The 63,634-nt window shown below is 43.7% G+C and overlaps 1 pseudogene; it reads right to left on the bottom strand.

Annotated features, from left to right (window-relative positions):
* Positions 1-12,606: 12,606 nt before the first annotated feature.
* On the bottom strand, positions 12,607-14,728 carry LOC139317394 (crk-like protein; annotated as a pseudogene).
* Positions 14,729-63,634: the final 48,906 nt, after the last annotated feature.

The following is a 63,634-nucleotide window of genomic DNA, read 5'->3' as shown; positions in this document are numbered from 1 at the left end:
CCCTTCCCATTCTATCTTCCATCTCCTGTAATTTTTGTTCATTTTTTAGAATTTGTTGCTGGAAGCATTCAAATTTATCATTTTTATTTATTTATTTATTTATCAAATTTCTATACTGCCCTACTCCCAGGGGACTCAGGGCGGTGAACAGCCAAGATAAAATACAGATAATACAAATGTTAAAAGTCCATTAAAATTATTAAATATTTTGGCCAAAAACAAATTTAAAACACCCAATTTGTAAAACAGATTAAATGATTTAAAAATTTAAAAGGGAGAGTTAGGCCAGGCCAGCCTGCTGAAATAAAAATGTTTTGAGAGCACGACGAAACGTGCGCAGATCCGGGATCCTCCGTATCTCCGGGGGGAGCTCGTTCCAGATGGTAGGTGCCCCCACAGAGAAGGCTCTCCCCCTGGGGGCCGCCAGTCCACACTGTTTGGCTGACGGCACCCTGAGAAGCCCCTCTCTATGGGAGCGTACTCCCATAGAGAGGGAGTACGGGAGAGCTCATCCATCAATCTCATCTTTTCTTTCATTTCTCCCATGTCACTCCTTACCTCTCCTATCTCTTGTTTCAAATCCTCATGGTTCTTTAACATAACCTCCTGCATTGTTTGTAGCATCTGTTGTAGATCCTTAAATGAGTTTGATCTCTCTCTCTGTAGCATTCCTTCAATAGATCTTTGTCCTGCTGGACTTAGTTCCATTGTTGTAGTTTGAGCTCCTTGCCTCCTTCCTGCACCAATTCTTGTCAAATTGGGGATACTTGTCATTTTCAATACCACTTTAAATTGACTTCCCCACTGCCTTATATTTCTCTTAGTTTCCTCCAGCACCCTTCAACTATCACTCTCTCAACTAGTTAATTCTCAATGCTTAACTTTGCAGCTTTCACTCTCTATTTTATATTTTTAAATGTCTCTTATGTATTCTTTAACTTCCTTTCTTGATCTTTTCTACCCCAACTACAGTCTGCAAACCTTCCCCTTAGTCAACAATTAATTAATAACAAAATAATATCAATAATTAATGCAGTAGGTAGTGGAGTTAATAAAATAGTAGTCCAAAGATTGCATAGAAAGAACAATAATAATTAGAGAGATGATTTCCTCTTGAAAATGTTCCACTACGACTATTTCATTAAATTTTTCACATCCAAATTTACTCCTTAAGTTTCCTCGATTTATAAGTCAGTTTATTTTATTTATTTATTTATTTTTAAATTTATATACCGCCCTTCTCCCTGAGGACTCAGGGCGGTGAACAGCCAAGTAAAAACATAAACTACAAACATTAAAATACAATTAAAAAGATATATTTATTTATTTAGTTATTGGCAGGCCATCCAAAATAGGTCTTGTTTCTCTTTAAATTTCCTCTCCTTACTTAAATTGTCTCCAGTTTTTTCCTTGGCCAGTAGGTGTCTCTTGCTCCCTATTTTCCTAGTTAACAGTCAGTCTTACTTCAATATGCCTGCGTTCTCCGGTTAGTCAGCACTTTCGCTCACAAGCTAAATTGTCTACTTAAATCAGCAATAATGGTAAGTTTCCTCTTCCTCTTTCCCCTCACACTGCCAGTGATATCTATCGTGTTGAAATGGTATCTTTTTTTGACCCCCACTTGCTGTTTATTTATTTATTTATTTATTGGTTCGATTTATATGCCGCCCTTCTCCGGAGACTCAGGGCGGCTTACAATGCGTTAAGCAATAGCCTTCATACTTTTGTATATGTTAAGTTGTGGGCGCAAGAAGGACCAGACACGCAGTAGAATCAAACACTTTTATTAGCTCCGTAAATCGCAATGGAGATTGCTGGCCGCGGCAGCTCCTTTTATAGCTAGGAGCTGTCCGCGGCTTCAGCCACTGACGTTACTCTGAATTTCCCACTCCCGTTCCTGATTGGTCCGTTCAAATCTGCCATTCAATACTCAACACCCCTCCCCTCTAGTTAGCATAACCAATCCTGAAGTCTCTAGGATACGTAGTCACGTAAGTAGGCGGGTCGTCTCGATGCGCGACTAGACCTGCGCAGATTAGTCGTCCCAGCGTTCTTGGAGTGAGAGGTCGAGTTCTGTGGCTCTGCTGGCTCTGCCTCCGGAACACTCTTGAACTCGCTCGCTGGTGTGGACTTATTTCCTTGGATGTTACTTCCTTCCTCCCCCGGCCAACATGGTGGACTGTTACTGTTGTTCGGCTCTTCCTCCCGGACTTCAGGTAAATGTCTGCTGTCTCTTCTTGGGTTTGAGTCTTTTCCTGTGCTGTCTTGTATTTGTGCCTGTGGTAGTGATCTGTCCCCGTCCACACACACACACAAACACAGCCAGCCGAGGGTTAAGGAAGCAGTTGGCACACACCCAGGTCTTTATCTCCAACTTGGCAGCGATATACACACCGTCTGCCAAGTGCTTTATTTTCACAGAAACAGAAAGATAATATACTCAGCGTACAAGAGTCCAACAGAAATAAATATTCCTCTCAGCAGTTTCAGACGATGCTTTAGTGACTATCCAAGGTTTATTTTTGTTCGTCACAGGGATCACTGGCCACCACCCTCTATTATATAGTCTCTGGGGTGTGGTCCAGTGACTCAGTTCTAATCCCTAGCACGCCTCCTGAGCTGCTGCAATCGTTTATCATGCCTTCGGAGGCGTGCGTCCAGGAATGATGTCTCTCCTTCACTCTCATCCGAGACACCTGTCTCCCTGCTAATCTCCTCTCCCTCGGCCGGCACCTGAGACAGTGCCAGAGGGGAGGGGCCTGGAGAGGGAGGCCTGGCTGACTCCTCTTCCTCATGCTCGGAGCTTTCTTCCTCCGATGGGATAGGCTCAGAGGGCGGGGCCACAACAGGTAGGGTCTGGTTCCTTTCTGTGCATTTTTCCTTCCTTTGCTCTTGGGCGTTTTCTGGTGGGCCTTGTTCGTTTCTGGTCACTCGGGCTCTGATCTGGTCGACGTGCCGCTTCCACTGTCGGTGGTTCTGTGACTTGGGTTATTTCTCTCGGTATCCATAAGGGGTTACCGCTGAAGTTCATAGTGTAGATTTTGTCCCCCACTTGGAATTGTCGGATCCTGCTCGTGGAGTCGGTTGGTTTTTCCGTGCTGTACTGTGGGTGCAGTCTGTCTAATGGGGATTGTAACTTCCCCCCATTAATAATTCAGCCAGGCTTTGGTGTGTGGATGCGCTCAGTGTAATGTGCTGGATGGTCACCAGCTTGTCTATTTTGGCTTGCATGTCTCCGGGCCCCAGCCTTGCCAAAGTCTCCTTGGTTGTTCTCACCATCCTTTCAGCAAGCCCGTTCGTGGATGGTTTTCCCGGTGCGGATAATGCGTGTCAGATTCCCTGGTTGGCCAGGAACATCTCGAATGCATTAGCCGTGAACCGGGGCCCATTGTCTGATACCAACAAGTCGGGCAGCCCATGTGTTGCAAACAATCTTCTTAAAACTCGGATGACGGCTTCCGTGGTTGTAGATGGCATTAGGTATACTTCCAGCCATTTGGAGAACGCGTCCACTATTATCAGGAACATGTTGCCCTGGCATGGCCCCGCAAAGTCTATATGTATTCTCGACCAGGGTGTTCCTGGGTTCTCCCAATCGTGTGTGGATGCAGTGTGTGGTGCTGGTCGTGATTCTTGGCAGGGTGTGCAGGTTGCCACCCATGCCTCTATCTCTTTTTTTTTTTTTTTTTTTTTATTGAAAAAGTTTTAAAAAACAAACATATTTTCCCCACAACCCCCCATCACCCCCCACAACCCCCCCGCCCCCTCCCCGACTTCCCAGAGCAGAACACAAGGTATTTCTATTGATCTCTAACAATAATCTAAATTGCATAACCAATCATTAAACTAACATCCCTAAAAAAAAAATTCTTAACCCCCCATATATAAAATCCCATTTCTTAAACATAATACTTCTAATGTCACTTATATAACGCTTATACAAATAAAAAAAAATCATTCATAAGCTATTTGATATTTTTTGGTCTGATACTTATTTTGTATATAATCAATCCATCTTCTCCAGTCCTGTATGTACCTTTCTTGTGTGTGATCCTTCAGATATGCTGAAATTTTAGACATTTCAGCTAAATTAGTTACTTTCAGTATCCATTCACCAATAGTAGGCAAAAAGTCCTTCTTCCAGTATTGTGCTACCAACAATCTTGCTGCTGTTATCAAGTTCAAAATCAATTTAGTCTCTGCAACTGTACAGTCCGTAGTTATACCCAATAAGAACAACTGTGGAGTAAATTTCAGTCTCTTTTTAAGAATATTCTGCATCACCCACCAAATCTTTATCCAAAATGCTTTGATTTTTCTACAAGTCCACCATATATGATAATAAGTTGCATCATCACAGTCACATCTCCAACATTTAGCTTGCACATTAGAATACATACATGATAATTTTTTAGGATCTAAATGCCATCTATAAAACATTTTATAAAAGTTTTCTCTTAAATTTTGTGCTTGTGTAAACTTCACATTTCTAATCCAAATCTTTTCCCAAGTTTCCATCATTACTGGCTCTTGAAAATTTTGTGCCCATTTAATCATACAGTCTTTAACCAATTCTGTCTCAGAATCTATTTCCAATAAAGCATTATACAACCTTTTAATATGCATTTGTTTTTGATCTCTAATTTGTTTTACCAAATTCTCCTCATTTTGCACAAAGCCAGTTTTTTGATCTTCCTTCCATCTAGCTTGAAGTTGACCATACTGAAACCATGTATAAATTATACCTTCTTCTCTCAGTGTATCTAAAGATTTCAAATACATTGCCCCCCTTTCCATAATAAGAAGCTCTTTATAAGTAATCACCTCCTGTTTTTGTTCTATACTTATATTTTCTATTGCATGTCTAGGATTTGCCCATAAAGGTATCTTATAATTTAACTTATATTGATATTTTTTCCAAACCCTTAACAAAGCATTTCTTAATATATGAACCTTAAATACTTTATCCACTTTTTTGTCATATAACAAATAAGCATGCCATCCATATAACAAATCATAACCTTCTAAATTCAAAATTCTCCTCTCAGTTAAATTAAACCAATCACTGATTTGTGATAAAACCGCTGCTTCATAATATAATCTTAAATTAGGCATTTTAAGACCCCCTCTTTCACGTGTATCTTGTATAATTTTCATTTTTATTCTGGGTTTTTTCCCTGCCCAAATAAAAGTATTAACACCTTTCTGCCATTCTCTCAGATTTTCATCTTTCTTAAGCACAGGTATCATTTGGAACAGAAATAAAAATCTAGGTAAAACATTCATTTTAATTGCAGCAATTCTTCCCAATAAAGACAACTGTAATTTTTTCCAATTTTCCATATCCTTCTGTACCTTCTGCCAAAGTACCTCATAATTATTTTTGTATAATTTTGTATTTGAAGCTGCTATGTATACCCCTAGATATTTAACCTTTTTAACTATTTCAAAATCTGTTAATCTTGCTAATTTGTCTCTTTCAAGTGTAGTCATATTTTTAACTATCATCTTTGTCTTATGTGAATTAACTTTAAATCCTGATACCTTCCCATATTGATTAATTATATCCAATATGTATGGAGCCGACTCTGTAGGTTGAGATAAGGTAATAACCAAATCATCTGCAAAGGCTCTTAATCTATAATCTTGTTGTCTAATTACAATACCCTTCAGTTTTTGTGAATCACGTATCTTATTCAGTAATACCTCCAAAGTCAGAATAAATAATAATGGGGACAGAGGACACCCCTGTCTTGTTCCTTTCTCAATTTTAAAAGCCTCTGTTAAACCTCCATTAACTATGATTTGTGCTGATTGCTGCTGGTATATCGCTCTAATTGATTGTGTAAAATATTCCCCAAAGCGCATTTTCTCTATTATCTTAAACAAAAATTGCCAGTTCAAACGATCAAATGCCTTCTCTGCATCCAAGAATATAAACGCTGCAGGGACTTGGTTATTTTTTTCCAAATATTCCAATAAGTTTACAATTTGTCTAACATTGTATCTCATTTGTCTACCTTTTATAAACCCTGATTGATCACTGTGAATTATTTGTTGCATAACTGGCATTAGTCTATTGGCTAATATTTTAGCAAAAATCTTATAATCAGTATTCAGAAGTGAAATTGGCCTAAAATTCTCCGGTTTAGTAGAATTTCGATCCTCCTTTGGAATTAATGAAACAAAGGCTGTTTTCCAAGAGGGTGGTACTCCTCCTCCTAATTGTATCTTATTAAATAAGTTTTTTAGTGGTTCTAGCATTTCGGATTGTAAGTGTTTATAGTAAACAGCTGTTAATCCATCTGTTCCCGGAGCCTTACCTATTTTTAATTGTTTAATTGCTCCAACAATTTCCTCAGAAGTTATTGGCTGATTCAATCTATCTCTCTGTTCCAACGTTAATTCAGGAATCTCCATCTTTAGATATCTATCAATATCAACATTTTGAATTGCATCTTTAGCATATAATTTTGTGTAAAACTCCAAAAAAGCCTTTTTTATTAAATTCTGTTGATAAATCTCTTTACCTCTAAATTCTATTTTATCTATAATACGTGATTTCTGTTTTTTCCTCATCGTGTAAGCCAACCATCTCCCAGGTTTATTAGCATTGCAAAATGTGTTATGTCTGGCATATTGTATACTAGTTGCTACTTGCCCCTATCTCCTTATCCATTCCAGGCCACCACACGTAGCTTCTTGCCAATGCTTTCATCTTCACGATTCCCGGGTGCCCCTCGTGTAACATGTTTAAAATGTCCTGCCTTAGCACCCCGGGAATTATGATTCTGTCTCCCCACAATATGCACCCTTTCAATCCCGACAGCTCGGTCTGTCTTGATTTGAATGATTGGAATTCTGTGTCCACGTTCGCTTCCGGCCATCCCTTCCAGATCCAGTACAAAACGCGTGCCAGAGTTTTGTCTTTTGCTGTGGCTCTCGCGATGTCTGCAGCAGAGATCTGTGCACTTTCCATCGTTTCGATCAGTAGTGTGGTTGATGCTGGAGCTGGGTCTTCTGCTGTTTCCGGAAGTGGGCATCTGCTGAGTGCGTCAGCATGGTCGATCGTCTTCCCGGGCTTATAGTTCAGCTGGTAATCATAGGCTGTTAGGAACTCTATCCAACGGAGCATTCTTGGTGATAGTATGGGAGGTGTGGGTTTGTTTCTGGCGATGATGCCAAGTAGAGGTTTATGGTCGGTGATGAGTTCGAATCTCCGGCCATACAAATACTCGTGGAACCTCTTCCGGCTACTGCAGCCAACGCTTCCTTATCTAATTGGCTGTAGTTCCTTTCCGGCTTGGACAATGTTCGGGACTAGAATGCGATGGGGGCTTCTCTTCCATTTGGCATGCAGTGGCTCAGTACAGCTCCAATGCCGAAAGGTGACGCGTCGCAAGTCAGCCTGATTGGCAATGTTCCGCTGTATTGTACCAATACTCTGTCCGATGTTAATAGTTTTTTGATTTCTTCGAATGCCATTCTTTCTTGTTTCCCCCACCTCCATTCCGTTGTTTTGTCCAGTAGCCGGTGGAGAGGTTCAATAGTTGTGGCTTTCTGCAGTAGGAAAATATTATAAAAGTTCAGTAATCCGAGGAAAGCCTGCAGCTCTGTTTTGTTTTTTGGTGTAGGTGCTTCTTTAATGGCCCTCAGTTTCCACGGAGTGGGTCGTATCCCTGATTCATCTATTAAGTAGCCCAGGAATTCTACTTGTTTTTCCACCAAGTTGCATTTGTTCCTTTTTACTTTTAGCCCCACTTCTTGGAATCTAGATAGTACTTCTCTTAAACGCTGCTGTAGCTGGTCTAAATTCCCTGCCAAGATGAGCACATCGTCGAAATATGGGACAACTACTTCAATCCCTTTTAATAGGTGTTCCATCAGGCTTTGGAACAGCCCTGGGGCTACGCTGACTCCAAACTGTAACCGTTTGCACTTAAAGGCACCCGTGTGTGTCACAATTGTTTGGGCCTCGGCTGTGGCATTGTCCACAGGAAGCTGTTGGTACGCTTGTGCCAGGTCAAGCTTTGCAAAAAATTTTCCTCGGCCCAAAGTGTGGAGCAGATGTTGCACCACTGGCACCAGATAAGCACTCTGCTGTAATGCCTTGTTTATTGTGCTTTTATAGTCTCCACAGATGCGTACACCCCCATTAGGGGGTGACGATGGGTGTCTCCCACTTCGCATGGTCTGTAGGCTCTAATAATCCCTGGGCAACTAGCTTATCTAGTTGCTCATCTATCTTGGGCCTTAGAGCAAATGGGACCCTTCGGGGTTTAATCCGGACAGGGGCAACTTGGGGGTCTAAATTAAATAATATTGGGGACCCCGTGTACTTGCCTAATTCGCCGTTGAACACCTCCGCGAATTCTGCCATCAGCTTTTCCTCCCAGCCGCAGTCGTTGATGTGGTCGATGCCCGTTACAGCCAGTCCTAATGGCTCGAACCATTCCAGACCTAATAGGCTAGGTCTATCTCGGTCCACAATGGTGAGGGGCAGCTTTGCTTTGAAGGTCTTGTATGCAACGTTGAAATTTCCTGTGCCAATTACCGGAATCCGATTCCCTTGGTAGTCTATTAGTGTCAGTCTTTGGCGTTTGAGTGCGCTGGTGGTGATGTCAGGAACTAGACGTTTGATTGTTGCCCAGGAAACCATGGATAAGCAGGACCCCGAGTCGACCTCCATTTTGCAGGGCCTCCCCTCGATGAGTACGTTCGCCGCCATCTTGTTCGACTTTCCCGCGCTTGCATGACCCACTATTAAGGTTTGGTGGGTCTCTCCTCTCTCCGATTCGGAATCCTCGCTTCTACGACCTCTTCCAAATGGCTGTCTTTTTCCGCTTGCCTTGAACTGTCGGTTGTTTGACGGTGGGCTTGGCGGACAGTTTGGTCGGTTCCTTCGGAACGCTGGCTGGGATGCCCTGCAGGCTCTTGCTGTATGCCCCTTCCGGTCACATCTCTGGCATATGGCATCACAGAACCTGCATTCTGCCCTTGGGTGGTTTCCCTCGCATCCTGCGCACCAGAATTCTGACTTCCCTTTTCCTCGTGGCTTTCCCCTTTGGTCTGTTTGGAGGTGATGGACTTCATCCTCCTCTTCTTCCTCTGACCCGGTTTCTACGTCCTCGTAATGGATCAAGGATTCTTCTTTTCCTTGCGGCCCTTTGTTCATCTTTTTCATGGCTGCCGCGGATTTCTGGGACGCCTCTGATGCGGTGGCTTCTTCCATCGCTTCTTTGAAAGTTATTTGAGGCTTGGCCAGTAGTCTACTTTGCAATGTGAGGTCTTTTAACCCCAACACCAGCTGATCCCTCATAGCTTCTTCTAAGTTGGAAAAGACACAGGCTGCAGCTATCTCCCTCAGGGTCGCAATGAATTCACTTATTGATTCGCCTTCCCTCTGGTCCCTCCGGTAGAATTCATGTCTCCTTACTAGGGATGAAGCTTGGGGAGCGTAGTGTGCCTTCAGGATGTTTTGTAGGGCCGGCCAGGACATTGTTCTTAGCTCGGTCGGGGCTGCGGGCGCTTTTGCCATCTTGAATACAGCAGCTCCGCAATGTGTGAGGAATATAGCTCTCTTTCTTTGTTCCGACAGGCTCAATAGGTCATTTCCCTCCAGGAACATGTGGAATCTTTCCATGTAAGATTCCCAGTCTTCTCCAGCTTGGTTGAAAGGTGCGGGTGGGCTGATTGAAGACATTGTGGTAGTTGATGATCTGACCAGTGTTAGTAGTCGTTGATCTGGATGGCTGATGATTGCTTTTTGGAGGTTCAGTGCTTTGTTCTTTGTCCTTCAGTATCCCACCTTCGTCGCCAGTGTTAAGTCGTGGGCGCAAGGAGGACCGGACACTCAGTAGAGCCACAGCAGCTCCTTTTATAGCTAGGAGCTGTCCGCGGCCTCAGCCACTGATGTTACTCTGAATTTCCTGCTCCCGTTCCTGATTGGTCCGTTCAAATCTGCCATTCAATACTCAACAGTATATACAGTACCTGCTTAGTAGGGCTTTCGCCCCCCCCCCCAGCGGTGTTCTTTTTTATACAAAGTCAGCTTATTGCCCCCACAATCCGGGTCCTCATTTTACCTACCTCGGAAGGATGGAAGGCTGAGTCAACCTTGAGCCTGGTGAGATTTGAACTCGCAGTAATTGCAGGCAGCTGGCAGCTAAGTGCTACTTAACAGCACTTTAGTCCGCTGCTCCACCAAGGCTCCTAGTTTGCCACTTTAAGCTATTGATAAAGCTATCTGATAAAGCTATTGTGCATGTAGTATAAATCATACATTAATTTTGTCAGTTTGCTCCTTGCACTAAGTGAACAAGTCATTGCAATTGGTAAATCATTGTGCATGGTTTAGTACTTTATATTAACCCAAATGGCTTGTTTAAGAAATCATAGTTGAACAATTGAATAATGAGTGAACCCAACCTTTGATAACACTAAGCCTGCACTGATTTGTCTTAAGGATACTGTACTTATAGTAACAGGCCAAAATGTCCTTGGCAAGTTTGTGCTTCCAACACATAAAGCTAGCCTTTATTTGCTGCAAAATTTAACATAGCCACATGTCTGGATAGCTTTACAAAATCCTGGGATCTACAGTCAAAATCTTAAGTAGAAAGACCTCAGATATGCATATTAAGGACAGAGCCAAGAGTGGTCATCAAATGTCTAAAGAGTTATCCTGAAGGTGATTAGGATCAGATTCACTCCCACTTGTTCCAGAAAATTAGATTGTGGGCCAAGAATATAAATTAAAATGTTAGCTTAACATAGGAGTAATAGCAACATAAGAATGAGTGTTTTAAAAACTGGAGAGCTTGAGGCTTTTGCCCAGAATGCTATGCTTCAGTGAATCTAATATATAGTATATATATTAGAATCAGAATTACACACATCCTAGGAACTTTTTTATGACTCTTAGAATGAGGTTTTCTATCATTGTGAGCCAGAAAATACAGGTGTATTAAGTGTACATCTGCAATGAATCCTTGGGCCTCTTTTAAGTGTTATCTTAAGGCTATCTCAGCCACAGAAAATGCCTGCCACCAGCTTACATGTTTAGATACCTAGAGGAATTCAGATAAAAATCCAGCCTATCACATTAAATTGCTCCCATTCTCGAACACATGTATATATGTGTTATTTGTCTCTGGTTTGTGTCAAAGTAATCATCAATCTATTACAATGTACCAGATCAATCTACTGGTAGTTTCTAATTATTAATTCCACATGACACAGCCATCTCCAGCCATGTACACTGGAGGGATCACTGCAGTCATTTTGAGAATTGTGATCCAGATTGGGAAGGTTTCTTCTAGGAACAGGGCTGTCAACCTCACGGCCCGTGGGCCGGATTCGTCACACGCTGGCCATGTCCACGGCCAATTTAGCGAAGGGGAAAAAAGTCCCGATACGTTACGTGACACCCGTTCTAGGACATTGGATTTTGAATCTACTACACCATGTATATTGTCAGAAAATGAATCAATATAGGGAAGCTGAGATTATATGGGGGGGAAAAGCTAAACAGAGGTCACGAGCACCGGTAGATTTATTTATAATTTAGTAAGGAAAAATACTGCACCAATGAGCCAGAGGAGCTGTTCCTACACATGGAAAGGGAAACTTGATGAAACAACAGGTAGAGAGCAAGAGGTCCCAAACCACACCTGTGGTGCATACTGCTGCAATCTTCAGCCTATCTGCAGCAATAGGCTGTGATCCAGTTCCTCATGGCAACCTGCAAGGCCTGGGTTGTGATGCTAGTTACCATAGCAGCACTGTTACTTTTTCCCCAGATCCATCCTCTAGTCTAGCCCCTCCCCAGAAATCCATAGCAGCTGAGAAATAATCAGCAGGAAACTTTAATTAACAAGACGGTTTTGGAACAGACAACAAGTTGAGCAGGGTTCTTATAAGAAGTATCACAGTTCTGTTAATCTAACCCTGAAGGAAAGGGGTTCCTCATGAAAGCTCAGAGCTTCTTGTTTCATAGGTCATAGGATGCAAATGAAGCAACTTCAAGGGCATATACTGTACTTTTCGGAGTATAAGATGCACTTTTTCCCCCCTGAAAGAGGGGGGAAATGTTGGTGCATCTTATACACCGAATACAGCCATTTTTGGCCTCCCGAAGCCGGGGCGCGCAGAGGCTTTGGGAGGCCTGCAGAGTGCTTGCTCCTGGGGGCTGGGGAGGGCAAAAACATTTTTTTTCTTGCTTACCTCTTCGAAATCTTGGTGCATCTTATACACCAGTGCATCTTATAGTCTGAAAAATACGGTAATTGAAAAATCACAAGGCCAAAGCAGTAAAGTTCTTAGGAAGCAAAAAGAAACAAGCCCAGAAAAATCAAAGTATATCAAATCAACTACAATAGCATTTAAGAATAATGTTATCAAGGAGCAGCTTTCCTAAGTTGAGGAGGTGACGATGGTCACAGCGCCCATATCCAAGGAACTGAGCTGGATCATCACAAGAGCCTACTGAGGAGGTCATAATTTAATGTTCACATCAAAAAGTTCAAGAAGTTCAAAGGGAATTCAGAATTCAGAGCATTGTGATCCTGTGAGGGTCAGCAGCAGTTCAGGTGTTTCATTGGGCATTCAACTGGTTTCCTCAGAGTCTAGGACTTTGACGTGGGTGAAAGGGAAGTGTCCACAGTGCCCGTTCAGCTCTCCCTCACATTGCCCGTTGACATTCATCTTGGTGACTGCAATGAGATCACCCACCTGTGGAATATCACAAGACACAAAGCCAAGATCAGAAGACTGCCCACCTTTCTGCAGTTTCCCATTATCTCAACCTTTCCTAACTTCTGTGCTAGAATTATAACTCCTGTAATACATGGCCAAACAACTTCCACAACTGTTGGGTATCAAGCAGGTGAAAAATGACCTCTTTCCCCCAACACGTGACAGATGAGGCTTTTTATGTTCCTTTAGTGGTCATCTCAAATGAGGAACAGGTTCCAGGCCAGCACATTTCCAATATGCAAAAATACTGGCATGAAGGAACTGGATTGCTAGGAATGCCAGAATCCAAGCATATTCAGTTTATTATGATTTTTAAGCTCCCTCCCCTGCACATCCCTCAGTCCTAGGAAATAGTTTGATAATTGCAATGGGCTTCTTAACAGCACGGACAGAAGTCTGCAGCCTCGATTCTTTCACCAGCAAAGCTGTTCTACTTAACATTTTGCCGAATAATCCTATCAGCATAATTTGCATTCTTCCCCGACATAGTTTTTAAAGGTAAAGGGGAGGTAGGCCATAATTCCATGCCTCCTGGCAACAAAAGAAGCATTGCTCAAGATTCATCATTAATCTATATCAGGGGTGTCAAACTCACATTGTCACATCGTCACATGACATATCGCAACTTCCCCCCCCTCGCTAAAACGGGTGGCCGTGGCCAGTGCGTGATGCATCCGGACCGTGGGCCGCGAGTTTGACACCCCTGATCTATATCACCACCACTACGGTCATAAATCCCCATTCACATATATAATAACCAGATATTTATTCACCCCACCACCCTCCAAGATCAAGATTGAGCCACCCTGAGTCTCCGGAGAGGGGCGGCATATAAATTTAATAAATAAATAAGATCATCCTGACCCTTTTTTAAGACATTTATTTTTACTGCTTTGGTGACTTGCCTCAAAAGCCAATGCTGTCTTGTCACTGGCACCAGGCACCCTTCGTTGCACTGCTCTGGCTATTATGGGAGCGTGTCGGGGGGCACCATGGCTGCTGGGATGAGCATATGGACAAGGCTGGACATATGGCACAGGTATCATACCCACACACCCATCGGCACGTTGAGCTGTCCACCACTGCTCTTCTGGCTTGGCCAAAACTCGCAAAGGCTCCCCTTTGGTGAAGGGAAGGTCTTCCTGGTCACGGCCAACAAAGTCATAGAGGGCACGGGCCCACTCGCCAGCAGGAGACGGCTGGGCAGAGGAAGGGGCTACAACGCGTCCCAAGGGGGCTACCAGGGTGGTAGTGTCCAGGTAATGCAGGCGGTAGAAGTCTAAAAGAGCTGGAAAACCATTCATGCTCCCCAATCCGTAGACGCCCAGGGAGGCTGTTTATGATGTAGTGTGAAACCTGAAAGAGACAGAATGGCAAAGAGACATAAGCCTGCTATCCCAAACCTTCATCAAATTCATATGACAGAACAATCAATCTTGACCAACTAGGATGCATCCCTCTAGGTATGCGAACTTCAAATTCCACAATGCCCCAGTGCCAAGTATTCTGGACACTAAAGTTCAAACGTCTAAAAGTCACTCTTCTAAATATATCAGGAACTCCCTGCTAACTCTCCAGAAGAGTCTCTCTGTTTCTTTTTCCCCACCAGATATTAGGATTATACAAAAAAAAATCACCTTAGAGTTTTCACTGACGGAGAGGACATAGTCACCAGGGCACGTAGTACTGTCCCGTACCAGAAAGGTCCCATGGCGGTGTCCCTGGAGACATGCAGCTGCTTCCTGACGACTCAGAGCTCCCATATACCATTCATGAGCATCCCCAAAAGCAGCCATGGCTTGGGGGAACATTGAAGATTGAAAAACCCACCACTCTCTTTGTTGAATGTTATTCCTAAAAAAAACTGGTAAGTTTTGCTCCAGTATTTAACAACACTTTACGAAATAAAGTTACCCTGTTGAATGTTTGCACTGGAGTATTGCTTCTTTCAGTAGTTTAGTAGGACCTTTAAATAATCTGTTACAATTGAAAATACCTAACCTGCTCTCTGTAAATATGTGTGCTTGTATATATGTCATTGTGTGATGTCATTATGTCCCTTGCCATTGGTTACTACTTACCATTCACCCCGCCTCCTCTGTATATAAGACTTTACTCCTCTCAGACTGCTAGCTGTCTAAAAGTGTTCCTGAGGAAGATGAGAAATAAACATTATTGATACAAGAAAGTCTACAGTCTCTTATATTGGGCCTAACCAGAATAATCAAACTAGTAACAAATTGGTAGCAAGAGGATGGTTTGGTAGGCCCAACCAAACATAAAGATGCAAGACTCACAAAAAGAAAAAAGAAGACCTGCCACCAGATACATAACAAAAAGAATGGCAGCTCAGCTGACTCCTGACAAATATACACCACTTGAAAACATGAAGAAACAAACGCAATTACAAGAAAATGAACTGCTAACACAAAACAAACAACCACTAGCTGGAGCAGAAGAACCTTTCTCAACACCAAACAAAGAAGATGAAGTAAAAAGAAAAATACTACAATTAATAGAAACAACTACAGTTGAATCAAATCTGCTTGTGAAAATCCGCAGCATGATAAATGACCATGGAACAGCAGCAGATAACGAAAATAACAAACAAGAAAAATACAAGGTAAGAAGCTCAACCCCTGACTTCAAAAACGACACCGAAGATGGCGACAGCTTCCCGCCTTTTTCATGGCAGCCATCTTACCCACCTAATACTCCCAAAATGGCCGACCAATTACTAAAAGAATTCCAAACCTCAAACTATAAAGTAGAAAACAAAACCTACCAAGAAGATGACTACCCGAGTTCAGAAACAAATAAAAAACAACTATTTAAACAAAACAAAACTCAACCTACTGAACTAGAAATAGATAACGCTATACAGGTGCTGACTGCAGCACTCGGGACTAACCTAAAAATACCAAACGAACAACCAGAAAATTCTAAACTATCACCTACCAAAAGCCAAAAAGAAATAAACTGTCTAAAGAAAGACCTAGCCACCCGAAAAAAGACATGCTGGCAATCATACTTACCTACCGAAGAACGACTTGCTGAGCAACCTGGCTTCATCAAAGATGGCGGCCCGCCTCGAACTCCACTTCCTGACTGCTTCGAAGAACAGAAGGCCAACTGGGACTTCACCCCGGGAGCTGCAAACACAGGATCCTCCCTCGTCGACTGCTGGAGAAGAATGAGGACTGAGCATGCCCAGAACGAACCTGCAAAGAGAAAAGAAGAAGACATAGATACAAGTCAGCGCAGATCCAGCCAGAACATAGAGATAAGTAAATACAGACATGCATCTACCATACCCAGGCCTTATTGCGAGTATGCTAAGGTCTTAAACCATGGACAACTCCTAAACATAAATAACACTTCACAGCACTCAGGGACACTATCTTCAGACTTTATAAAATTAAAATTAGATGGGAGCAACTTAATGGAATGGAACCAATGTTTACAAATTACATATTTGAAAGAGAATGTTTTATTTTTTATTGATAATCCACCAGACAAACCTTGGACTTATGAAATAGACTGCCTCCATCACAAAGCATATTATATATTAATTGCCTCTATTTCCCCAAGTATACTTCCCAGTATTGAACATAATCTGACTGTATCTGAAACATACCAAAAATTATTCAATTTGTTCTATAGCAAAAGTGTAGCCACCACCACAAAAATTTCTAGGGAATTCTATTCTGCCAAACTAAAACATGATACCTCCATGAGTGAACGTATCTTGAATCTAAACGCAGTCAGAGCAGATCTTATCCAAAGGGGGGAAAAACTGGATGACATTGTAGGAGAAATAGTTGCAGAAACTTTGGAGGCAGATAGACTCATGATCCAACGGGATATTGATGAGGCCTTTAGAGTATTCACTAGCTACGCAAAAAGGAACAATCTTCCTCGGGAAATTCATGTTCGTTTTAACAAGAAAGCTTTGTGTGAAGAATTTTATAAACGAACAAGGGATCAAACTATTACATATAAAGGCCAACCGATAATAGTTTTGAAACAAATCCCACGTCGGGTAAGGGAACAGAGACGCAGATATCAATTTTTGACGACTTTCCTGAGGAAAAATGCAATTTCGTATCGTTGGTTATTGCCTGAAGGTTTATTGATGACGTGGAGGGATAAGAAGGTGAGGATTCGGAGTCTTCAAGAAGCAAGAGAATTCATGGAACAACAATTTAATTTGTCAGAATTAGATGTTGAAGGAGAAGGGGAAAGTAGAAGTTTGGAGGAATCGCAAGAGGAAGAAGAGGTAGAGGAGAGGAGAGAAGAAAAGGCGGGAAAGAAGGGTGGGGGAATACGAAAAGCCGAGGAATTAACAGCACCTCAGAGGGAGACAAGACAAACAGTTAAGAAGGCTATAACAGCGGGAAAGTAAAAACTTAGGTGAGAAAAGAAAATGGGGGAATTAGTGCGTTTGATATCTGTAAATATTAACGGTTTAAATGCTCCTAATAAACGTAGTAGGATTTTGAATAAATTAAGAAAGGCTAAGTATGATATTGTCTGCATGCAGGAGACTCATATAAAAAAAGATCAAAACCATTTGTTAGAATGCCGGGCATTGGGTAAAACTTATACGTCATTAGCAGGTCAAAACAAAAGAGGGATAGTGGTATATGTACGACATCATTTGAAATCCCAACAGGTTTTTGCTGACCAGGAAGGCCGGGTTCTCATGCTCGAAATAGAAATTGCCCAGTGGAAGTCTTTATTGGTTTGTATTTATGCCCCTAATGATAATCAGAGGACTTTTTATCAAAACTTATATGTTAAATTGGGGGAACTGGAATATGAACATGTCTGTCTAGTGGAGGATTTCAATGCTGTAATGGATAGAATGCAGGATTATGTCCCGGGAAACATACAAGGAAGGTTAAAGGATATTAAGAGAACATTACCAAAAATATGTAATGATTTAAGGGAGGAAGTTGGATTACAGGATATATGGAGGTTGAGAAATCCCAATAAAAATCAATATACTTATTTCTCTCCCAGACACCACTCGTGGACCCGAATAGATATGATATGGATGTCTCTTGAGTTGAGGGGGCTGGTCTCGGAAGTGGAAATAGGGCCCAATCAGTGGGCGGATCATAACCCGCTAATGGTAACTTGGAAGATCCCACATTGTAGGAAGAGTAGATGGAGAATGAATATAGGTATCCTGAAAGATGAAGAATTCATGAGTAAATTTAAGAAGGAGTTATATCTTTTTTTCCAGGAAAATAAGAAAGAGGATACTTCAATATACAATACATGGGATACGGTTAAGGCAGTGATGAGGGGATGGTTAATCAAATATATGATTGACAAACGTAGGGCGGGTAAGAAACACCGAGACAACCTCTTGAATAAATTACAACGGGTGGAAGAAAGGATGCAAAATGGATTAACCCCGACAACATTGATAGAGGAAAGGGAGTACTGGCAACACCAGATTAAATTATTAGATCAAGAGGAATTAGCAAATAAACTAAAGTGGACTAAACAAAATTTTTTTGAAAGGGCGAATAAAACAGGAAAATGGTTGGCTTACCGGCTTAGAAAGGAGCAGGAACAACGGAGAATAGAAGGGCTGAAAGATGTAATTGGGAATTTCCATTGTACTAAGGAAGGCAAGAGAATGGTAGCTCAGGATTTTTTCACACAGCTTTATCAGAAAGGAGAGGAAAATATCTGTGAAATTCGGAAATATTTGGAAAAGACAGACTTGCCTAAAGTCTCGGAAACAATGAAGGAAATTCTTAATGCGGAATTTACGATGGAGGAAGTAGAAACAGTTATGAAAGCACAGGCGAATGGCAAAACCCCGGGTAGAGATGGCCTTCCAGTTGAATTATACAAAATAGTGTTTGACGTGATAGGAAGACACATGACGGATTTATTCAATGCGGTTATGAAAGAGGCTCAGGTTCCAGTATCTTGGACTGAGGCTTATATTTCTATTATCCCAAAAGAAGGAACTGATCTATCTCTTATTAAGAACTATAGGCCAATATCATTACTAAACTCCGATTATAAGATATTTGCGGGGGTTCTTGCAGCTAGGCTTAGCTGCTTCCTTAACCAATTCATTCACTCAGACCAAAACGGCTTCCTTCCTAATAGATATCTACGAGATAATCTTAGAATTATCATGAATACATTAGAATTTTTTGAAAATCGCCCGGATAAACAATTAGCCCTAATTTTTGTTGACGCCCAAAAGGCGTTTGACAGAATCAGTTGGAAATTTATGATTTCTCAATTGGAATATATGGAGTTTGGTGGGAATTTTATTCGGGCAATTCGAGCTATCTACCGGGAGCAGACTGCAAGAGTTCTCATAGATGGAGAGGAGACGGAGAGAATTCAAATTCGTAGAGGTACAAGACAGGGATGTCCCCTTTCCCCATTGCTATTTGTATTAACTTTAGAGCCCCTGCTTAGAGAAGTGAGAGGAAACACGGAAGTAAGAGGAATGAAGATTAGGCAGGAGGAAGTTAAAGTTCAGGCTTATGCAGACGATCTTGTATTTATCTTGGATCAACCACTGGACTCGGGCCTGAAATTATTATGCTTGATTAGAGAGTATGGGAAGGTAGCGGGGTTAAAGATGAATGAAGAAAAAACTAAAATCCTAGTGAAAAATATGACTCAGATGCAAAGGCAACAGCTGGAGCAGTTAATGGGCTTAAGAATAACAAATAAAATTAAGTATCTGGGTATATGGTTGACCGCCAGATGTTCCTCCATAAAGGAGGATAACTATCTTCCTCTTTACAGCCAGATGCTCAGAGACTTAGAAAGATGGAAAAATCTCCAGCTATCAATTTTGGGAAGGGTGGCAACCATTAAGATGTGCGTGTTACCCAAATGGTTATTTCTATTCCAAACAGCCCCGGTAAGGTTGAATAAAGAGTTTTTTACAAATTTGGATAGGAGTATATCTAAATTTATCTGGCAGGGAAAGAGGCCACGGATTAGACTTAAAATGTTACAAGAACCCAAAAATAGAGGAGGATTTGGACTCCCAAATTGGGAGCTCTATCACCAAGCAGCGAACTTGATTTGGGTGAAAGAATGGATGGTCCTACAAAAGAGACGACTTTTGACATTTGAGGGAGCCGGTCTTCAACATGGCTGGCACTATTTTCTATGGCCGGGAGCATCCGGCCGTCCTAGACACTTTGATGATCACTATTTACGTAGGACGCTTGGGTACACTTGGGAAAAGGTTAGAAGAAGAGTATATACAAAAGTCCCATGTTGGATTTCGGCGCAGGAAGCTCAGGTTTACCCGACATTGTATAAAGGGGAGAAAACCTTGACGTATGAAGGTTTCTTGGATGTTCAGGGTAATCCAAAGTCACGAGAATTATTAACTCTTCAAGGATATAAGATAGACTGGTGGTCTTATTCGCAAGTGTACTCCAGGTATAAAAAAGATTTACATAGTGAAGGAATCTACCGTAAAAGACAAGAATTGGATAAGATCTTATTAGAAGGAGGGAAAGGGATATTATCTAAATGTTATGCATATTTATTGTCTCTGCAGATAGGACAGGATGTAGTGAAGGATTGTATGATAGCATGGGGGCGAAATTTTGGATATCCCCTTGACTTCCAGCAATGGGAACAGATTTGGTTGAAAAATATGAAATTAACCATGGCCTCCTCATATAAAGAAAACATATATAAAATGATCTACCGGTGGCATCTACCCCCGGCAAGATTAGCTAAAATGTTTCCCGGGACATCTGCCTGCTGTTGGAAGTGTGGTTACAGCAATGGAACCTATTTTCACCAATGGTGGACCTGCCCGCAGGCGGTTAAATATTGGAAAAAAATACGGCAATGGATTTTGGAAATTACACATATTAATTTGGAATTAAGACCTGAGATTTTCCTATTGGGGGCAAAACCTTTGAATGTTAAGTCAGATATATGGTTCTTGTTGATTCACATTATCACTGCAGCAAGATTAGCGTATGCGCAGGAGTGGAAAAATCAATGCTTACCGATAGATTTGAAAATAATATATAAAATTAATGAGTGTGCGGAATCAGATAGACTAACTAGATTGATCAATGGTAAAAAAGATTCAGAATTTTATAACAGTTGGAAAGTATGGTACGATTGGGTCCAGAAAAGGTGGGATAGAATAGACATATGATGATGTATATATATGATGGCAAATATGTATGTATAAAGGAATGATTTTATACTTATGGACAATGTAATCATATTATACCATGGTGGCAGGATTGTATATTTTATTTGTGTATTAGTGTATAGAATATATTAATAAAAATTATATATATATATAAGAAAAGCATTATAATCAATTCATTAGACCACAGCTGGGATAACTATATTACCTTAATCGATAACTTAAGTATAGAACAAATTACCTTAGAAAACCTTACCAATAAGCTTATTACTGAAGATAGACTTAGAAAGGAGCGATATACACAACAAAGGGAAGGTAGAAATCAAAGAAGAACTGATTTTAGGGTCAGAGATAGATACCCACATGAATGTTCAATATGTGGATCTGAAAGACATCAAAAAAGAGACTGCCCCAAGAACACAGGATACAGTGACACATATCAACACAAAGATAGGAGAATACATTTCTTAGACAGAACTTCCCCTGACTACAGATATAAACGCAGGGAATCACCACATTCTAGAGAAAGACAAATGTGTGTTAGACGATGCTGGTTTGAGCCAATCATTCTGGGCTGAGGCCCTTACTTATTCCAATTACACTATAAACCGCTTATGGTCAAGTACAATCAACAAAACTCCATACGAACTCATGTATGGAAGAAAACCAAAAATTGGACATTTACACGTATTTGGTGTAACTGCTGATGTATATGTCCCCACACAATTAAGGCGCAAAGGAGAGAAAGTATCCAAAAGACTAATATTTATGGGGTACGAATCAGGAACCAAGGGATATCGCTTCATTGATAAAAATAACCATTTCATTGTATCCAGATCTGCTGTGTTTCATGAACACATGATCTGGTCAAAAATACATCTCAACGAAATATATCCAGAATCAAAAAACATTACACATACACACACAGAACATCATACATCAGATACCAACCCCAAAAGTACAACCACGAACAAAATCAAATGCCCAAAAATAATTAATGATGAATGGAAGAAAGGACATCCCACTTTGAAGGTAGACCAATTAACTGAAAAAGAAACTAAATATATGCATAGCGATGAACATCCCCAGAGTAGACCCATTAGATCCAATAGAGGCACAATCCCTAAAAGATTAGATGATTATGTACTATCTATCCAAGCTAAACACCTGACTCCCAACACATATGATGACGTACTCAAGTTACCTCTAGAAGAAAAAAGTAAGTGGGAGGAAGCGATGAAAAAGGAGATGGACAGTTTGAAACAACTAAATGTATATTCACCAACAGATCTACCCACAGAGAAATCCCCCATAGGCACTAAATGGATCTATAAAATCAAAGAGCTAGAGGATGGTAAATTCCTATATAAAGCCAGATTAGTGGCCCAAGGCTTTGCCCAAAGATTTCCAGATGACTATGAGGACACATACTCTCCAACCGTTAGATCAGAAAGTGTGAAAACAGCATTGGTATTAGCTTCCATCTTAAACCTAGAAGTATATCAATTTGATGTGCAGACAGCTTATCTACATGCTGATCTTGATAAAGAAATCTATGTAAAAGCGCCCCCAGGAAAGGCTACAAAAAAGGGAGAAATTTGGCTATTGAATAAGAGTCTTTATGGACTAAAACAGTCTGGCAAATGGTGGTATGAATGTTTATCAAAGATACTTAATGATATGGGTTTTATAGCTACTTCATCTGATTTCTGTTTTTTCACAAAAAGAAATAATGATTCTATTGAATATGTTTTGATTTATGTTGATGACATATTATATTTTGGACGTGATAAGATTAAATGTGATGATTTTGTTAAACAATTGGGCAAACACTTCAATTTAAAAGTATTAGGAAAGGTAAACAAGTATTTAGGAGTCCAAATTGATAAAACGGATAAGGGTTTCAAATTGTCTCAGAAAGATAAAATCATAGAACTCATACAAAAGTGTAATATGGTTAACTCAAAAATTTGTGAAACTCCCATGTCAACTGATTTTTATAGAAATGTGCACAATGAATACGAGCCATTCAAAGATAACACTTTATATCGATCAATTATTGGGTCCTTATTATACATATCTAATTGGACTAGGCCTGATATCACCCTTGCCGTAAATTTGTTGTCAAAACATGTAAGCAATCCTAACTTATACCATTGGGAAGGAATCAAGAGAATTTTGAGATACTTGAAATCTAGCATTAATGTATGTCTATACTTAGAACCATTCATTTCTGAAAAACCAACGTTGACCTGCTACGCCGATGCAGACTGGGCTGCTGATTCAAAAAGCAGAAAAAGCACCTCTGGATATGTTTTTCTTATAAATGGTTGTACGGTGCACTGGTACACTGGCAAACAGAACTTAATTGCCACCTCTACAGCAGAAGCCGAGTACGTTTGTTTATCCAAAGCGGTCAATAATCTAACCTGGTTCGATGATTTGTTATCTAATGTATGGGATGAACCTATTTATCCAATTATCATTAATGAAGATAATAAAGCAGCAATAGACATATCAGCTTCCGAAGCAATAGGCCAACGATCTCGACATATCGATATCAAATATAAACATGTAAGGCAACTGTCAAGTATAGGATTCATTAAAGCTGTTCATTGCGATACTAATGAACAAATTGCTGACATCCTCACTAAGCCATTAGCAACCAAACAACATATATATTTGACTTCTAAACTTAATGTACATATATAATCTTAATAACTCACCATTGGTTAGGTATTTTAGAGGGGGATTTGTTACAATTGAAAATACCTAACCTGCTCTCTGTAAATATGTGTGCTTGTATATATGTCATTGTGTGATGTCATTATGTCCCTTGCCATTGGTTACTACTTACCATTCGCCCCGCCTCCTCTGTATATAAGACTTTACTCCTCTCAGACTGCTAGCTGTCTAAAAGTGTTCCTGAGGAAGATGAGAAATAAACATTATTGATACAAGAAAGTCTACAGTCTCTTATATTGGGCCTAACCAGAATAATCAAACTAGCAACATAATCAGACGTGTAAATCTGCAATGGACCAGGATTTCTTATATAGTTCCACCCCAAAATCTTTCAGCCTAAGGTCTACTATTCAAACTTGGTATCTCCTGAGAGTATTAAAGCTCTCTCTGCTCAATCTACAAAATAGCTACAGGAAAAGGACATGCTGCAGACACCGGAGAACTTTTTAGTAGCGGCTTTTGCTTGTTTAAATGCTAATTCTGTAACCATTATAATGTGTATTATTTTTATGTGTATTTTCCCTCCTTGCATGGCTACAATGACTTTGCAACATGGAATTCCAGAACAAGGACTTTGGGATCAAAATTCCTATATATGGGATATGCAAAATGTCTCTTGATTAGTAAACAAGACTGACTGTTGGATCTGTACACACATGCCAGAGGAGGACTTTTAATACATGCTATTCATTTTGATGAAACTGGATGGAATCAACATCTTTGGATCCCTGGAACGCTACGAAATGAAAATGTTAATTATCCTTATAGTTATGCTTTAGATATTATTTTGGCAGCCAAGGGTGGTGTATGTGCTTTGATTCATTCACATTGTTGTATGTATATTACTGATCATAAAGCAAATATTTCAGCTACAATTGAGCACATGGAAAACATGATTGCAGATAATCCAATTGGCTCCACTATTCCACAATCTCCATGGGAATGGTTATGGTCTTGGCTCCCAGATTTTGGATGGGTACAACAAATAGTATCCATCGTTATAATAGTCATCATTGCTTTAATTTGTTGTTGCTGTTGCATACAATGCTTACCTGGGTTATTAGCGATATTTTGCCCAAGAATTCGGTCTTCCAAATCTGAAATTATGTATGCTTGCAAAATATTAAACAATAAAAAAAAAAAAAAGGATATGTGGAGATGGTGTGACCTCAGTTGTCGGCAAACCGCACTGAGTAAACAAACGTCAGCACATAGTCCTAATCCTATCAGAGATGTAAAGACAGAAATGTAAAGACAGAATGTCTGGCAAAAGGACCCTTTATCAAGATATGCAACTCAGCACGTAGCATTGTTTGTCACAGGAAATAACATGAGGGTAACACGAGGGATCCATGTGGACTTCACGAGCTTTCTTTAGCCAATTAGCATCTGTAAACATTGATTAATGTTTTGCCATGATAGTTGTAAAATGACAATAAAAGGAAGCCTTCTGGATGGAGTCAGGGTGCCTTCCCCAAGGTACTTTCACACTGAGGTACCTTGATCAAGGTGCCCTCCCACCGAGGGGCCTTCCCGTGAATCATCATCCTGCCTACGCGTCTTTCTTCATCAAAACAACAAAAGAGGAGGTTCAAGATTTTAAAACACAAAAGAAAAAAAGCTCTATTTAACTAGAGAATTGTAATGTAGATAAAAGAAATAATGTGAATAAAAGAAAGGAATCATACAGAGTCAGATATATGGGCTCTGGAGGACCCTCTCTATTCACATTATTATAAGGGGAAGACGTGCTTAGATACATGAACTCTGAGAGAACCTCTCTATTCACATTATTATAAGAGAGGAAAGTGCTTGTTGGAAATTACATTAACAAACAGTTAAACCCCATTAAGTGGTAATATATCTTCTGAGACCTAGATGTCACGAAAGGACCGCCATATGGAAAACATCTGAGTGACCTCACTGTGACTGACACAAAGACCTATATGTTACAAAGAGTTACTTAATCCAATAAATTTACCCAAGGACAGTAGTAACTCTCCCATTAGCAACTCCGAGCACTTAGGAAAAGTTGTGTGGCTAAGATAATTTTATAAACTAAGATTAATGGTTTAAGTAATTAGATGAACACATTATCCAATGTATGTAACCATATAGGGAAAATCGGATGTATGATCTCATGTTAACCATATATGGAAAATGTATGATCTCACTGAATCCTTTGTCTTAGAAATGTATAAAACCGTTGTATCAGAGTTCTCTCCTTGTTCAAAGCTTCAAGTACAAAACTGGCTCTGAACCTTGCGCAATAAAACTGTCTCTGGCTAACCCAGGAATGTTGCTTGGTCCTTTCCTTCCACAACAATTGAAATACTATTAATTGTATATTGTGTTGAAAGCAGAAATGGTTAAGTTGTGGTTTGGAGGAATATATGGGGGAAATTATTTGGTTCATTATTATTGGTAAATATAATTAATTGATTTGTAAGAAATTGGATTGCATGGAAATAATTGGAATATTCATGTTCATATTGATTAATATACAAAAAAGATAGTTATATAACTAATTGATTTATATTAAGATAAATCGTCCATCGGTGAAGCATCTGAGGTGGCTCGGGAGTTCATGGCTTCCATGACGGCCATGGACCTGACCCAGTTAATTCAGGGCCCCACTCACATAGGAGGAAACACGCTGGACTTGGTTTTCGTCTCTGGTCAGTGGTTGAATGGCTTAGATACAGGGGATATAGTTATTGAACCCTTGTCATGGTCAGACCATTCTCTCCTTAGACTTGACTTCCTGACCGCTATGCCCCACCGCAGGAAGGCGGAACCGATCAGGTGGTTCCGCCCCAGGCGCCTGATGGATCCTGATAGGTTCCGAATGGAGCTTGGGCCATTTCCTGAGACTCTGGCACGCAACTCGACGGAAGACCTGGTGGCCGCCTGGGATAGGGCGGCCGCTGGTGCTTTAGATCGGGTCGTGCCTTTGCGGCCTCTGACCCAGTGTTGTGGCCCCGCCCTCTGAGCCTGTCCCATCGGAGGAAGAAAGCTCCGAGCATGAGGAAGAGGAGTCAGCCAGGCCTCCCTCTCCAGGCCCCTCCCCTCTGGCATTGTCTCAAGTGCCGGCCGAGGGAGAGGAGACAGCTGATTCGAGTCAAAGTGATAATGACACATCATTCCTGGACGCACGCCTCCGAAGGCGTGATAAACGTTTGCAGCAGCTTGGGAGGCGTGCTAGGGATTAGAACTGAGTCACTGGACCACACCCCAGAGACCACACCCCAGAGACTATATAATAGAGAGTGGTGGTCAAGGATCTTTTGTGACGAACAAAGCAAAACCTTGGAGTCACTAAAGCCTCGTCCGGAACTGCTGGGAGGAATATTATTTCTGTTTGGACTTTCTTGAACGTTCGTATCTTATCTGTCTATTTGTGAAAATAAAGTAACTTGGCAGACGGTGTGTCTATCGCTGCCAAGTTGGAGATAAGAACTGGGTGCATTCCAAAGTGTTTCCTTAACCCTCGACTGGCTGTGTGTGTGTGTGTGTGGGGACGGGGACAGATCATCTTGTTCGTCACCCCATACTCCATCGTTAACCCACGATGGACCAACAGCTGCAGCAGCAGTTACAGCAGATACTGCAGGCCAATCAGCTTCTGCAACAGCAAGTAGCACAGCTAACTGCCCAACTTGCTTTGGGAAATGCTCCTGCAGCTCCACCTCCTCCCCCTCCCCGCCTGAGATGCCCAGTGAACGTGCCAGATAGGTTTTCTGGGCAGCAGGAGATGTTTCCGGCCTTCTTGGGACAATGCCAACTGTTTATGGCAATGAGGCCGGAGGATTTTTCCGGATGACCGGGCTCGGGTGGCATTTGTTATCAGCTCCCTCTCGGGCACTGCCGCCCGATGGGCCACACCCCTGTTGTTGCAAGATAGCCCCTTGCTCCTGGACTTTCAGGGCTTTTTACAACACCTGCGCACCATGTTTGAGGACCCCCTCCGGGTGCAGACGGCAGCGAGGCGCATCAAGGACCTCCGCCAAGGCAAGCGCCCCCTGCAGGACTATATTGCAGAGTTCCAACTGCTAGGCCAGGATTCGGCTTGGAATGAGGTGGCGCTGATGGACGCCTTCCAGGACGGCCTTTCCGACGAGATGCAGGACGAGCTGGTTCGTGTGGAGGCGCCACCGACCCTCGACGCGCTGGTGACCCAATGCCTGCGTATCGACGCCCGCTTGCAACGGCGACGGCCCCGTCGGGCTCTTCCGGAACCATTGACAGCGTCGGCACCCCCGCGTTTCGCACCGACAGCGCTCCGAACCACACAGCGTTTTGTGGCGACGGCTGAGGAGCCTATGGAGCTCGGAGCAGCCAGACCTCAACTGACGGCCCAGGAGCGGATGCGGAGACGTCAAGGGGGGTTGTGCCTCTATTGCGGCGAGGCGGGACATTTTGCCGCCTCGTGTCCCCGGAAGCAGAGTGGACCGCTCAGGCCTGTTCCGGAGTCTCGGCGTGACCTGCCGGGAAACGGGCCAGGCCTGGCCTAGGGGAAACTCTGGGTCAGGCACGTGACCATGCCCCGCCGGAGTCGGCGGCTGTGGACTGTAAGCCCCCTCGGCACCTGATTTTGAACACCCGGGTGTTGTTGGCTAACCGGTCGGAGGGGCTCCAAGCGCACGCGCTGGTGGACTCGGGGGCCACCACGAACTTTATGGACCAGGCCTTTGTGGCCCATTACAAAGTCCCCTTGGTTCCAGTGGACCCTCCGTTGAGGGTTGAAACTATAGATGGGCGGGAACTCGTGGCGGGGCCCATCAAAACCGCTACCCAGCCCTTGCGCCTCGCCATTGGAAACCATGAGGAGGCGATCCAGTTTTACGTAACGGCGGATCTGCACTTTCCCTTGGTCCTGGGGATGGCCTGGCTTCGGGCGCACGACCCTCAGGTGGCGTGGTCGAGAAACGCCATCTCGTTCCCGAGCCTGCAGTGTGTCGACCACCTTCGCCACACCTGCGCCGGCCAGGACGTCTCTGCCCCAAATGTCTCCTTGCCTCCGGAGCTGACGCCCTTCGCCGACGTGTTCAGCGAGAAGGAGGCGGACCGCTTGCCCCCGCACCGACCCTACGACTGTGCGGTGGACCTAATGCCCAACGCGCCCCTGCCTTCGGGACGCCTGTACTCCATGTCGGAGCCCGAGCTGGCCGCCTTGCGGGACTTCCTGGAAAAGAACCTGGCCCGTGGGTTCATCCGGCCTTCGACCTCCCCGCTCTCGGCCCCGGTCCTCTTTGTTAAAAAGAAGACGGGGGACTTGCGCCTGTGTTGCGACTACCGGCGCTTGAATGCCATCACAGTGCGAAATCGCTACCCCCTGCCGCTGATCCCGGAGCTGATGGAGAGGTTGCGGGAGGCCTCGATCTTCACTAAGCTCGATCTCCGAGGGGCTTACAACCTGGTGCGCGTGAGAGAGGGGGACGAGTGGAAGACGGCGTTCGGCATGCGGTACGGACACTTCGAGTATACCGTCATGCCGTTCGGGTTGACCAACGCCCCCGCGGTCTTCCAGCACTTGATGAACGATGTGTTCCGGGACATGCTGGATCGGTTCGTGGTGATCTACTTGGATGACATTTTGATCTATTCCCGGACCCCGGAAAGTCACCTCCAGCATGTCCGCCAGGTCCTGCAGCGCCTGCGGGAGCACCAGCTCTATGCGAAGTTGGAGAAATGCTACTTCTTCCAGACTTCCATAGAGTTCCTTGGGCACATCATCACCCCCGAGGGCATCGCGATGGACCCGCACAAGGTGGAGGCCTTGCGCAGTTGGGAACCCCCGCGTCGGGTGAAGGATGTCCAGCGTCTGTTGGGATTCGCCAACTACTATCGGACCTTCATCCCGGGCTTCGCCACCCTGACCTTGCCGTTGACCCAGCTCCTTCGGAAGAAGGTCCCGTTCCAGTGGGGGCCCCCGCAGCAGCAGGCCTTCGAGGTCCTCAAGCAGGCCTTCCTCACGGAGCCAGTCCTGAGGCACCCCAATCCACACCGTCCGTTCGTGGTGGAGACAGACGCGTCCAACGTGGCGATTGGGGCGGTGCTGCTACAGGCTCCGGTGGATGGCGGCACTCTTTTTCCCTGCGCATACTACTCCCGGAAACTCAACCCTTCCGAGCGCAACTACACCATCTGGGAAAAGGAGTTGCTGGCCATCAAGGCTGCGTTCGAGGCTTGGCGACATCACCTCGAGGGGGCCCGACACCAGGTGGAGGTGCGGACGGACCATCGGAACCTGGAGCACCTCACCACGGCACGGAAGTTGAACCAGCGGCAGATCCGGTGGTCGTTGTTTTTCGCCCGGTTCAACTTCCACGTCACCTACATTCCGAGCAACCTCAACCAGAGGGCGGACGCACTATCCCGTAAGCCGGAATACTTTTGCCCCAAGGATTCCCTTCCCCCCCGGACGGTGCTGCCAGCGGACTCCTTGGCCGCGGTCCAGGAACCGGTGGACCTGCGGGCTCAGGTGCTGGAAGCGCAGCGACGGGACGACTGGTCGCAGCAGCGGAGAGCGGACGTCGGCCCCGCGTCCCCATGGACTGTGGAGGAGGGCTTGCTCAGACATCGGGGTCGGCTGTACGTGCCCACGAGTCCGCTCCGAGCCCTCGTCATGAACCAGTGTCATGACAACCCCGCGGCGGGGCACTTCGGCTTCTTTAAGACTTTGAACCTGGTGACACGGACTTTTTGGTGGCCTCGGGTACGGCACGACGTGCACGCCTACGTGACGTCCTGTGTGACGTGCCGACAGGCCAAAGCCGCGTCCGGCCCCCCTCCTGGACTCCTCCAGCCACTGCCGACACCGGAGAGACCGTGGGGAGCCATCTCCATGGACTTCCTGACAGACCTGCCCCTGTCCGCTACGTACACGACCGTCCTCGTGGTGGTGGATACGCTCACGAAGATGGCACATTTCATCCCGTGCCGCGGCCTGCCCTCGGCCCGCACCACGGCTCGCCTGTTCCTGCAACATATCTTCCGCCTCCACGGCCTGCCGGACCGGGTGGTTTCGGACCGCGGGGCCCAGTTCACGGCCCGCTTCTGGAAAAGCCTGATGGCCGCGCTGGAGGTGCAGGTGTGCCTGTCGTCGTCGCACCATCCGGAGACTGACGGGGGCACGGAGAAGGTCATCGGCATACTGGAGCAGTACCTCCGCTGTTTTGTCAACCAGCAGCAGGACAACTGGGCCGAGTACCTTCCCCTGGCAGAGTTCGCCTTTAATAACTCCCAACACACCTCCACCCAGATGACCCCGTTCCATGCCAACGTCGGATACCATCCACGGCTTTTCCCGTTGACCATCATGGACTCCCCTGTTCCCGAGACCCGGGACTTCCTCTCAGAGCTGCAGGCGGTGCAGCAACTGGTGCGGCGGCAGCTGATCCGGGCGAAAGAGGATTATAAACGGTTCGCCGATCGCGCCCGCCGGGCGACGCCACCGCTGGAAGTAGGAGATCGGGTGTGGTTGTCCACGAAACACCTCCCCACGGACCGGCCGGTACGGAAACTGGCCCAACGCTTTATCGGTCCCTTCCCTATCGAGGCGGTCATCAATCCGGTGGCCTACCGGTTGACTCTACCCCGCTCCATGCGGCTCCACCCTGTTTTTCATCGGTCCCTCCTGGTCCCTGAGGCCCCCGCGAGCCATCTCCGCCGCCCGCCAACGCCTGCCCCCCCAGCCGCAGCCGACGAGGACGACGCCTCGACGTACGAGGTGGACAGTATCCGGGACTCCCGTTGGCTGAAGGGGCGCTTCCAATACCTCATCGCCTGGAAGGGGTACGGGCCCGAGGATTTCACCTGGGTGGACGCGTCTGCCGTTCAGGCCCCTGACCTGGTGCGGGCTTTCCACGAACAGTTCCCGTCCCGACCCCATCCCGACCGTCAGACCCGGGGGAAGGGCCCTGCGGTGGGGGATAGTGTTGTGGCCCCGCCCTCTGAGCCTGTCCCATCGGAGGAAGAAAGCTCTGAGCATGAGGAAGAGGAGTCAGCCAGGCCTCCCTCTCCAGGCCCCTCCCCTCTGGCATTGTCTCAAGTGCCGGCCGAGGGAGAGGAGACAGCTGATTCGAGTCAAAGTGATAATGACACATCATTCCTGGACGCACGCCTCCGAAGGCGTGATAAACGTTTGCAGCAGCTTGGGAGGCGTGCTAGGGATTAGAACTGAGTCACTGGACCACACCCCAGAGACCACACCCCAGAGACTATATAATAGAGAGTGGTGGTCAAGGATCTTTTGTGACGAACAAAGCAAAACCTTGGAGTCACTAAAGCCTCGTCCGGAACTGCTGGGAGGAATATTATTTCTGTTTGGACTTTCTTGAACGTTCGTATCTTATCTGTCTATTTGTGAAAATAAAGTAACTTGGCAGACGGTGTGTCTATCGCTGCCAAGTTGGAGATAAGAACTGGGTGCATTCCAAAGTGTTTCCTTAACCCTCGACTGGCTGTGTGTGTGTGTGTGTGGGGACGGGGACAGATCACCCGGCGCCGAATCTGCCCAGCTCCTTGGTTCTCCGAGGAGCTGAGGGGGATGAAACGCCGGAAAAGACGCCTAGAGAGTAGTTGGAGGGCCAGTCACTCCGAATCTGACCGTACACTAGTGAGGTCTTATATCAAGACCTACTTAGTGGCGACACTGTTGGCTGAAGGGATTAACTTAACTTGGCTACAATACAATCAACTTCAACTGAGATGGAAAGAGGACCAAAAAACTGGTATTATGTTGCATGAGGAAGAGTTGGTTAGACATATAAAAGAGAAAGGTCCAATGCATATCAAAAGGCTATATAATGTTTTGTTAGAAAAGGACTCAGAAACTGAATTGGTTAAAGATTGCATGATTAAATGGGCACAGAATTTTGCAGAACCAGTAATATTGGAAACATGGGAGAAAATATGGGTTCAGAATGTTAAATTTACGCAATCGCAGAATTTGAGGGAAAATTTTTATAAGATGTTTTACAGATGGCATTTAGATCCCAAGAAATTATCCTGTATGTATCCTAATGTTCAGCCAAAATGTTGGAGATGTGATTGTTTAGATGCTACATATTATCATGTTTGGTGGAATTGTAAGAAAGTTAAGGCTTTTTGGATAAAAATATGGTGGGTTATGCAGAATGTTTTGAGGAAAAAAATTCCATTTTCTCCACAATTGTTTTTATTGGGTATAGTAAAGGGTTTTACACTGGATGAAATCAAGTTGATATTGTATATGATAACTGCAGCGAGATTATTGATAGGTAAATATTGGAAAAATGAAGTTTTACCCACTATTGAAGAATGGACTTTGAAGATGGCCAGTTTTGCGGAGATGGCGAAGATCTCAGCATATTTAAAAGATCGCTCACAAGAGACTTATGAATGGGAATGGAAAAAATGGATAGATTATGTGCAGAACAAATATCAAGTTAGAAAGTACCAAGTAGTTTTTCATTGAAAGTATTATATAAAAATAGAAATGTATGAAAACTGTGAAGATAAAAAAATTCTTAAGGGGGTCTGAGGGGTTCAAGTTTTATAAAAAGGGGATTTTGATGGGATTATATTTTGTGGAAGTCAGGGGGGGAGGGTTAGGGTGGGGGGTGGGGGGTGGGGGGTGGGATGGGGGGGAAAAATGGGGTGAAAATGTAATTGTAAAACTTTTGCAATAAAAAAAAAAAGACCTACTTAGTGGCGATAAAGGCGGCGAAGTGTAATTACTTTTCCGCTCTTATCGCGTCAGCAGAAAATCGCCCAGCTGCCTTGTTTAGGGTGACTCGCTCCCTTCTCCATCTGGGAGCGCGGGAAGACCCCTTGCAAGGTCGTGCTGAGGATTTTGCGCATTATCTGCACGATAAAGTCGCTCAAATTCAGGAAGGCTTGGACTCCGACTGGGTAGGTACAGGCGGGTTGTCCGAGGTCTGTCTTGAGACGGTTATCTGGGATGAGTTTGACCCTGTGACTCCCGAGGACGTGGAGAGGATGCTGGGGAGGTTGAACGCAACCACATGTTTATTGGACCCGTGTCCCTCCTGGTTGGTGCTGGCTACCCGGGAGGTTACACGAGGCTGGCTCCAGAGGATTATAAATGCTTTCTTGAGTGAGGGGTTCTTGCCTCCCGCCTTGAAAGGAAGGTTGAGAACCACTGTTCTACAGTTAAACATCAGATCTCCAACCCTTACATAGATTAATACTTTAACAAAATATTTTAACCAATCTCAAATAAAATATATTGTAAAAACCTTATTTTTATTTATTTATTATTATTTACTTATTAATCAAATTTCTATACCGCCCTACTCCCGAAGGACTCAGGGCGGTGAACAGCCAAGATAAAATACAGATAATACAAATATTAAAAAAATCCCTTAAAATTATTAAATATTTCGGCCGAAACACAGATTAAAACACCCAATTTATAAAATCACAAATTTAAAAATTTAAAAAATTTAAAAGATGGGAGTTAGGCCAGGCCAGCTTGCTGAAATAGAAAAGTTTTGAGAGCACGGCGAAACGTGCGCAGGTCCGGGTTTACTTTTTTCAGTTACAGTTAAACATCAGATCTCCAACCCTTACATATATTAACACCTTAACAAAATATTTTAACCAATCTCAAATAAAATATATTGTGGAAACCTTACTTTTACTTTTTACCCCATAAACTTATATTAATTCTTCTTGAAAACATTCCTTGCTTAGTAGCTTTACATAAACTTATTCATCTTATTCTCTACAAATCCTCTACGTATAATCAAATAACATCTTCACTGTTTAATATCCATATAAAATATTGTCAAAAACCTTCCCTCAACCCTTGCACCATTTATATTTTCCTTATACCCCACAAGTTCATATTTATTCTTCAACAAAGCATTCTTTAATATGGTATTAATGTAATTTAAAACAACATATAAAAGTTTAAGTAATATCCTTCTTCTAACCCATAAACTTATATTGAATGATCTACACTGTCCATAATTTTTACATCCACAATATTTTTCTTTTAACCCATAAACTTATATAAATTCTTCACCAATTCATAACAATTCAACCATAACATTATTTAATGTAACTTTTCAAAACAAATCATGTCCCTAAATATAGGTAAATCATTCATTTTCCCTATAATATAACTTATACAGGTATAATCATTCTTTTTCACTATTACTATCCTCCCCAAAAAAGAGGATTGTAATTTTTCCTTCTCCATTTTTTCCTGACTTTTTTGCGAACCTTTTGCTTCAGTCTTTTTCCTCCGCCTTCTTTTATTTTTATAAATTCTTGGATTTTTAACTGAAGTTGCTGAACCTTACAATCCTGTTCTCTTCGCAAAGTAATTCCTTTCAGTAAAAACACCTCTTTAACTGCGATTGGGAATCCATTTTTGTAAAAAAGTTGTAAAGTTCCCCTTCGAATCTTCCTTCTTATATAAGAAATCCCAATGCCTCCTGACAATTTTCCAGTTGTCTGTGTCACAGCCTCTGAAGAAATGTCTCTCATTGTTTCCTGGTTGCGCTCCTTCAAGCCTCTCTGCCTTTCCTTCTTAATTTGAAAAACCTCCATTTCATTTTCCAAAGGCACATTAAACTGGGTTATTTTGTCCGCCTCCTCCTTCAGCAACTCCTTGTTGTTTGGCAACTGGAACAATACAGTATCTTCACTTGTATCTTTGTTTTGAATTTGTGTAAAGTCCTTCTTGAAAAACCCTTCCATTCTTTCCACAAACGCGGAGGTAAATGATTCTAAAATTTCTTCAAAGAGATCCACAGTCAGTATTTGTGTATTTACTGATGTATGTAATGGTGAGCCTTCATCACTTTTAAAAAAGCCAGCCATTTTTTTCCCCTAATAAGACTTTCACTTTATACTTTTCCAACAACTAAATCAATTATTCCAGTCCTTAAATGGTACCAGTCTTTTTAAATAAAAGTCCTTTTAAAATAAAATCCTCTTCTTTTAAACAGGGGCTTTCAGCACCACATGATACTTTGTAACTAACTTTCACTTCTCCACGCCCTCGTTAGAATCAAACGCCATCTTACTTTCCCTTTCTCCCATAGAAAATCAGAGGGAAGTGATAGACTCTTCGGAGTTAAAGTTCAGTACTTGCCATTTTAGTTTCTCCTGTATTTGCTCTGCCAGCTTTCAAGTCCAAATTTTTTTTCTTTAAAGTTGAGTTGCTGGGGTGGTCGCGACGCCTAGTTCTTTTTTTTTTTTTTTTTTATTGAAAAAGTTTTCAAATACAAATTTTTCCCCTTTTTTCCTTCCCCCCCTCCTCCCTAACCCCCCCTCGCCACCCATCCCCCCGTGACTTCTTCACACCAAAAACCTAATTCATAACAGATTACATAATATTTTACCATCGCCTTACTCTCTCCTCTATATACTGACCCTTACTTACTAAAAATATTATTAATATTGTTACTTTCCCCTTTTACCATACATTTCAAAAAAAAAAAAAAAGCAGTCTGCTATAACATTGTATGATAACTTCTAGTTTAGCATAATATTATTATAACTCCCAATTTAGCAATAATCTACCCTTTTTGTCCTCCCCAAAACTTATATCTATGTATTGTTACAACATTTCAAAGCAACCTTCCACTTTAAGACTGTATAATAAATCCTACTTTAACATTTATTCTTTGTGTATATTAATATAACATTTCAAAGCAGCCTTCCACATAAGTCCTAATTTAACATTTATTCAACTCTGTCCATTTCCTCCACTACCCTAAATATATCACTTAAACATCCCTTTTCTTAAGCTAATCCATCAGTAGACTAACATATTTCCACCCACTTTCCTACAAAATTACCATACACAACAATTCTTAATATCTTCAATCCACTGCCCACTCTGCTAATATATATATATATATACATATATTCCGTTATTTAAAAAAAAAAGACAATAACTTTAAATTTATAATCCATATAATCTTCTTTGATGTCTTTCCACTAGATTGTTGAGTCCCCCATCCATAATTGGGTAACGTAGCATCCTGGTGCAACAGTTTGTTCAAAGTCTTCAGTCTTCATCTGCCCCCATCAGTAATGAGTATCCTCATATATATATAAAAATAAAAACAACCACCCGAGTGACATTATAATTGTATTCCATATAGTTGTAATTGTGGCTTTCATCAGGATTATTAATTCCCATCATCGTAATGGGTAACAACCAGATCTTCTGCATGCCCCAACGTAACTCTCTTGCCTTGTAGCTCAGAATAATTATAATATATTTATCAGTACAAGAAAAGAAATCCAAAATAGATAATTCAAATCCAACAGATTAAGGCTCTTTTCACATCCCAAAATTACGGCATTGCAGAGGTCTGTCACTGTCCTCAGGATGATATTAACCAATACTTCGCCTCCACTATCTTTTCACATATTCATTCATTTTTTTAAAATCACTGGCTTCACCGTTGCTTAGTTTAGAAATTTCTGTTTTTATGAGACCTATTTCTTTTTTTCTTTTCTTTTTGTGGGTTTAATTTCCATCCTGTTTTCCTTTCTACAAGTTGTATATCAACTGATCGGTTTTCATTCTGCTTTATAAACTGATCTTGTTGGATCATCACGTTGAAATCAGATGCCGCTTCTCTCATATTTGTAGATAATCCAGCTGGAGTATCAAGAGAATCCAAAGACAGTTTGTCTACCGCAACCTCTGTAATTCGATGTTTTCCCTTTATTTCCAACTCCTTCTGCTTATCCTGTATTGTGCCTATAGATGTTAAGTTCATTTTCAAAATTTTTTGATAAAATTCTTCCGCTTTTTCAACAGTATCTAATTGGTATCTTTCTCCTTGATATCTCAATATTATGCCAACTGGGGCATTCCACCTAAATGGAATATTTCTGTATTTTAACTCAGTCACCAGAAAACCAAATTTCTTCCTTTCCATTAACATCTTGGGGGGAAGCTCTTTGTAGATCCATATCTTTCTTCCATACAATTGCAAAGTAGAATTGAAGGAATTTTGCACAATTTTATTCCTAATTTCCTTATCTGTAAAATAAATCACCACATCTCTAGGCAATTGCCTTTGCTTTGCAATCCAGGAGTTTATTCTGTACACTCTATCAATCCTACAAAACACTTCCTCAGGTTGAACCTTTAAAATCCCAGCCAGAATTTCAGAAGATATTTTCCTTAAATCATCTCTGTTATTTTCCTGTAAACCTCTGAGTCTGATCGCATATTCTGTAAAATTATAATGCATCATTAAGACCTCTCTTTCAATCCGTTGTTGTAAATTTTCTGCATTACAAGACTTTTGTTCAACCTCCATTTTAGATTTTTCTTCTGAGCTATTGTCTTGAGTGTTTGTCAAATCATTTTCAATTTTTTGTATTTTATTATCCAAATTGTCCTCAATTTCTTCCACTTTAGACTCTAATAAGTTAGTATTTTCATCCAACTTAGTCATAAATCCTACAAGATCATTAGCCATTTTTATAATCTTTCGATTCAAAATATCAAACTTTAATTGCACTAATTCTTTAATTTCCTGCTTAAATTTTTCAAAGTTCTGATTCACAATCTCATCCCTTCTTACAATCTCCTCCAAAAGAAATTCAATTATATTAAAATCGGTTTTCTGAGACTGGAGCTTTAAAACTTGGTCACGTAATTTGTTAATGGGGGAATCCCCCCCCATTACTTGTTTGTCCGACTTTAATGCCATGTTTCAACACAGACAAACTATTTTTTTTTTAAAAAAAAAAAAGAAAAGAAAAGAGAGGCAGCAGAGAAAAAAAAAAAAAACCTCTTTCCAACCAAGATCAATATCAAATCTCCAGGAAGAGAAAAAACACAAAAGTAGAGCTTTATTTTAAAGTGTAGCCAAAAATATTTATTCAGCTACTTTGTATCTCAATAAGAAACGGAAGGACTCTCCCTTTCAGCCCCTTCTCAAGCCTCGGCAGTCGCCCTTTTTAAAAATTCTTTTTTCCTTTTCCTTTTCCTTCTTCAATAATTGTTATAAAATAAGTGAGATACTTGCAATTCGAGGTCACAGGTCCAGCTCAAATCCCTTCAAATGTAACCAGGAGCATTTATTCTGCTATTTTGTAACTTAATAAGAAACGGAAGGACTTTCTCTTTTCAGCTTCCCTGCTCCAGTTTCGGCAATCGCCATTTTAAAAGGTCTTTTTTACTTTGTTGAATATCCTTTGTAAAATAAGTATTAATACTTGCAATTTAGGGTCACAGGTCCAGATCCAGATCTCATCATCTTTAGTTAATCTGTTAAATATCTTAAGAAGCTTGTCTTCGTAGCCTTGTTCTGCAAAAAGGCAGAAGTCTCCCAACGCCCGGAGCGGGCGGCGAGTGCTATAGGGAGCTTCCTCCGCCCGCCCCCAAGAGTAAAAAAAAAAAAACCCCTGGGGGCTACGGAGAGCTCTACCTACACTCACCTGCTCTATCCCACATTTCCTCCTGGAAATGGGGTTTTTCGAGCCGCCTTTGCGCTGTACAGGCGGCTCTTTACAGGCGAAGGGGCTGGCGGTCCCAAGAGACCGTCTGGTGGCTACGAAGAGCAAACCGGAAGCCGCGACGCCTAGTTCTGCTTGAACTAGTTCTGCTAACTTCCCTCTGCGCATGTCCAAGATGGCCGCTCCCAGCTGAGCGGCGGCGATACTCGGGGGATATTCCCCGGGTTTTGGGGGTTCCGGGGGCTCGACCAGCTAATTGACCCCCATGTCTGGTGAGGGGAGCTTCTCACCAGTCTGTGTCATCTTCTTGAGAGCTGGCAGCTCTCCAGGACACGATGGCCAGGAACGAGACGGAGACGGCTGCGCTGCGGCTCTATGAGCGGGGAGAGCGCCCTCAGCGTCCTCGGCATCTCCCCGCAGCTGCCGGGCCAGTGGAACGGGCGGTGGCGGCGTCGGCGATGCAGCCCCTCCCTGGAGCTTCAGGGACTCCGAGGGGATGACAGGGGCTTCCTGTTAGACCCAACGGTGGACGGGATGTTTTAAGAGCTGGCATCGTCGGGATTGGCACTCGCTTTAACACTGGGACGAGCGGCTGGGAGAGATAACATCAGAGAGGCCGGAAAGGGACAGGAGCCTGAATAGGGAGAGCGAGGGGCATCCTGACCATGATTTGAATCAGACCATCAATGTTTTGTTTCTTGGAACTGCCGATTACAGCTATGGATGGGAGGCCCACTTGGAGGGGGCCCACTCCTGGTCCTTCCAGAGGCTCCCCCCCTCCCTTATTTGGATGGGGGTGAGCTAGAAACATTGCTGTTTGATGGTCACAAAAGACCTTGGGCCAGGCTTTTATGCCTTACGTGGTCTATTAGCCTCCAGGAGGCCACTTATCATCTGGAGATGCCTCTGAATAATATGATACGATACTTGTTATGATACCTGCCTCCCATGGACATGGACATCTATAGTCTCCCGATTCGCCTCCCTACTCGCCTAAGGTGCAGCCGCTAGAGTTATTGGAGTCTTCTCTGGGCCCGTGAACCTGTAGATTGGTGGTTTGTCATCAATGCCCCCAATTGTAAGAGGGAAATATTCGGATTTCAAGTCTTTCATGGTGCCGGTCGATGACTGCGGTTTCTGGCCCTTCCCAGCTTTCGTGAGAGGGCAGCTGGTGTTAACATCTGGCCTCGAAGCGGCCTAAGACTCCATCCACTGCTGTGAGAGAGCAGTGGAGTTTACTGACTTGGAATTGATTGAATATCCCTTTCCAGACTTTGGACTATCTTGATTACCCCCAGGCCATTGATTTTCCCCCGATTGATTGATTAATTAATTGATTGATTAGATGTATTCGCCAACAGAACTTCTTATTCTGCGAGACTCCCCCCTCTCGCAGGTGTGGCCCTCCACTTTATCAAGGGCCTACCTTTATGACGGGCTTTGGCACCCCGAGAGGTGGCATGCTGCAAAAAGGGGATTAAGGGGTTTTTTAGGGAAACTTTTTGATAGATTTTTAAGGGATTTTAAGGGGCGGGAGGGTTGTGTGGGTTTGGGGGTTAACCCACGGGGGGAGGGGTCCGGCCCAGCTGTTAGTGGGGCCACGGAGGGTGCAGATTCCGGGGGTAAGAGGGACATCAGAGTCCATTCTGTCGAGGGCTTTTCTATCAATGTGTTGAGTGGGAGGGGCAGATATGGTGGGAGCAGGGGGCCGCATCATGTAGTGGGGGCGCGCACTCGCTATCTTCGAGCGGTGGCACGCCCCGGTCCCCATAGCCCTTCTCGTATCCCAGGCTGTTCAGACTCTCAGGGCCCGAGCCTTCGGCTGCTGTCGTGCAATGCCAGATCCGTGGTAAATAAAGCCCCCCTCATTTGCGATCTTATTCAGGAGGGGGGAGCGGACCTGGCAGGTATTACGGAGACCTGGTTGGGCCATGAGGGGGGGGTTCCCCTCGTGGATATGTGCCCACCAGGTTTCCGAGCATTCCATCAGCCGAGAGCTCAGGGCAGGGGCGGGGGGGGTGGCGGTTATTATAAAGGAAAGTCTTGATCCGAGGGAGACCACTGTTCCACAGATAGCCGGATGTGAGTCCCTTTTTGTGAGGTGGGGTCGTGGAGTACAGATGGGCTTGTTGATCACGTACCTGGCTCCCTGCCGCGTGGCAACGGCCCTGCTCGAGCTGCTCAACGTCATAGCTGAGGTGGCGGTTGGTACCCCCAGACTTCTAGTCATGGGGGATTTCAACCTGCCGTCTATCGGCGAAACGTCTGAGGTGGCTCGAGAGTTCATGGCTTCCATGACGGCCATGGACCTTACTCAGTTAATTCATGACCCCACTCACACGGGTGGACACACTCTGGACTTAGTTTTTGTCTCTGGTCAGTGGTTGAGTGGCCTTGATACAGGGGATATAGTCATCGAACCCTTGTCATGGTCTGACCACTCGCTCCTTCGACTGGACTTTCTAACCGCTGCACCCCGCCGCAGGGAGGCGGGACCGACCAGGTGGTTCCGCCCCAGGCGCCTGATGGACCCTGATAGGTTCCAGATGGAGCTTGGGCCATTTCCTGAGACTCTGGCTCATGACTCGACTGAGGACCTGGTGGCCGCCTGGGATAGTGCGGCTGCCGGGGCCTTGGACCGTGTCGTGCCTTTGCGGCCTCTGACCCGGCACCGAACTCACCTAGCTCCTTGGTTTTCCGAGGAGCTCAGGGAGATGAAGCGCCGGAAAAGACGCCTGGAGAGTAGTTGGAGGACCAGTCGCTCCGAATCCGACCGAACACTGGTGAGGTCTCATATTAAGACCTACCTAGTGGCGATAAAAGCGGCGAAATCTAGTTATTTTGCCGCTCTTATCGCGTCATCAGATAATCGCCCGGCCGCCCTGTTCAGGGTGACCCGCTCCCTCCTCCATCTGGAAGCGCGGGATGACCCCTTGCAGGGCCGAGCCGAGGATTTTGTGCAGTATCTGTATGACAAAATCGCTCAGATTCGGGAAGGACTGGCCTCTGACTGGGTATGTCCGGATGGGATGACTGAGGCAGGTCTTGAGAGTGTTATCTGGGGGGAGTTCGATCCTGTGGCTCCCGAGGACATGGACAGGGTCCTGGGACGGCTGAACGCGACCACATGTTTATTGGACCCGTGTCCCTCCTGGTTGGTTCTGGCTTCCCGGGAGGTGACACGAGGCTGGCTCCAGAAGATCGTTAACGCTTCTTTGAGTGAGGGGGTCCTGCCGGCCGCTTTGAAAGAAGCGGTTGTGAGGCCCCTCCTCAAGAAGCCCTCTCTGGATCCGGCTGTTTTGGCTAACTATCGTCCAGTCTCCAACCTTCGCTTTGTTGCGAAGGTTGTTGAGAGTGTGGTGGCGCAACAGCTTCCCCGGTACCTGGATGAAGCTGTCTATCTAGACCCGCTCCAGTCCGGCTTCCGGCCTGGGCACAGCACGGAAACGGCATTGGTCGCGTTGGTGGATGATCTCTGGAGGGCTCGGGATAGGGGTTGCTCCTCTATCCTGGTCCTGTTAGACCTCTCAGCGGCTTTTGATACCATCGACCATGGTATCATGTTGCACCGGTTGGCGGGGTTGGGGGTGGGGGGCACCGTTCTGCGGTGGTTCTCCTCCTACCTCTCTGACCGGTCGCAATCTGTGTTGACGGGGGGGGCAGCGGTCGACCCCGAGGCACCTTGCTTGTGGGGTGCCACAAGGGTCGGTCCTCTCGCCCCTTCTGTTCAACATTTATGTAAAGCCGCTGGGTGAGATCATCCGTGGCTTTGGGGTGGAGTTCCATCAGTACGCTGATGACACCCAGCTGTACATCTCCACCCCAGGCCACCCCAACGATGCCCTTGAAGTGATGTCCCAGTGCCTGGAGGCCGTGCGGGCCTGGATGGGGAGAAACAGGCTCCGACTCAACCCCTCCAAGACCGAGTGGCTGTGGCTTCCAGCGTCCCGATATAGCCAGCTGACGCCATCGCTGGCTATTGGGGGCGAATCACTCGCCCCCACGGAGAGGGCTCGCAACTTGGGCGTCCTCCTGGACGCACGGCTGTCTTTAGAAGATCATTTGACGGCCGTGGCCAGGGGGGCTTTTTATCAGGTTCGCCTGATACGCCAGCTGCGCCCCTTTCTAGATCGGGACTCTCTACGCACAGTCACTCAGGCACTAGTCATTTCCCGCCTGGACTACTGCAACGCTCTCTACATGGGGCTCCCCCTGGGGTGCACCCGGAGGCTCCAGCTGGTCCAGAACGCGGCCGCGCGGGGGATTATGGGGGCGACGAGGCGCTCCCATGTGACACCTCTCCTGCGCGAGCTGCACTGGCTCCCAGTGGTCTTCCGGGTGCGCTTCAAGGTGTTGGTGACCACCTTTAAAGCGCTCCATGGCTTAGGGCCAGGGTACTTACGAGACCGCCTTCTGCCACCAATAGCCTCCCACCGGCCAGTACGCTCGCACAGAGTGGGCCTCCTCAGGGTGCCGTCCGCCAGACAATGTCGGCTGGCGACCCCCAGGGGGAGAGCCTTCTCTGTGGCGGCGCCCACCCTCTGGAACAACCTTCCCCCAGAGTTACGTATAATAACAGACCTCCGGATTTTTCGTCGGGCCCTGAAAACCTATTTATTTCAACAAGCTGGGCTGGCCTGAGTTAAATTTTAAATTGATTTTAAATTGGGTTATCTTAATTTCGGCCAAAACATTTAATTATTTTAATATTGTTCTTAAATTTTGTATGCTTTGTTTTTTATCTTGGCTGTGCACCGCCCTGAGTCCTATTTGGAGAAGGGCGGTATAGAAATTTAATAAATAAATAAATAAATAAATAAGCAGAAACATCCCAGGTCCAGAGCAATGACAGGCTTCCCAGGGAGCTCTCACCCTTTAAGCCCCAGATTTAAAAAGAAACCTGGGGCTTTTGGGGAGCTCTACCCACACCCGTTGGCTCTCTTTCCCCCCTTCTCCCAGGGGGAAAGTTTTAAAGCCACTGAACAGCTGATTTTCGCTGTTCTAGCGGCTCTAACGGAGTCCTGGGGCTGGCGCTCACAAGGGAGCGTCTTTCGGCGTCGGCGGAGCCACCGGAAGTCTTGGTACCCTTTTTTGATGTGTACTTCCTGAAGGCATATCACATCTGCTTCTAATTTTCATAGTTTTGTAAATGTTTGAGTTCTTTTCTTCGGCGCGTTTAATCCATTTATATTTGCAGAGAGAAGTTTAATTGCCTCTTCCATTGCCTAATGTAGTTGTTTTTTGGTATATCTTGTTTCCATCCGTGTTTTTGCTTTCGCGCCTTCTCTTTCCTCTCTTTCTTTTTCTTGACTTTTTCTTACTTCTTTCTCTTGCTCCACTTCTATTTGCTCTTCTTCCTGGCTTCTACTTTCTGTTTCTTCTTTACTTTCCTGTTCCTCTTCCTGTGTAAAATGTAAGTTATAAAATTCTTTTGCTTTCTCTACTGTGTCTACTTTGTACTTTTTGTCTTGCCACGTGATTAATATCCCATCCGGGGTCAGCCATCTGTACATTATTTTATATCTAATCAATTGGGTTGTTAAGAACTGATATTGTTGGCGTTGGTTTCTGATTCTTCGAGGTATTTGTTTTAAGATTATAATTTCTTTGCCCTTATATGTCAATGTTTCTTCTCTTGATTTTCTATATACTTCGTCTCTAATTGTTCGTTTTGAGAATCTTACATGTACTTCCCTCGCCAATCGATGTCTTCTTATGTAGTTAGTGTGTACCTGGTATATTTCATCCAACTGTCCTTTTATTTCTGATTTGTCTTTCTGGATTATTTCTGACACTATCTCCGCCATTTTTTCTCCCAGGTCTTCGTCTTTTTCTTCTATTATATTTTGAAAGCACAAAAAATATGAAGCTTTCTCCATCTCCAGCATCGTTATTGAGTCAGACAATTCCTTATTTAGTTGAAAAGATTTTTGCTCAATTGTCTCCATTTTTGTCTCTACGTGATCTATTTTTGTTTCAACTTTTTAAATTCTTTCTTCATTTTCTATTATTGATTGTTGGATATCCCTAAATTTTTCATTTATGTTTTTAATATCCTCTTTTACTTCTCCTATTTCATTTTTGATTTCTGCATGGAACATTTTCATTTCTTCATGATTATCCGCAATTTTTTCTTGTGTTTTTAATAGTGTTTCTTGAATCATCTGAAACATGTTTTGCATAGCATTTAGTGTCATTTCCGGTTAATTAGATACAAAGACTTAATTGAACAACAAGGAAAATTGAAATCAAAACAACAGTTGGAAACAGACCTAAACAGAGAAATCGACTGGTGAACTTATACACAAATCCAATCTAAACACAAGGAACATATAAAAGCATACGAAATCTATAGAGAGAAACAAGAACTAGATAAAATTATATTAGAATCAGAAGAGAAACTAATTAGCAAAATTTATAAATTTTTATTACTATATAAAATGGAGGAGGAAACAGTGAAGGATACGATGATCAAATGGGCGCAAAATTTTAAATATACAATAGATTTGGAGAAGTGGGAAAATTATGGCAAGTGAACACAAAATTAACACTAGCGGTGGCATACAAGGAAAACCAGCTGAAGATGTTTTACAGATGGCATATGTCACCGACAAGATTGGCAAAAATACACCCGAAAAACAGTGCAATATGTTGGAAATGTAAGAAATCTCAAGGAACCTTTTACCATCTATGGTGGACGTGCCCGGCAGCAAAAATATTTTGGTCTAATATTAAGAAATGGATGGAACAAATAACAAAACTGCAAATAGAAAAGAAACCAGAAACATTCCTGTTAGGAATCTTTACAAAACCATACCCCAAAGAAATAAAATATTTGATGATACATATGTTAACTGCAGCACGAATAACATATGCAAAAAACTGGAAACAGGAAAAAATCCCAACCGAAGAAGAACTAATAGATAAAATCTTAGAATGTGCTGAAATGGACAGATTAACAAAAGAAATCAAAGAAAAAGAAGAGACAGACTACTACAGAATATGGAACAAATGGTATGTAATTGGCTTAACACCATCAATAAAGAAACTTAAATACAAGAAGAAAAGAATAAAAATGTAAATATGTATATAAATAATTGTTATAGGTATATAATATGAATATAGAAATGTAAAAAAGTAAAGATATAATCAAAATATATAGATCTCTATAGGGGGAAAGACGAGGGGGGGGGAAAAAAGAAAAGAAGAATAGGAGGAGGGGGAAAAAAGTATTAGATTAAGAAAATGGGGAAGAAATATAAAGTATCAGATGGAAAACCACTATGAAACAATGCTTAAAAAGGATAAGCTATTTATTTATATGTCGTATGTTGTGTAAATGTCTAATTTGTGTTTTAATAAAATTTATAAAATTTTAATAAAAAAAATTCTATTCTATTCTATTGAACATCTAACTTCTCCATTAGTTGCTTTTTTTGTTTTTCTCTCCTATTTTTAACTATGATTTTTGTCTTGTCTTTATTGATTTTCAATCCTGCTACTTCTCCATATTTGCTGAATTAACTTTGAACCTGTTTCTGTTGGTTCTTCCATGATAAACACTAAATCATCCACAAAGGCTTGTAGTTTGTATTGAATAGCAATGGAGAAAATGGACATCCTTGTCTAGTTCCTTTTCTAATATCTACTTTTTCAGTCATTTCACCATTTACAATCACCTTTGCCGATTGGCCTTTATATATAGTTTTAACCATATTTATAAACCTATCCCCGAAGTCCATCATTTGCAATTGTGTAGTCATAAATTGCCAGTTCACATTATCAAACGCTTTCTGCGCATCCAAAAATAACAATGCCATTTGCTTTTCTGGATGTGCTTCATAGTATTCCAATGTGTCCAATATAATTCACATATTATCCCTAATCTGTCTTTTAGGTAGAAAACCATTCTGATCCAGAAGTATAAATTCATTTAATAGTCTCTTCAATCTTTCAGCCATAATTGATGCAAAAATTTTGTAATCCGCATTTAATAATGAGATTGGTCTATAGTTCTTTATTTGTTGTAGATCCGATTCTTCTTTTGGTATAAGAGTTATATATGCTTCCATCCACGAATTCGGAATTTTGGCTTTTAATAATAAATCATTAAATACTTGTAACATTACATTGCTTAATACATCTTGCAACATTTTGCATAGTTCTGCTGGCAATCCATCTGGCCCTGGTGTTTTACCATTCTTTTGTTTCTTAATTCCCTCCATCAATTCCATCATCGATATTCTTTCTTCTAACAACTTTTTAAATTCTTCTGGAATTTTAGATATTTTAGCTTTTTCTAAGTATTGTTCTATCTTTCCTTCTGCCACCATCTCTTGCTTGTATAAACTTTTATAATATTTCTCAATTATTTTTTTCTTTTCCTCATTTTGATAGCATATTCTTCCATTTTAATCTAATAATTGATTTATCATTTTTTTTCTTTTTCCTTTTTCATTTTATATGCCAACCATCATCCCAGCTTGTTTGCATTTTCAAAAAAAATTTGCTTTGTTAATTTTATTTTATTTGCCAATTCTTCATTTTCCATTACATTTAATTTATATTTTTGCAAATCCATCAAGTTTTTAATTTTTTTATTCTGTGGCTGCTTCTGTAGTTCTTCCTCTAAATGCTTATATTCCTTTTCCAACTTTTTTTGTTTTTGTCTGTTCTGTTTATTCCGTTTTCCTAAATATGTCATTGTTAATCCTCTAATATATGCCTTACTAGTATTCCATACATTTTGCAGTGATGTATCCTCTTTTCTATTTTCTTTAAAGAAGAAAGTCAATTCTTTTTCCATATATTGTAGAAAGTCCTTTTCATTTAGTAAGTTTTGGTTTAATGTCCATCTTATTCTTTTTCTCTTCTCCTTCCATATCATTGTTATTTGTTGTGGCCCGTCAGCGGCCTGTGCAGCTAGTAGCTGATTCTGACAGCGAGGAGGCTGGTGTGATGCTACGCCAGCAGCCTGTGAAGCTGGCACTCGAATCAGACAATGAGGAGGCTGGAGAAGATGTGGTGCCAGAGGCGGGGATTCAGCCAGGGCCTTTAGAACCTCCAGAAGCTTCCATAAGTGAAGAGGAAGAAGAGGAGGAGCCTCTTCTCAATGCACGGGCGCGCAGAGCTGCCAAAAGGCAGGAGTGGCTCCTCAGGAGGAGGTCTCCTCGAGAGTAAGGCTTGGGGCTAATTGGCCACTGCCTTAGCCTATTTAAGGAAGGACGACGACTGAAGCAATTTGCAGGGAACAACTTCATTCACTCTTCTTCGCATCTGGATCTTAGTTCTCTTATCAGTTTCCTGCAAATTGCTTCAGGGCTTTCTGCCAACCATAGTAAGATTACTATTATTTATTCTTTGGATTCTTGTAGGCTGTTAAGAAAGTTAATTAACAGCCTTTGTTTGAAAAAGACTGATTTAATTTAGTAAACTAAGGTTTGTACAGACTTTGTGTGTGCTGCGTTCTTTGGGGTCCGTAGCTGGGGCAGAACATTATTGGATTGTGGTCTGCCCATGTACTTGCTTCTATTTCAATCTTATATATCGCCAGGCGCACCAGGGCTCACACACACACACACACACACACACACACACACACACACCCCGTTCAGAATCAAACTGAGGCTATCCCCTTCACCCACCTCTACACAAAGCTTCTCCTAGGCTGGTTCTTGCTCTGTGGCACTAAGGCTCATGCAGTCATATGTCTCTGCCAATTCCATGGGGGAGGGGGCATACCCCTCAGGCAATTCCCTCACTGAAGAAGTAGCAGAAAAGAGATCTCCAAACCCCAGTTGGGGGTGGGAGGCACCGTGTTGCGGTGGTTCTCCTCCTTTCTCTCTGACCGGTCGCAGTTTGTGTTGGCAGGGGGGCAGAGGTCGACCTCGAGGCCTCTCATCTGTGGAGTGCTGCAGGGATCGGTCCTCTCGCCCCTTCTGTTCAACATTTATGTGAAGCCGCTGGGCGAGATCATCCGTGGCTTCGGGGTGAGATACCACCAGTACGCTGATGACACCCAGCTGTACATCTCCACCCCAGGCCACCCCAACGATGCCCTTGAAGTGATGTCCCAGTGCCTGGAGGCTGTGCGGATCTGGATGGGGAGGAACAGGCTCAAGCTCAACCCTTCCAAGACTGAGTGGCTGTGGCTCCCGGCATCCCGATATAGTCAGTTGACTCCATCACTGACTATTGGGGGCGAGTCTTTGGCCCCCACAGAAAGGGCTCGCAATCTGGGAGTCCTCCTGGATATGCAGCTGTCCTTGGAGGAACATCTGACGGCTGTAACCAGGGGGACCTTTTGTCAGGTTCGCCTGATTCGCCAGTTGCGGCCCTTTCTTGATCGGGATTCCCTGTGCACAGTCACTCACGCCCTCGTCACCTCTCGCCTTGACTACTGCAACGCTCTCTACATGGGGCTCCCCTTGAAGAGCACCCGGAGGCTCCAACTGGTCCAGAACGCAGCAGCGCGGGTAGTGACGGGAGCAGCATGGCGCTCCCATGTAACACCGCTCCTGCGCGAGCTGCACTGGCTCCCGGTGGTCTTCCGGGTGCGCTTCAAGGTGTTGGTCATCACCTTTAAAGCGCTCCATGGCATAGGGCCTAGCTATCTTCGAGACCGCCTGCTGCTACCGACGACCTCCCATCGACCCGTGCGCTCCCACAGAGAGGGCCTCCTCAGGGTGCCATCAAACAATGTAGGCTGGTGACCCCCAGGGGGAGGGCCTTCTCTGTGGGGGCACCTACCCTCTGGAATCAGTTGCCCCCAGAGATAAGGAGAATCCAAGACCTCAGTGCCTTCCGCCGTGCCCTTAAAACCCACTTTTTCCAGCAAGCCGGGCTGGCTTAAGAAGAAATTTTTAAATGTTTTAATTGGTTTGTGATTTTTAATTTTTGGGCCAAATTTATATATATTTTAATTGTTTTTTAATATTTGTATTTCATGTTCTTAATTCTGGCTGTACACCGCCCTGAGTCCTCAGGGAGAAGGGCGGTATATAAATTGGAAATAAAATAAAAATAAAATAAAAATGTTGCACTGCTGGTCTCATTAGCCTGGATTGCACAATGGCTAACCTCAATTTGGCCTCAAAAACCTTGGATGCACTAAACTAAGAGCTAAGGCAGGTTCAAGAAGCAACCCTTGGAAATGGGCAGCCAGTAGTTATTTACTAAGGCAAAACCATGGCTGTGAAGAAGTTTGGGGCTTGTGGCATAGAAAATTGGATACTGTAAATTTCTTTCCAGAACTTTTGCCCTGGCTGCTAGACCTTCATGGGTTGAAAGCTCTCCTCTTGGGAGCCAAGGGATATTTTTCTGATGCCTCTATCAATGCCTTCCCCTTTGCACCTACAGTTTGATCAATTTTTAATCTTTTGCCAGTAAAAACGTGTGTGTCACCCACACATATTATGGCAAAAGGGGGGGAATTGTAGGAAGCCCCCCCCCAGATGAATGAAATATTTTGAGGAATATTAAAAAAGCAGAATATTATATTTCCCTAAATGAGAAATGGAGAAACAGGAAGAGGTTGTAGAAAAAATGCTTTTAAAAGTAAAAAAAAAAAAGTTGGCCACGCCCACCCACTCACATTACCCCCCCCACCAAGCCACGCCCACAGAACCGGTAGTAACAAATTTTACATTTCACCACTGATGTAGCCTAGCACTAACTTGCTGTCGGTGTCGAATTCGATATCTTTAGGTTCAATGTCCATTTCTGTTGAAATAAGTTCAGCTAGCTCAACAGCTAATACTGCAGCACAAAGGTCTAGTCTGGGTATACTGTGTTCAGGATATGGAGCCAGTTTTGCTTTGCCCATAACGAATCCTATGTAACACTTGCTTTAGTATCTATTGTTTTTAAGTAGACAACAGCAGCTATGGCTTTGATAGAAGCATCAGAAAATATACAGAGTTTTTGGCTTTGTACCTCTGTAGAGGGTACAGGGGCATATGGGTGTGCAACCCGAAGATCAGATAAAGCTGTTAAGGAATTCTTTCATTCTGCCCAGGAGTTCCTTTTTTCAGGAGGAAGTGGAGCATCCCAGTCAGATGTTTCATGGGTTAAGTTTCTGAGTAATGCTTTACCTTGAATCCTGATGGGGCTGCAAATCCTAATGGGTCATACAGACTATTTATTGTAGACAAGACACCCCTACGAGTGAAAGGTTTATCTTCTGTACTTACTTGGAAGGTAAGGGAATCAGTTCTCAAGTCCCAAAGAAGACCAAGACTGCGCTGGACTGGTAGAGAATCTGTCCCTAAATCTAAGTCTCTTAGAAGGGACTAAGAAGACTTAGTCATGAGAAGGGAAGGTTTCCATAACTTTCTTACTGTTGGAAGCAATTTTATGAAGCCTGAGATTTGAACAGGCAAGCATTTCTTGTGCTCTTTTGAGGAGAATGATTGCTGACTCATTTGAAGGCATCAATTTTAAACAATCATCTATATAGAAGTCCTTTTCTATGACTTGTCTGGCATCAGAGCCATACTGTCTCACCTTCTTTGGCAGAATATCTGAGTCCATAGATAGTGACTGCAGGGGAAGGGCTGTTGCCAAAGATGTGTACTTTCATACGGTACTCTATGATGTCTTTGGAGGGATCGTTGTCCTTTTTTTTAAAATTAATTTTATTAAATATACAATTTAAAAACATTAGACTTGGTGCGACTTGTCTGGTACATACTTTTCTAGCACTTTTTCTTTCGTGTATATTACAATATAATATCATGCATATTCCATATATACTTTTTGTACATTCAATCACACTTCAGTTACATACATATTCCCTTCGTACCTATTCAAATCCAATTTATTCCTATCTAATATTTCTTTATTTTATTTTATTTATTTTTCTCCCCTTTCCTTCACTCTCTTTCTAATTCCCTATCCCTACATTCCTCCTTTTCTCTAGCCATTTATAAAATGTATTCCGGGTTACATAGAATTCCGATTCATCTTTATCTTTGAGCTCCATTGTTAACCTGTCCATTTCTGCACAGGTCAATATTTTGTTAATTATTTCTACCTCCTGTGGGTTCTCTCTGCATTTCCAATTTTGTGCAAATATCAACCTTGCTGCCGTTAGTATGTGTACCATAAGATATATTTCTTCTTTTTTGTAATTATCCCTTACTATACCCAGAAGGAAGAGTTCTGGTGTCATATCTATCGTCTTGTTTAACATCTCTTCTAGCCACTGTTTTATTTGGCACCAAAAGTCCTTGGCTTTCGGGCACCCCCACCACATATGATAATAGGTGCCTAATGTTGCTTTACATTTCCAACATTTTGGTGAGCAATTTTTGCACATCTTGGCCAGTCTTGTGTGTGGGTAATGCCACCTGTAAAACATCTTGTATTGATTTTCTTTATATGCAGTGGCTAGGGTAAGCTTTCTATTCCTCTCCCATAGTTTTTGCCAGCTATCTAGATCTATGCCATACCCAAAATTCTTACTCCAGGTGAGCATGGTCTCTTTCACTTGCTCTTCTATCATGTCGTAATCCAGTAAATATTTATATAATTTCCTAATCATCTTCTTTATATCTTTATATCCAGTGGTGGGATTCAATATTTTTAACAACCGGTTCTGTGGGCGTGGCTTAGTTGGGGGGTGTGTGGCTTGGTGGTCATGTGACCGGGTGGGCATGGCTAGCTGGTCATGTGACCGGGTGGGCGTGGCTATGTGCATAGGGACTACTCAGAGGGCTGAAAAAAGTCATTTCTGACTGGTCCTCGCACTTATGACCATCCTCACATTTATGCCCATTGCGGCATTCTTAACAACCGTGTCAGTCATTTCACCACTACTTCTCTTCACCACGGTGACAAGATAGGGCATAAAACGTAAAATGTGAGGACAGTCGTAAGTTCAAGGACTGGTCAAAAGTGCGAGGATCGGTCAAAAATAACTTTTTCAGCCCTCTGAGTAATCCATATGCACAAAAGGATACAGCAATAGAGAGGGATGAAGGAAGGAGAAGAGAGATGGAAGAAGGAAGGAGAGACAGGGAAGGAAGAGAAGGGAGGAAGGGAAGGGAAATTAGAGTAAGAGTGAGGGTAAGAGAGGGAGGAAGAGAGGAGGAGAAGAAGAGGGGGGAAGAGAAAGTAAGAAGGAAAGAAAAGAGAGAGGTGGTAGGTTTGAGGAGAAAGATTGCTGTACAGTAAAAAAGATGAAATGGAAGAAAGGCAACCCCAAACAAATATAAAGATATTAAGATAAAGAATGAATTGTTAAACTTTAAAGAATAAAAGAGAATAAATATGAATAAATAGCAGTAATTAGAAACACACATACAAACATACAATGTATTTTCTTTGAACAGAGTATTTGGCCAGTTCACAAATTTAAACAGTGTTTAGTCATTTCAATTAAATTTACAATTTCTATATTTCCTTTTTGCCATATTTATTCCTTATCTATTTTTTTTAAAAAAACAATATTACCCTTCATCCTCATCTCTAATCTTAATCAAATTCAATTTTTCCCTTCTGTTCTATATTATACCCCTTCCCATTCTCATCTATTTTTATATCCATCCTCACATTGGTTAATTATGTAATATTACAGTTGTTTAATATAAATTCAACATTTTAATATAAATCAATTAGTTATATAACTATCTTTTTTGTATATTAATATGAACATGAATATTCCAATTATTTCCATGCAATCTAATTTCTTACAAATCAATTAATTATATTTACCAATAATAATAAACCAAATAATTTCCCCCATATATTCCTCCAAACCACAACTTAACCATTTCTGCTTTCAACACAATATACAATTAATAGTATCTCAATTATTACAATTCCCTAGTTAAATAGAGCTTTTTTTCTTTTGTGTTTTAAAATCTTGAACTCTCCTCTTTTTCCCTAAAGAGGAACTACCTCTTTAGGGAAAACTACCTTTCCACTAAAGGTAGTTTGCACCTACCGTTTTTGGTGAGGAAAAAGAAAAGAAATCTGCCTGCCTAATTTTCCAATGTTGTAGCAACGGTAAAGCAGGCTTTTACTTTCAGTTTTGTTTTTCAGCATAGCTAGGGGGGAAAAAAATTGCTCCAGCACTCTTTGCAAACAAGCAGCAGAGCCCTGAGCAAAACAGCTGAGAGCAAATCAGCTGAGAGTCGGGAGCCGATCTAATCAAGGGCTAATTAGCCTATGCTGAAGGTCCATGGGCCAATAAAATTTCAAAAAAACACCGAACCGTTTGTTAAATTGCTGGCTCGCCCGCCCCTCGCCCACCACTATTTATTGGCAATAAATAGTGGTGCAGAGGGGCGGGGCAAGGGGCGGGGTGAGCCAGCAATTTAACAAAGGGTTCGGCCGAACCCCCTAGAACCGGCAGAATCCCACCACTGTTTATATCTATCGTAGCTTATACCTCAGGTTAAAGTGCAAGAGATTTGAGTGGTAGTTATTGTTAAGAAGCAAACTGTGAAACAACGAAGTACGAAAGAGAGAACTTGCGCTTAGGAGTGGCGGAGGAAAATTCAAGATTTGTAAATAAGTGGGAGGATTGGTTCAAGACATTGTTAAAAATGACAAGTATTCCTAATTTATCCAAAGTTGGCGGAGGGATCGTTGTCCTTGAACCAAAGAAATATTAAGAAATTTCTGTGTTCCTCTCTAACAAAGAAGCAACGGAACATTTGTTGGATGTCGGCTACGAAGGCAACAGAGTCTCTGCGAAATCGCAAGAGCACTCCTAGAAGTTTGTTATTGAGGTCTGGACCTGACAGGAGGACATCATTTAAGGAAACACCTTCAAATTTAGCACTAGAGTCAAATACTACTGTAATCTGATCTGGCTTTTTAGGGTGATATACCCCAAATAGTGGTAGGTGCCAGCGCTCCTCATAGTCTTTGAGAGCGGGAGCTACTTCTTCATGACCATTCTCGAAGATTTTCCCCATAAAGGAAAAGAAGTGGTCTCTCATTTCTGGCTTTCTTTGGAAATTATGTTTAAGGGAAGAGAAGCGCTTCAGCACTTGTTCTCCATTGTTAGGTAGGCATCTTCTCTGTGGTCTGAAGGGAAGAGGGGCAACCCAGCCATTAGTGTCATCTTTAACTAGTTCCTGCTCCATCATTTCTAAAAAGAGTTTGTGTTCAATAGACATTGCTGATCAATTGTCGTCTTTTGTCCTTTGGAAGACTGTGCACCCTAAATGACCTTGGTCACTGTCACAGGTGAGGTTGTCACTAAAGGAGTCTATGAAGGGACAAGGCAAGTAGGTAGTGTATGGCAATTCCTTTAAGAGGAATTGGTTGTGGCATGGCTGAAAAATAGAAGGACGTCTATTCTCTAATGTGCTTGTCAGCATGCTGCTAACAGAGGTTGGTTTGTGCATGCTTCCTAAACAGACATCTCCTATAATGACCCACCCTAGGTCTAATTTCTGAGAATAGGGAGTATTGTGGGGACCATTGATCTGAGCTCTCACTTTGTGGCCTCGTAAAATATCTCTCCCTAGGAGCAAGACTATCTGAGCCTGAGGATCGAGCTCTGGTATCAGATGCACTATGAGGTTCAAATGTGGGTGATGAATCGCTGCATCTGGTGTAGGGATTTCAGATCTATGGTCAGGGATCTGGTTGCATTTGATAAGAATTGGTAAAGTCAGGCATGTTTTCCCATCTACCGACTTGACTTGGTAACCAGATGCTCTTCTCCCTGCCGTCTCCAAAATTCCTGCGCAAGATTTTAAGGAAAATGGAGTGCTGGGGCCTTTAATGCCAAAGGCGTCAAAGAAGGTTGAGCTGGCTAAAGACCTGTTACTTTGGTCATCTAGAATAGCTTAAAGCTTAATTGCTTTGTCCCTTTGGCCTGCTGGGTAGACTCTGACTAAACAGATTTTGGAGCAGGACTTGCCGCCTGCAGTCCCTTTGCAGACCTCTGTGCATTTTGCATTGATTTCTATTGTGGTTGTAGCAGTGTGTTCTTCCTCCCTGCCATGCTCACTGCCACTGTGTGTTCTAAAGTCCATGGTGCTGGCCCTGGGTGTAAAGCTGTGTTGTGGCCTGTGCTGCCACTTTCCATGCATTTTACACTGACCTTACAGTCGTTGGCAAAGTGAGGGATTGATGAGCAGCACTTGTAGCAAATGTTGTTCGCTTTCAGGAAAGCTTTGCGGTCTTCCATGGACTTCTCCCTGAAGGCTCTGCATTTTAGGAGAGGATGTGGCTTCTGGTGTAGTAGAGGACACTGCTTACCAGGATCTCTGATCTCAGTTTCTATGTGAGATGAGCTGGCAGACCTGTGAAGGGAATCTGGAGGAGTCACATTAGTTTTGTGGACTGCTACTGAAGGCTTGCGAGGATTATGTTCTGAAGGAGCAGCACATGACAATGTGAAGTCAAAGCTAGGATCATTTCTTGTTTTAGCTTGTTGGCACACAAAGTCCACAAAAACAGAGAAGGGGGGAAATGGAACATTGTACTCTCTTTTGTATTTGGAGCCATGTGTGATCCACTGTTCTTGTAAGTTATAGGGTAACTTTTGTACAATGGGGTTGACACCTCTGGCTGTGTCAAGGAATGCCATTAGTAAGTCCCCATGTTCCGTAAGTTTTTGATAGGCTCTGTTAGGTATTTGGGGAAAGCTATCAAGTCTTTTGAACAGTGCATTTTTCACTCCTTCTGCTGAGCCATAGCACTCATCAAGTCTGTCTCAGATTGTTTTAAGGCCTGTTTCGGGGTAGTTTATATTTATTGTCCTGATTTGTTTTGCATGCTCAGCAGATTCAATTCCAAGCCATTTGAGGCCCCCCCACCTGCTGCCGCCTGGAGCTCCTGTTTTGGCCGCCGGCACCTGCCGCCGCCTAGAGCTCCCATTTTGCCCGCCACCTGCTACCGCCTGGAGCTCCCATTTCACCCCCTGCCGCTGCTGCCCCCCCGCCTGCCACCGCCTGGAGCTCCCCTTTTGGCTGCCGCCTGCCGCCACCTGGAGCTCAGCATGGCAGCCCCAGGAGAGCGGGCAGATGTCCCAGGGCTGCACTGCAGTGGAGCAGTAGTCTCGGCTCCAGCGTGGCGTCTCCCCCAAGGGCCACCTGCTGTCAGCCTTACCTTCACAGGCAGCCACATGGGCTCCATTGGGATCTGAAGGGATCCCGTATTCAGGCTGGCGGAGGTGTGTGGAAGATCTAGAAGGTAAGTCCGATGCTGATGGCAGGGGAGGGAGACCTGCTGCGCTCGGCCGAAGAGCTGCCTTTTGGGCCTGGTGCACTCGGCTTCCACGGGGCCTTTGGGTGGCTGCTGCCCGCTTGCCTTCCCCTCCGCCTCAGGTCCCACTGCCCACATCCAGCCCATGACTGGGGACGTGCCGCTTCTGGGCTGGGCCGGCCAGTGGGTGAAAGAGACAAAGAAAGAGAGAAAGAAAGAGAGAGAGAGAGAGACAAGAAAGAAAGAGGAAGGAAGGGAGAGACCGAGACAAGAAAGAAAAAGAGAAAGAAAGAGAGAAAGAAAGAAAGAAAGAAAGAGGAAGGGAGAGAGAGAGAGAGAGAAAGAAAGAAAGAGGAAGGGAGAGAGACAAAGAAAGAAAGAGAAAGAGTGAAAGAAAGAAAAAGAAAGGAAGGGAGAGAGAGAGAGACAAGAAAGAAAGAGAAAAAGAAAGAAAGAAAGAAAGAAAGAAAGAAAGAAAGAAAGAAAGAAAAAGGAAGGAAGGAAGGGAGAGAGAGACAAAAGAAAGAGAAAGAGAGAAAGAGAGAAAGAAAGAAAGAAAGAAAGAAAGAGAAAGAGACAAAGAGAGAAAGTAAGAGAAAGAAAAAGAGGAAGGAAGGAAGGAAGGAAGGAAGGAAGGAAGAAAGGAAGAAAGAAAGAGAGAAAGAAAGAAAGAAAGAAAGAGAAAGAGACAAAGAGAGAAAGTAAGAGAAAGAAAAAGAGGAAGGAAGGAAGGAAGGAAGGAAGGAAGGAAGGAAGGAAGGAAGGAAGGAAGAAAGGAAGAAAGAAAGAAAGAAAGAAAGAAAGAAAGAGAAAGAGAGAAAGAAAGAAAGAAAGAGAAAGAAGGAAAGTGGGAGAGAGAAAGAAAAGAGAGAGACAAAGAGAAAGAAAGAAAGAAAGAAAAGAAAGAAAGGAAGGAAGGAAGAAAGGAAGGAAGGAAGGGAGAGAGAGAGACAAAAGAAAGAAAGAGAGAAAGAAAGAAAGAAAGAAAGAGAAAGAGACAAAGAGAGAAAGTAAGAGAAAGAAAAAGAGGAAGAAAGGAAGGAAGAAAGAAAGAGAAAGAGAAAGAAAGAGAAAGAAGGAAAGCGGGAGAGAGAAAGAAAAGAGAGAGACAAAGAGAGAAAGAAAGAAAGAAAAGAAAGAAAGGAAGGAAAGAAGGAAGAAAGGAAGGAAGGAAGGAAGGGAGAGAGAGAGAGAAAAGAGAGAGAAAGAAAAAGACAAAGAAAGAGGAAGGGAGAGAGAGAAAAGAAAGAGAGAAAGAAAGAAGAAAGAGGAAGGAAGGACCACAAACCCTGGCACTAGACGTGGCTTCAGAAGACGCTTTGAAACAGCACAGCAATCTAGGGCTTGAAGGTATCTCAGAGGTCATCTAGTCCAACCCCCTGCTCCAGCAGGAAACCTTACATCGACTGGATTATTTTGGTGCCTCTAACAGAGAGGAAAATTTCCAGCAAGGAGAAGGAGTTTACTAGAACAAGGCTGCCATGCAGAGGAAGACAGAGATAGTCCTGGATTTATGACCAGAATTGAGTCCAAAATTTTGGTTGCTAAGCAAGAGCGTTGTTAAGTGAGTTTCACCACATTTTACTCAATCCATGATCTCTCCTGGCTCTAACAGTCATGTGCAGGCTAGGAAAGTAAATCTGAAGGCATGTGTAATGTTCTAATGTACAGAAGTTATAGTTAAATGTGTGACAGAAAGTGGACTCTGGGTGTGTTTTTCCAAATGTAGTAAGTGAGGTTGAATGTGTATAGTTTTAGAAGAGGTGTGTGTACACACACATACAGTATGTATAGTAGATAATGAATCTTTTTGTGTGCCTATACACACTCTATACTATGTAATATGTATGTACACATATGACATATATACATAGAATTAAATAGTATATTTTGGATGTTCAGTAGTAGTAAATAAATAGACAGGGAAATTGTATCTTGTTGAGGCCTTTGAGGTGAGGAGACGCCAGGTGCCCTAACCCTAACCCTTGACATGAGTGACGTCAAGTTGGCCATGCCCACCCAGTCACGTGACCAACCAGCCACGCCCACCCAGTCACATGACCACCAAGCCATGCCCGCCCAGTCACATGACCACCAAGCCACGCCCACCCAGTCACATGACCACCTAGCCACACCCACCAAGCAAGCCACTTCCACAGAACCGGTAGTAAAAAAAAATTGAAACCCACCACTGCTATGGTGGCTTGATTAGCTGTTTGTGCATTGCTGTGGTGAAAAGGTGTTGTGTAGTCATACCTTTTAGGAGTCTCTGGTTTCAGCTGGTCCTTTCTATGTTGCTCTGGCATGAAGGCTGATCCTGTAGGATAATTTGCAGACTCAAGTACCTTGGGTGTGGGGGGTCTGCTGTTAGCCTGTAGTGGTGCTGAGTAGCATCTTTGGTTTGTTTCTTGTAGGTTGTCTTTTCCATCGAGGTGAGCATTGCTGCTTGGTCTGGAGTGCTGATAGATGTACTCTGAAGTACACTGCAGAGGATTTTGGGGTTCAGCTTCTGGCTCAAGCACATTGCTGTGTTTACTGCATTGGTCATCAAAATATACAGCTCTCTCTAAGGCTTTGACTTCGGCTGTGGCAGCTGCTACTTCTTTCTCTATGGTGATCTGCTCTAGGCTCGCTTCTAACAGGGCTTTCTGTATTTCCAGGGATGCTTCTTGCTGCATTCTTTCAGCTTCTAACCGTGCTCTCTCTTTTTTCATTTCTATTTCTTGTTCAGCAAAGGCTGCTCATGCTTTTGCTGCTTCAGCCTTTGCACTGGCAATGGCAAGTGCACTACTGGCTGATGACTGTTTGGAAGAATTAGAGACTTGAGACCTTGTCTTGTATGAAGATGCCCGGCTCTGTGACATGGTGTCTTCTGGAGGTGCTTGACTGTCTAGAGGCTGCTGTATGGCCATATACAGGTAGCTGCGTTGGCAGAGTAGCAGGTCTCTGTATAGTTGTTACCAGTGGTGGGATTCAAATAATTTAACAACTGGTTCTCTGCCCTAATGACTGGCTGGGTAGGAGTGGCTGGGTGGTCATGTGACTGGGTTGGTGTGGCCAACTCAATGTCACTCACATCGAGGGGTGCCTTGCCTTGCCTGGCCTCTCCTCTCCCCTCTCAGCCACTCCTCACCTCACCCGGCCTCTCCTCACCGGGCGGCTCACCTGGCCTTTGAAATAAGCACAACACGAAAGGCTTCCGTCCTAGGAAATAAGCCCAATCAACGTCTCTCTCTCCACCAAAACAGGGTGGCCCATCTTCATGTTGTTTCAAGCGCAGCCTCTCTTCCAAATGATCCTGTGTATAATATGAGCAATGCACACCAAACTGATCCTGAGGAGGAGGAGGGGGAGGATTTGAGCTACCTGAGCAGGTATGAGTGGTCAGTTCGGTGCAACTGTGCACTGTACAAGCAGTGCCCTGACCGGAGTGTGGGAGTGCCCGGCGACCAATTGGGATGCACATTCTCAAAGGGTAAAAGCAACTGAGCAGCCGCATCGCCTCCAGGCACTTTGGCACCACTCAGCCTTAATTACGGCTGAGGATGGCGAGAGTCGCAACTGGGCTTCCGGCAGAAACACCCCCTCCGCTTGCCCCTTCCTATTGAGGGGAAAACGGATAGAGGCCTGGGAAGGAGGCGTCTCCTCCCCAGGCCCCCGTCCATTTCCCCCCTGACAAACCTAGGCAAAAAGCCAACACTCTTCACTTCTCTCGCCTCCATGGGTTCAGGCGGACGGTTGGGAGGCTGGAGCAGGAAAAAGCCAGAGCACACGGAGAACAAGCAGCTTCCAGCCACTTTCCTTGCCTGGCTGCAGCTTGCGCTGCTGTGTGTCACAGTGAAAAGAAAGTCCCCACTGCATTTTAGCTGGGTTCAGTGGGCGCTCCAAACTCTTTCCCAAAGAGACTTGGGAATCAGCATGTAGGGTGGGCGGGAAGGCATTCTGCATTGCTCTCCGGTACCCTCCTTGCAGCAAAATCCAAGCTGGAGTGATGGGGAGAGAACTGCAGTTTTGCAGGCGCTGGAGAAGTCCGAAGCTCCCTCTTGTCTCCACTTCCCTGGGGAGGAAGCGCTGGGTTCCGGATTCATAGTAAAGAACCGCAGAGGGATTGGATGTAAACACTAGACCACAGGGTAAGTGGGGAGAGCTTTGGCACTGGGCCGGTTTGTGTGGGCTTCTCAGAGCCGTCTTTCGTGCGTAGCGGCAGGTGGGGCGGCAAAGTGCCTCCTGGGTTTTCTAGGTTTCGGCCCTGGCCTTTCTCTTACTAGAGGCTGCTGGTAGGAGCAAGGAGGAAGATACCCAGGCTCTATTCATCCGAGCGGAGGGGGTGTTGCTGCTGGGAGTCCGGTTGCGACTCTCGCCATCCTCAGCCCTAATTAAGGCTGAGGGGGAAAGCCTAAACAGTGGCGAAGTGCCTTGAGGCAATGCGGCTGCTCAGTTGCTTTTACCCTTTGAGATCTTGAATCCCGATCGGTCGCCAGGCACTCCCACACTCCGGTCAGGGCACTGCTTGTACAGTGCAAAGTTGCGCCGAACTGATTGCTCACGCCTGCTCAGGTAGCTCAAATCCTCCTCCTCCTGCAGATCAGTTTGATGTGCATTGCTCATCTTATACACAGGATTGTTTGGAAGAGAGGCTGTGCTTGTAAAGATGTGAAGACGGGCCACCTTGTTTTGGTAGAGAGAGAGACGTAGTTTGGGTTTATTTCCTAGGACGGAAGCCTTCCGTGTTGTGCTTATTTCGAAGGCCAGGCAGCAAGGAGTGGCTGGGAGGGAAGGGGCGAGGTACGCTATTCAGCCAGTTTGCCGAATTCCACAAAAAATTAGGTACTGGTTCTACTGAACCAGTGCGAACTGGCTGAATTCCACCACTGGTTGTTACCCTGGATCCCACTTGCTAGGTAGCTGCTGTTTCACTTTTCTGTCCTCACTACATGTTACTCTGTGTGCAGCTCGACATGAAGCTAAACCCACCTATTCTCCAATAAAACAGACCGTGTGCGTAGATCTGAATGCTTTATTGAAAGAGCAGGATATGGTGAAACTGGGGCAAAAAGGGATACATACAATGAGAACCAAATACAAGATAGACAGTATTGAGATACTGCTGAACATAACAATAAATACAAGCAATTTAAATCTCACCAGCGATGCTCTGTGTGTGGGATGGGTTTGTCCTTGGATGACCATGTGCCACAGATTAAGATGGATTCTTATTGTGCGTCTGCCTTCTCCAAATGCTAAAGGAAAATGGAGTCTGGCTTCCCAGCGTGCACTTGGTTTGAGTGTGCGGGGTGATGGGTAAGTCGGTTGGGTCAGCTTCAAACAATATACTTTGGTATTTTGTTTCTCTGGCCACTAGATGGGGCTAGAGTGCAACAGCAGTATATAAAGGTTATATCCTGGGGTATGACAGTGCCCATTAAGAAAGATTGGGCCAGCCTATTCAGAATCCAGCCCCAGTCTCCCTGCCCCCAAGCAGAAAGTGAGGAGGCCACCTTTTAGAAATGTAGATTTGGTAATCCATTTAAGACAGGATATTTTGAAACAAAGGCAGAATGGTAGCATTAGAAGCAGCCCAGAACAGTCCAAAGCCCCTTCATTGCATCACCCTCAGAGCACTCCAAACTTCACCTGGGAGCTCAGATAAAAAATAACCCAGAGGCTGGCCAGATTAGCTCAGACAAACAACTAGGATTAGCATTTCATCTTTTGCTTATAGAGCAGGGATGGCGAACCTTTTAGAGACCGAGTGCCCAAACTGCAAACCAAAACCCACTTATTTATCGCAAAGTGCCAACACGGCAATTTAACCTAAATAATGAGGTTTTACTACGTAAAATAATGATAAACAGTTCAGCTAATTGTTCTAAGAAAAACGTGATAAATGCACTTTTATGCCCCTTCATTTTTTTTCCTGCTTTTGAAATATTACGTTTAGCAACAATAAAAAAGAAAAACTTTTGTAATATCATTTCTTTCTTTCCCTCCCTCTCTCTTTCCCCCTCTTTCCCTCCCTCTCTTTCCCTCCCCCCTCTCTCTTTCCCCCTTCTCTTTCTTTCTCTTTCCCCCTCTCTCTTTCCATCTATCTATCTATCTATCTATCTATCTATCTATCTATCTATCTATCTATCCATCCATCTATCTATCTATCTATCTATCTATCTATCCATGCTCTCATGTCCAGCTTCACGTGTCATGTGAATCCAACCACTTGGGCTGTGGAGGGGGAGTGGAGGCTGGCAGGCAAAGCCAAGTGCTAGAGATCCACACAAAATAAGGCAATTCCAACTTGGATCCTGTCAGGGAGACACCCCCCCTTCCCTCTCC

This window comes from Pituophis catenifer, unplaced genomic scaffold (assembly GCF_029215685.1).
Source record: "Pituophis catenifer annectens isolate HBS135680 unplaced genomic scaffold, rPitCat1.0.hap2 SCAF_5, whole genome shotgun sequence".
Taxonomy (NCBI): Eukaryota; Metazoa; Chordata; class Lepidosauria; order Squamata; family Colubridae; genus Pituophis; species Pituophis catenifer.
Note: the sequence above shows the minus strand (reverse complement) of the source record. Positions and strands in the feature narration are given on the sequence as shown.